Source organism: Balaenoptera musculus, chromosome 11 (assembly GCF_009873245.2).
Source record: "Balaenoptera musculus isolate JJ_BM4_2016_0621 chromosome 11, mBalMus1.pri.v3, whole genome shotgun sequence".
Taxonomy (NCBI): Eukaryota; Metazoa; Chordata; class Mammalia; order Artiodactyla; family Balaenopteridae; genus Balaenoptera; species Balaenoptera musculus.
In genome coordinates, this window is record NC_045795.1 from 21,031,406 (window position 1) to 21,102,973 (window position 71,568).

A 71,568-nucleotide genomic window follows, 5' to 3' on the forward strand; every position below is an offset into this window, starting at 1 on the left:
AGTCCGCTTCAGTGAAGTCTGGGCCAAAGGCGTTGCCAGCACCCGGAGGTCGCTGCGGGCGCGGGGCTTCTTAACCTTTTAGGTGCCTGGGAGCCCTCTGGCTTCGTGACGAAGCCAATGGAGCCCTTCTCAAAGTATATTTTAAAAAGCATTAAAATAGGATAAAGAAAACGAGTTGTACTACAGAAACAGTTATCAAACAATTAAAATAATTTGCGGTATAGTAACATGTGTGCTTCTTCATTAATATATTAAATACTAAACGTCAAGACCCGTCTTATAGCTACTGTAACTTCGAAACAGTTAAGGATGAGATATTTGTAACATACTTCATATCTCAAATATGGGGTATGAAAATGTAACTTTTCTTAGTGACAAAGCCGCAGGTACTTATCTTCTGACTGTAATTTGTTGCCAACGTTCATCCGTGAAGGACATGCTAAATTTCAGTTAGAGGTTAGAGATATTAAAAATGTAATTTCTTTTTCCTATCCAAGTTCACCAGTCCCCAAGTTAAGAAAACCTGCAAAAGTGCTTAACACAGTGCCTGGCACAAAGTCCCCTCTTAACATGTAGATATTAGTAATTTTATTAGTACTTTTCTCGCATCTGTTCAAATTTCTTTTAGGTGACCATGATAAAGTTAATCAAATGAACTCTTGAAGGAGCACGAAGATAAATCAAGAGTTCAACCCATTAATTCAGTCATTTTTTTAAAAATTTTTTATTGAGGTATAACTGACATATAATATTGTATTAGTTTCAGATGTACAACATAATGATACGATGTTTGTATACATTGTGAAATGATCACTACAATAAATCTAGTTAACATCCATCACCTTACATAGTTACAAAAAATTTTTTTCTTATGACAACTTTTAAGATTTACTTTCTTAGCAACATTCAAAGATGTAATGCAGCATTATTAACTATATTAATTTTAGTTAATAACATATAACATATAAAACTAAATATATGTTATATATGGGTTACATATATATAACATATATTTTATTTTTTATATATATATATATATATACATATATATATAAATTCAGTCATTTAGATGTGAGTTCTAAAAGAGTGCTGTCTGCACACTCCAGCTGAGGTATAAAGGAAAGAAAAATGTGAATTTGGTGGTTGTAGGGAGTGGGGGGTTGGCAACTCGAAGAGAAAGAGAGGACGACATGTTTTTAAGGATTAATTCCTTGATTTATCCAGCAAATATTTTTAGAGCTTCGATTATGTGCCAAGACTACAAGGCAGGCCCAAGGGCCTTGTCTTCACCAGGGAGCGATGGTACTCAGCTCCCAGAGACAGAGAAAAGGCTCTCCCATCTGAAGGAAGAGTAGAAAAAAGCAAAAGTGAAAAGCTCCAGAGTTTGACTCCATCGTTTCTAGACCATCCATCCTTGCAAGGAAAGACTCAAAGGCTGCTTTGCCCAAAGGATTTAGCTCTAGGCATGACCTTTGATGAGAAGACCTAGTAAGTGCCCATATCCTTCCACAACCCTGCAGCCACAGGTTAAGTTGAGGTAAGATGAAGCATAAGAGCAAAGAAGTAGGTTGTGGGGAGAAATACATCAGAGGCAAAGCAGTTCAGAAAGGTCTTTCTCTTGCAAAGGATTTCAGTTTATCCTGCTGATCTTGAAAGTTTTAGCCCTGGGGAAAAGCCAGATCAGATTTGCATTTTACAAAAACCTCTGTGTCGTTGGCCTTTGTATGGTTGAATTAGAAGGAGGATATTGGAAGTGGAGGTTTCCCGCCTGTAAAGTATACTGCTTTATCCAGGCCTAAGAAAAGGACTTTCAGGAGGATGAGGCAGAACACATGCCTCCCTTGCTAAAAAAGATAGTTATAAGACAATTGCAATGCTCCTCACACGAGATGGCAAGAACTTGAATTTGGGTGGTAGGTTGGGAGCAGAAATGGATAATGTTTCACAAAATTCCCTGCATCCTCCCTCTTAAGTATTTAAAAGGTAGACTTAGTTAGGGATTGGATATGAAAGAGTGGGGTAAGGGAGGGAAAGGAGTCTGAGAAGGGACCCTAATTCCTAGCTTTGGCATTTATGTAGACAGTTGTAAAACTAACTGAGAGAAGGAATATACGAGAGAGAAGAGGAGAGGGGAGAGACTGATGAGTGTAAAGAAATGTGAAAGTTCTGAAATTTACCCAACTTGCGAGCTCAGCTTGTTAAGTTAGCCTGCCACACACAGTTTCATGGATGCTGGTTCAACTCACGAGACTCCTGGGTCAGAGACAATGCACAGTTTATTATTCCAGGAATAGCAATAACCAGATTATCAGCATACTTTCTCTGATTCCCCGCCTCCAGTTTCCAGAGGGCAACACATGACATCTGTACATTCAGTGGATTGTGTTACAGGACAGAAACCCTGAACCTGGGGATCCCAATTCTTTAATAATGAGCAGTAAGCATGCCTGCCTGTTGCTCTGGAGAGAAACATTATCTCTGTGTTCCAATGGTGTTTGCTATATAAGCATCCTTGAAAAGATAATCCAGAACAAAGGACAGTCAGTGCCTCACTAGCAATACATGCAGAAATGTGAGAGATCCATGACGAATTATCTCGTAACAATGAGTTGTTTTCACTAGCTGAGTTTTGTTTTTTAAACAAAGTCTTCCAAGACTAGATGAGTTGGGTGGAGGGTACCTGAGATTTCAAAAGTGAAATAGAGTGAGGCCAGTTTACCTTAACAGGCCAGAAGCTCCAAAGAACCTCCACAGAACTGTTGACATCTACATTAGTTATTTGTATGCTTTTTCTGGTTTTTTTTAATATATATATATTTTAATAAACAGTAGAAAAGAAGTGTGGTTGACAGTGTAGCTTGGGAATCTGAAGGTTTATCTAAAGTCACCTGCCTAATAAAAGGGTAAATGACCCATGGAATCTTCTAGTAGCTTTTCCCTCTAGGCACTACCTCAAGGTACCTAGGCTTCTTGAATGGAGGATGCAGGTTTTGACTGGTAAAGCAAATTATTAGAATTAGTTGAGTTTTTTTTTTAATTTGTTTTAAAATTGAGGTATAGTTGATTTACAATAGTATTTAAGTTTCAGGTGTACAACATAGTGATTCATAATTTTTAAAGATGATACTCCATTTGTAGTTATTATAAAACATTGGTTATATTCCCTGTGCTGTACAATATATCCTTGTAGCTTATTTATTTTATACGTAGTAGTTTGCACCTCTTAATCCCCTACCCAGAACTCATTGATTTTAAGTGTTTGAAGATATCCAGGCTAATGGGGACAGGTTTAAGAGATTGAGAGAATAGTGTAGGATGGAGATATAATTTATCTGTTAATTTAATCCAGTGCCATTTTGTAACTACCTATTATATAAGCTGCTTGACTCCTGGAATTGGAGTAACATTCTTGGCAAGTCTGTCAGTCAACCAATCGCATCCAGGTTGCACACAGATAACAATCAGCTCAGGAAGGCTGGTGTTTCAGCCCACTAAGATCCAAGCTGCAAAATGTAAAAGCTCAAGTGATTGTCTTCCCTTTCTATCTCAAACTTCCCCCAAAGGCTGCGAATAGAATCTTTTGACTCTCAGCTAACCATACATACTGACATATCGGTAAGTCCTTCATCTTCTCAAGAAGTGTAGCAGCTCAACATTCATGATTTTACTGCTTGGGACACTCTCTGAGACCAGGTGGGAATCATCTGGAAATATTCCATTTTGTGATCACCCCCCCTCACCGGTTATTTTAAAAATGTTGTGAGAAACATTTTTAAAATGTTGTGAGAAAGAGGAATGTTTAATTAAAGTTAGAGGAAGTTTCTTTTCTTTTCAAAAAGCTCGGAGCATTGTAAAAAACAAAACGAAAAAAAAACTTGTGGGGTCACAGCCCAAATGGGCTTCCTTACAGACAGAAAAAGCTTTCGTCTACAGGTGTGTGGCCTTATTAAAGTTACAAGGTGACAAGCGCTTAAAGAAAAGATTTCTTGTGTGACTCTAACAGCAATAATAATGATGATCACATTGGGTTACTTCTTCTGCAGTATTTTCTTGCTGCAAAATGCTACACTCTCTGAGGATTGGCCTCGAGGCTCTCACATTATGAGGCTCATATGCTGCCTACCATGCCAACAAGGCAAATGACAGGAGTGTTCTGTTATTCTTTTCTAGAGGTTTTATAACTTGTTTGATAATTTTTAATAGCAAAGTAAAATCTTATTTGTCTGTTATCTGCTGGATCCATTAGGATGAAATTTCTGCTTTGGGGAGTTACCAAACGAGGTCTCAATCAAGGGCTGCCAAGTTATGCTGCTTTAGTAGTTCCTAGCAGGGCAGAGATGGTGTTGGTGCCCCTGTGCTCAGGTGACTTGAGGCTTTGGGTCCTCTAGAAGAGTGAACTTGGATTTAGAGGAAAAGGCAGTATAGGCAGGTTACTCAGCATGTAATGGGGAAGAATAATTTACTTTAACCTTTGTATTCTATTGCTTTTGCTACAAGTTAGTCACTAAAGGGATGTTGCCTGTAAGCTTAGCTTATACATTATGGCTCATCTCTGGGAACCCTTCCTCCCATGTGATGAGCGTTAAGCTAAAATACCTTTGTTGAGCTCACAGGAAACCTCCTGACCAGGCCCACCTGTGAATGGCAGCAGGAAGGAAGAAATTAACACATCCTAGAACCAGGACTTTGCCCCCTCCCCTTTTAGTGTAAAAGAAGCCTGAATTCTAACTCAGGGAAGATGGTTCTTTGGGCCACTAGTCCACCATCTTCTCCGTCTGCTGGCTTTCTGAATAATGTCGCTATTCCTTGCCCCAACAACTCGTTTCTCAATTTATTGGCCTGTGATTCTGCTAGCGGTCTCAGCTTGGACTCGGCAACAAGCACAGTACCCATTGTTTTGTACTATATGTTACGTTTCATCTTTATGATCACCCTACAGCCCAGTGTTTCTCAATGAGGGAGATATAAAATGAATTTAAGCATGGGTATCACCCAGCATTTTTGAGAATAACATGGAATCTGAAATAGAATGCAATGCATGTGGTAAGTGGTAATTCAGGCAACCTTTGTTCCTGTTACACGTGTGTGTATGGGTCCAGATGTAAACTAAACTACAAACTGGTCATGGCCAAAAATGTTTGGAAAGCACTGCCCCTAGGCCATGAATTCTGAGTATGGCACCACCTCCTCTATACAGTTTACCTGGGCATCCCCAGAGCTGAGCTCCGAGAGGAGCACACCAATGTAGAGAAGAGCGAGCAGTTCTGCACATTGGTTGCTTTTCAAGAAAGAGTTTGGCCTTTGATAATTTGTGACCATTGTTAATGAAACTTTTACTCGTGCTCTAGATGAAATGTTTTGTGCTGTGGCTTCTGGCTAAAGGGCCCTTCTATTTTCTGAACAGGTCCTAGGTTGTGATAACTATGCCATGCTCAGGGTCCCCTCTTTTTTTTTTTTAGGTAAATCAGCTTGTGATTTGAGTTTACCTTTCTTTCTGTCACTATTTTTTTTGTGATGAACATATAGGAATAGAAAAAGAAAACGAAAACGACAACGCCCGAACAGGGACTTGAACCCTGGACCCTCAGATTAAAAGTCTGATGCTCTGCCGACTGAGCTATCCGGGCTCATACGAGAAAAGACGTTCCACATCAACTATAGTCAATTTATGCATACATTCAGAAGAACGATTTTGGGCATTTCGCCTGTGATGCCGGTTCAGAGCTGGTTATTCAGAAAATGCTTGGCATAGAAACTCAGCCACAGTGAAGGCCTTTAAGGCCGCGATAAAACCATATTACATTAATTATAATGTCTCCCCAAATTGTATCTTTCTTTCTCTCTCTAGTTTAGATATATGCTATATGTATAAACACTATATCTCTATGTAGCATATAGAGATATATTCTATAGTACCATATAGAATTCAGTGCAGTCAAAAACTGCAGAAGGTTGGCCTTTAGTTCCTAGGCTTCCCAGAGAAACAAGTCAAATATTCTACATTTGGGCCCAAACACTTTCAAAAGGAAGCCAATCCAATGCTGATGCTTTTAAGGGATAATTAAATCACCTTTCGGCCGCGCTTTGGATACCTAAATATGGGTCTAAGGACTGAGGGAGCGATTCGATTTCGTGCTGGGTCTCAGCTGTCTTTGGAGAGGGGAAAAAAAGGAAAAAGAAAAAAGGAAAGAAGCTTTTAAAGGAGAGTCCCACTCTCTTTTTTCTCGTCAGATTTCGTTCCGTCTCTAAGTTAAGTGCTTGACAAGGGTCCAATGACTGGAAGGCTTTCTCCACTCGGAATGCCCATGAACGTTGCCCCATTAACCATTTCAAGATTTTGCTGAATAAGCAAAGGAGAATTTAATTTAAGCATTCAGAAAATCTTAGAGTTGCAGAAGGGAGAAAAAGAAATTCAGACTCAAAGAATTGGGAAGGGCTACAAAGGCTGCCTATACCGGACGGGGATGTAGCTCAGTGGTAGAGCGCATGCTTCGCATGTATGAGGTCCCGGGTTCGATCCCCGGCATCTCCAGGTTCTTTTACCTACATAATCAGAAATCGCACTTTAAAAACATTAATGCCTACTTTGTATACTCCTCTAATTTTCTCGGTACTCTTTTAGCCACGGCGTATAGAACTGTATACGTAGAGAGGGAAGCAGGATACCTTTGAGGTTTTTTAGGATATCTGTAATGAATGAAATCGAAAACATAGAAAAACACACCCAATGGACTGATGGCCGAAGAGGAGCAACCTGGAAACTTGCCCAGGATCCATTAATGAACGGCTAGCTGAGGTAACTGGTCTGAAAACACTCAAAGGGGAGGAGGGGGTGTTGTTGCTGAGTCATGGTACTGAAAAGTAGGACAAATGTTGGAAAAAGGACGAAGCCTTGTTTGGTGTAGGCGAATCCAGCAGCTCAGATGCACCATAGTGTTCCTATTACCAAAACATCAAAACGAGAAAAGTTTCTTGTAAAAGCTTCCAAAGAAGCCCGTAAGCAGGTGGCCGGTTAGCTCAGTTGGTTAGAGCGTGGTGCTAATAACGCCAAGGTCGCGGGTTCGATCCCCGTACGGGCCAGTTGTCGCTTTTTAAGCATAACTCAGAAATAGTTTTGATTACTTTCCAGCCAGAAGACCAAACTGTCCAAGGACTGTCCTACGAGACAACCCGCGGTATCTACACAAAAGACATTTTGCCACAAGTCCAAACCATCCTAGTGAGTCCAGAGCACACGTCTTTGAGCAAGACAGATTGCTCAAAATTTTGTCCAAGAGAAGCAGAAAAGCAGCAAGACACCTTAGGAGTTATTAAGTTCATTAGAAGGAAACACTGTCACCAGTTTGTTTAGTGGCCAAACACTGCCCTCGAAATAGTCTGAAAACATACTGAGATGCGGGGCAAGAGTGAAAAGGCAGTGTTCATGATCTCCGATTGCTCAGTTGAGGATTTCTATTCGGTTAGATCATCCCTCACATGAAGGGAGAACTCCCTTATTGGGAAAAGTGTTTTCTTGTTACTTTGATTTTTTTAGGTAAGAAAGGACTAAGCCCTTTTCCAGAATCTACTTTGCCGTCTGTCACCAACCAGTTGGTCCACGTTGACCGACACCAGCAGACCCTCTGTTTCGTCCACTTCTCGATGTTATGCCTCTTGAATCAGTCTCATTTTCCACCAAAACCGACTTTCTGAACACTAATTATGTATCCCCTTGTTCCTTGTACAACGAATTTTCTTTATTCATTCACGACCTCAGAACTTTATATCAGGTTGAGTGAATTTTCACTATTTTCCGTGGAAAATACTGAGATCAAGCCAAGAGGAGTTAGGGAGCTTGTCAAAAATGCAGCTTATTGGGCCTCACCCCCAGGGACTTTGACTCAGTAGATTTGAGGAAGACTACAGGTCTCTGCATTTTAAATAAACGCCACAGTTGTTTCTTACAAAGGGTGGATCAGCGATCTCTGAGAAATAAGGCTTTATACAGACCAGTCTTCGAAGGATTCGGTTGCGGGGAGATCCAGGGAACTTCTGAGCCAAGTCGATCTGGTTTTAAAACTAGGAAGGGAGGGTAGCAGGGAGACAGAAATAGAGAGAAACAGAGGCGGAAAAAAATGTTACATGTTCAAGTACGAAAGAAAAACGGAGAAGTAAATATTTAATCTGTTTCGAAGAACTTTTCTTTTTTTAACAGATGGCTCGTTGGTCTAGGGGTATGATTCTCGCTTAGGGTGCGAGAGGTCCCGGGTTCAAATCCCGGACGAGCCCAGGTTTTGCGGCCTACCCCCGCTATTGAATTTTTATTAAACTCACTCAAAAGAAATTGGTACATCTGCTGTTAAATTAAACTGCTACATTTTCATGTAGAAATATGTAGGCTGTATATGCACTTGATTCCAATAAGTAACTAGATAACTCTTCTAATTAAGAGAGACAAGTACTTTTCAGTTTTGGCTCTTACTCAGTTTTCCATCAGCTCTAAATTGACTCTTGCAAAAGCAAAGGTTTCTGGTTATTCTAGAAGTTCGACTACACGGTTGTGGTCATATGAAATGTATAGGAAACAACATTGTAAAGCAACTATACTCCAATAAAAGTTAATTTTTAAAAATCCAGGTAATAAACATTATATTTTTAAAATTAAAAAAAAGTATAGGAAGACGATGGTCATATCTCAATTCAATGTCATCCATCATTCATTCATCACATCAAAGAAATGGGTTCAAATGGAAAAATCAAATATTGACCTATAGAGTTGGGGTGCTGGAAACCTTTATACAAGTTATTTCGGCTTTCCTCGTTGCGTATTCCTCCATCATTCAGGAATAGGGGCTCTGCTTCATTATTGAGAAGGGGCACTTTTTCTCTCTTCCCGGAGCGTACTGTTGGTACACTCTTTAAACAGATATTTGTTTAGCATCTACTATAATAAGTGAGCTCTTGCAGTCTGTGGTAAACAAAATACACAAAAATCACTGGATCCTATATTCCAGTGGTTGTCAAGTATTTTATATTAAAATGCAGTTGCAACACCCCTTCCCGCCTCCCTTTTTTGTGTGTGCAAGCCTTGATTGTGGAGAAGGACAACAAATGAACAAGAACAAGCGGCCTGAAAAGGAGGGAGAAAACCGCAGGGAATTCCTTTAGGACCACATTTACACAGCGTGGTAAGAGGGGCCAGAGTTGACAGGTGATAGAAACAGGAGAGGAATGTCTCAGTGGGTTACGGAGACGGCCCAGGGCAGTGTTTTGGTTCGAGGACCTGGTACCTTTGGGACTGAGCTTGGAGCCACATTGGCAACCAGGCCTGGAGCTCTGGGAGTGCCAGAGTTGGGCTCACCCTCAGCGCGTTCAGAGATTCCGACTCTTGGATTCCGGAAGCATTTTGTGGTCTATCAAGACATGTTGGTGAGAATGAGGGTAAGAGGGAAGATGTAGTGAAAGCGAATGGAATGCATGCCAATAATTTCAGATAATGCTTACATTCTTTGCGTTTCATGTCATCTTATATAACAGAAACAGTCAAAAAATCTAGAATCCTATTCATCCCTGTCGGTCCAGGAAGAATTTTATGGTCTCTTAATTCGCTGAGGGACAACGTTTTGCAGGGTGCCCGGCTAGCTCAGTCGGTAGAGCATGAGACTCTTAATCTCAGGGTCGTGGGTTCGAGCCCCACGTTGGGCGAGTACTCCTTCAAGCTTTTGCTGTCAGCTACATTTCGGCACCTTCCTCTAATCTCCAAAACAAAGTGCCTCACCGTTGTCAAACGAGAAATTTTAGAAAGTATTGAATTGTGGAATCCCTGTGACCAGCTGTGGTTTACTGGCTCTGTTGAATTATTCCGGCCAGCTCTATGACTCCTGCAGCGTTAAGCCTCATCGCCCCCTGGCGGCAACGCACTTCTCTGGCTTAGAGCTTTTGTTTGGATAACTAGAGATACATGGTCTCTGGTAGGGCATTTAGGCTCCTGGGGTGATTGTGAAGCACTATCCCCACCGAAAAAGGTTTAGGATGCAGGGATGTTGGAAAAGGTAGTGTGAAGGTGGAGACGATCCAAACAAAGGAAACAGTTTGATGGGCAGAGGCTCAGAAGCAGCAATGTCCATGGAGAGTTTTGAGAATGGTGACTACTTTCTGGCCCAAGCAAGTGTCATTATGTAATAACGGGAGACAGATTTTCTATTACCACTACCTCATACACCCTTTCAGCTCCTGATCAACCACACCTAAACAACACAATGGACCTCCTTATAGATAATGCTGTTTCCAACCTTTCTTCCCTTCCTTCGGCAAGTAAAAGAACCAACCAACCCACAACAGGTTGCAACTGCCTACAAAATAATATCTAAAGACTTAAGCCTGGTTTTTATAGTCCAAATTGCATTTCTGCCATTCTCTCTTGAATGGGAGTGTGAAGGATAGTCAAGAATAACTTTAAAGTCAGAATACCAGCTTTATAAGTTTATACTAAGAAAAAAAACTAAGTGGCGCAGTGTGTTTTTATTTGCCCTCAAATTTGGGAAGGCAAAATTCATATGAAAGGTTGCCTAGTGTATAATCAGAGCAAAACGAGTTAGATGTTAACAATATTTATGTCGCTTTGAAAATCTGATAATGCTGTCTGCACCCATTGAGACCAAGAGCCCCAGAACTATCAATATTGTATTGAAAGAATGCCCACTTCTGAGCATGCTGGAGACAGGACAATTTACCACTCTCCATCCTCCCCCATCTAAACCTTCCTTTATTCTTTACTCAGGAACCTGAATATTTTTAATATATCCCTTGCTCCATGTGATGTTATATTCAGTTTTAAAACTGTTCCGTATTTTACCTATTTAGATCAATAGCACCTATGGTTGGGCACATGGAATCACATGTTTTAAACTAGGTAGACTCCCTACAATTTGGGAGTATTGTCAGTATATACACGATGAAACCGAGAATCATGGGTCAACTTAAAATGGATGGACAAGAAACAACTTTCCTAGAAGAGTACACTGAGCCTTAACTGTTTTCCAGGTCTCAAGACATCTTTCAAATTAATTGGTGAACATATTTTTATTAAGCGCCTTTTCCCTGTTGGATACTTAAAATGAAAACATGCATATAACATGGGCCGTGCCTTCAAGAAGGCTGTCATTTACTTACTGGGTGAATGTAACTGACTCAAGTGAAAATTAAATTCTCAGTGGTATTTTAACTGTCTGGCATTAGGAAATGAAGCTGCTTGGAGTGACTGTTTTAAAAAATAGGTGATGGTGACAGAAACGGAGTTAAGAAATTACCAGTGTTTATCCAGTAAAATCAAGGGAACAGAGACCCTGTATCTGACTCATATGAATATTCTACTTACTAGAGAGAACAATCATTGAAGATATACAGACTACATGTTGTGGGTATTAAGCCCTAAGTCTTACTGTAAAGCCTGAACTCTTGATCACCCAGCAGCCTCAGCTTAATGTTTTGGTTTCCTGGTATGATGAAAACTATAAAGGGATGTCCTAGATAGAGGAACAAGTATTGCTGGTGTTAATAAGCCACATGTCCTGTTGTCAATTAACTTAATGGATTTCTGGTTTATAAACATTTTTTGAGTTGCTTGGAACAGACTGCTTTTTCCCATTCGTATGGCCCTTTGGCTATATTGTTAAAATTGAGTTGACATACTTAAAAATTGCATTCTGACTCAAGACCTGTGCCAACATCTCCAAGGCCAAGGCCATCCTGAGCTTGGTCCTGAGCACAAGCTAACCTAACTCCTTAGACATAACACTTCAACTGCAAAGGAGTCCTTGATTAAAGGTGGTTTAAAAGGGCACGGGTTGGGGGCTGGTGTCTTAGTCTGCTTGGGCTACCAGAACAAAATACCAGAGACTGGGTGGCTTAACTGAAAAATTTTATTTTCTTGCAGTTCTAGAGGCTGAAGAATCCATGATTAAGGCACTAGCTGATTCCATTTCTGGTGAGAGCTCTCTTCTTGGCTTGTAGAGGGCTGCCTTCTTGCCACGTCCTCAGTGGAAGAAAGAGGGAGTGAGCTTCCAGATGTCTCTTCTTTAAAGAACACCAATCCAACCTTAATTACTCCAAATACTTCCTTACTCCAAATACTGCCACACTGTCGGGTGGGTGTTAAGGTTTCAACATATAAGTTTGGGGGGGACAATATTCAGTCTACAGTAGGGGGGACAAAAAAAGCAAAACACACTACGACATTTCGGAATTCAGGAATTTGACACACAGTAAGCTCTCACATATTTGTTGAAAGAATAACTTAGTTGCACTGCCTTTAGGATACTTAACAATCTTTTATATAGATAACATTGTTTAATAAATCTTATCAAATTAACTAAAAAAAAAAAACTTAGTGGCTTTCCCTTGGGACAGATAATCTGAAAGCGGAGTCCACAGACTCTCTATTCATAACTAGAGCTTGACTGATACTGGACTGAGCCAGATATGAAAGAAAAGCCAGAGGTCAGTAATTTGGAGGCTGCCTACAAGAACATGTTAGCCTACAGTTAGGTCTGAACTTGGGAGGACAGTCTCTGGAAGAAAAGCAAAGACAGACACAACCACAATTTTGTGAATACACAGGTCTGTTCAGAGAAGGTTACCAACAGCAAATTGTATAGTCAGGTGTGCTTCAGGAAGTCTTGGTAGTTGAGAAGAGTAAACAAGACACAGAAGTCAGGGGTTTAACCCTGTTCCAGAGCAGACTTGGAAAGCTGGGGTCATAGGTAAAGGAAAAAGGAAGTATTCTACTCAAGAGTATTATCTGCACCAGCAGCCCAAGGTGACAATAGCTCAGGCATTCTAGAAACAAGCCAGTATTATTTTTTGAACATGGAATAAAGAGGAAAATATATGTATGCCAGAACATATTTTCATATTCAGCTGGATTCCAGAGTTCAGAGTACTAGGACTTTTTCTAAAAGATAAATGTTTACATTAGCAGAATACACTTTTAATATATAGTATGGTCTAAACTACCAACAAGAGAGGTCCCATTAACTTAAATACCAAGCGTTTTGAGTCAGAGCCTTCAAAGCTGAAAATCTTTACCTCCATGACCCAAACTTACTCTTTGAGCTTTTCAATTTGACACCTTTTGGGGACAGAGTTTATCTTATTTGCCTCTGTGTGTTCCCAGCACTTAGCATGGTGCCTGGAATAGTCAGTGCTCAATGCATGTCTGTGAATATTAAAGGTCACTGTTGTGTATATGTTACCGAGTTCAAGTTCCCACTGCTTGCCGCATGACAGGTCAATAAATTGAGAGACAAGTTTTGGGGGCTCGGAATAGTGACTTTATTCGGAAAGCCAGGCGTCAGATAAGATGATGATCTACCGTCCCGGAGTACCATCTTATCAGGGGCTGGACGCTGGTTTCTTTTATAGAACAGAGAGGGGGAGGGGATGAGGAAGTAAAGTAAAAAGGCCTTAAGTCTTGCAAAATATCTCCCGGTTTTGGCCATCCTCGGGGAGGGGATGCGTTAATTTCTGCTTTTCTGCAGCCATTCACAGGTGGGCAGGGTCAGGGTGTTTCCCTGTGGGGTGAACAAAGGCACTTTAATTTAACATTCAGGCAGAGGGGCAGGGTTCCCCGAGGCGGGCCATTATGTATGCCTATAGCTATAGACCGAATAAAAGCAATGGAAAGCAAAGGTCAAAGTAAAAGAAACAGATCCAACATTGCAGTCAGATTTTGCTCTTCCCTGTTACAGTATTGGGGCAAGGCCGGCGGACCGAGAAGATGGAAGACAAAAGTCCTCAAGAACCATCTTGCCGGGGTTTGGATGCTAGTTTCTTTTATGGAAAAAAGAGGGGGAGGTGAGGAGATAAAGTAAAAAAGGCGATAAGTTGTTGCAAATATTTCCTGATTCTGGCCAGACTCAGGAGGGGATATGTTAATTTCTTCTTTCCTGCAGCCATTCACAGGGAGGCTGGGTCAGGATGTTTCCCTGGGAGCTAAGCAAAGGTAGTTTTAGCTTAACCCCTCAGGCATGGGAGGCAGGGTTCCAGGAGACGGGCCATTATGTATACTTTAAGCCTTAGGCAACGTCCCTCTAGTGAGTAATTTATAGCAAAACTAATAGAATGCAAAAGTTAAAGAAAAAGAAACATATCCAGTATGGAGTCATATTTGTTCTTCCCTATTGTGGTAGGATTCGAAATTCATCTCCCACCTGCATCTAAGAGTACTGAGCAAAGGGAAAAAGAAATGAACACCAAAACTTTCCTGCTTCTTATATTTTCACACTGTTATATTTTATTGTGTAAATATATGGAAAAGAAGGCTAGATATATATGGAAGAACCAGACGTGATTCTTGACCTACGAGAATTCAAGTTATTCACATACACACACACACCTCAGAATCCCTCAAATCTGCTGCTTGTTCTTTTCTCAAGGCTCCTTAAGGCCTGTCTAGCTTTCTCTCTGTCTGAATCTTCTATAATGTGGAGTGGGAGATAAGGAAGGAAGGAATGGATCCTTTTTGTAAAAGCGTATTTTTACAAAATGGATAGTACTAAATACATTTATAAAATAGGACAACTTATTCAGTCAATTGGGGTTGGGGAGGAGATAAAATTTTATATTTAATTTATTCAGACTAGCCCCCTCAAAACAGATGTTTCATGAAGACTTGAGGAGCTAAATGGCTAAACTAAGTGATTAGCCACTTGCTTTTAATTTCAATTCAGAAAAAAAAAATCTTGTGCCGTAGAGGAGTGAACACTGGTCTCAATGTTCTACTTGCACAAGGGGGATCGTTTGTCCTATGTGTATGGCTCCACTGTATGACAATGTAATGATTTTTGGTGGAACGTAAAGAACAAAGATTCCTGATGTCGGTTGCCACCTCAAGTGGATTTCACTTACATGAGAGTAATAGCCATTCTGAGCTTCAGACTGTCACAGAAAATTAGACTAGACTCACACTTTGTAAAATTAGTGTTTGAATGACATTACTTTCTACCTTGTTAAGATAATTTAAAAAATATTTTAGCTTCCCATCGGCAGGTTTTTTCTGAGTTTAGAATTAGTGTGTTCGTCTGGTTTATCTACAGGGACTAAATGTCAATTAAGAACGTCTTAGTATGGTTTTGAAGAGTTTAACCCTGTGCTTGTTTTCTTCCTCCTCCTCCTTCTGTTAATTATCTGTTAAAATTGCAGATTAAAGTACTTCAAATTCTATCTAAGATTGGTTATTTAAATTCATTCATCACAGTAAAAGACACTCATTGCTAAATTTTTGTCAGTTCCTCATACATCATTATTTTATTTTCTTTTTGCAAACCAGTGGGTGCTACCGTTTTCTCCTTGGTCCAGGGCAGTGGTCCTGTGAAGGAGTGCTGGGTTACAAAAAAAATGTGGAGGCCACTAGGGCAGACCTAATCAACAGCACTGGTGAATAAAACAATGAGCGCCAACGGCTCTCCAACCTCGTGCAGAGATGGCATACTCTGCGGGGGAAAACATCGTTGTGATTCCTTCGATAGCTCAGTTGGTAGAGCGGAGGACTGTAGTGAGTATGAATCCACAAGCAGGCATCCTTAGGTCGCTGGTTCGAATCCGGCTCGAAGGAGTTCACGTTTTGTGTGTGGTTTTTTCACCCTCACCCTTAAAAAGGTGTAACTCAGCTATATATATCCTTGCTGTTCATCTCTTTAGCATCTATTTAAGACTAATCTCAGTGTGCAACGAATCTAATTTTTTAAATTATTATTCTCCGTAATAATTACTAATACGCGATCAAACTTCAGGTCCATAGTTCATAAAGGGCCCGTGCCGCAAAGAAGTCCCGAGCCCCGACCAGGCGGATCAGAGGTGGGCCCACTAAGCAAGGGATCCTGTGACAAGTCTCCGTCACCCTACCCGGTGTCCCAAGACTAGGGGAGGGGCGGCCTGCTAGGAACGTAGCTGACCAAAGGTTAGTAACTGGTTGGGCACGGGCGCCCCCTCGTGGTATTAGAGTCCTGAGTCTCTCCGAAGGTTTTATTTGTTTTTTTCCCAGGTGGATGCTCAACTACTGGCAGTCGCCCACAGACCCTGGGGCACTACTCCCCCTTCTCCGTTTAATTATGTAAAGGTGATTCTCAACCCTGGCGCAGAAAAGTGGGTGGATGTCAGAAGCACCTGGGACTATTTTACAAAGCGCCTATAGTTGCGCCACTTTGAAGGTGGGACCCAGGCATTGGTAGTTTTAAAAGCTCCCAGGTGATTTTAATGTGTTGCAAGGTTTGAGAACCACTGCAGAAGAGAAAAATTTTAGAATTAAAAATAATAGACAAGGGGAAAATTGATAGAATTTTCTACCCACTTTGGTCTAAACTGGTAGCTCCCTTGCTCTTTGAAAGCGACTCGAGGGCAAAAGAGTAAACAAGAAAAATTGTCCAATTTTCAAAGATAACATGGGCCTTGGTTGCAAATTTTATTAGATAGTCCTGGACTGAGCTTCTCACCAACGCACCATAGATTCCAACCCAAACAAGTTCTCCACTGCAATTTCCCTCCCATAATTGGGCCATATTCTGCAATATTCCAGTATCAATTGGCAGTAGCGGCCCCACGACCCCCGTAGAAACAGCCAGATGACTCCAGAAGAGGACGAGTGAATGTAAAAAAAACAAACCTCAAACATACCTACATATTTTTGGCTCTTCAAAATTTCATTAAGAAGTGGAAACTATTTGTTCCAGTTGTAAGAACTTGAGGTGGCCCTCAATAGGTCATACATGTGGGAAATAGATTCTGAGAATAAAAATGTAATATTAATGCATAAATAATTTAAGTGTAGATTTGTAAATCCACCTGGCAGAGACCAATATTCAAATCTTCAAAAGGCGAGAGAAATCGTAAAGAATCCAACCTTCCCTATCCTGTCACTGGAGACAAGGGAGAGGCCATCAATTAGGAATTGGGCCCTTACGTAGTAACGTTGTAGCAAGGTGTTTATTTACAGAAGTAGGGAAATAAAGGCCGAAGGGTAGGCGGAACATAAAGCTGGAGAATGCGGGCATCGATCCCGCTACCTCTCGCATGCTAAGCGAGCGCTCTACCACTTGAGCTAATTCCCCTGCCTGCTAAGCACTTCTGCCTCCCATACTTTAATATCCGAATGTAATTCAGAACTCGTGGCCACCTTGGTTTCTAGTCGTTAGACAATAGGACAAAGTACGGGTTATCAAACAGCCCCTGGGGCGCCACCTATAATCTGTTCTACGGTGCTGGATCCTGTTGAGAGAAGACTGCAGAGTGCAGGTGGACCAGGGCGTGGAATCCATAGAAACACCTGTCTTCGAAATTGGGCAAGAGTTTAACACTGGAATCATATCTACGGAAACCGGGGACCAGAAGGAAATTGTAGGTACATCCAGGAGGGCAAATCAAGTTTCTCAGGCAATGAGACTCGGCTTTTGGCCATCCCAATAGTTCCTGCCAATCCCCGCACTCCTAAATTTTCCACCAATTGATTCTGCTAGCACCAGAAACAGATGCTCCAGAGTTCCTACGAATGTCCCCTAAGATCTGCTTTCTGTCTGGCTTTTTTTATCGATAAAAACCACCGTCGGTGGACACAAGGTCACGAGGGGGTGTGCGTCCCAGTTAATTTCTCCCTTCATTCTGGCTTTGTAGTCCCGATTTCGATCAAGGGTGTACAAGTTATTTTTCTAAGGTAAGCACTAATAGGAGAAGTGAATATAATCATGGCTGCAGGCTTAGATCTGGATTCCTTGCAAAAAACCGAAAGTAGTAGTTGCCTCTTTTTCTTCTGGGCCTGTGGAGTACTAGGTACCAGGTACTGTGCTAGGTGCTGGTACTTCACAGAGCTAGTTCTGAAGAGAACTCTTGAGCATTGCCAGAGACCCATCACTTGCAGGAAAGCCATGTGAAGACCCTTCCCGTCAACTGCTTCTTTGTCTGAAATTCCATCATTAGAAACTTTTTTTTTTTTTTTTGGTTTAATGTTATTTTCTAGTCTCAATGAAATTGGGACAAGGTGATGAAATGGAGAAGACATTTTACTTAAGAAAACATTTTACTTAAGAAAGTGACTCTATGTCCCTATGCTGTGCAGGCACGCTGCGCAGGCCTCTCCAGGACCCTTTTAATGCCCTTAATGCTTGCTCTTCTCTTTTCTTTTTCATTGCAGTCAGGGCTGACAAAAAAGTGAATAACCTTCTGTGGGAAGAAATCCTCCACCTTCCTGCACCCCCTCCATTTGAGACAAAAGAGTTCAAAACTCAGGTGTTCTAAGTGGGTGTGTAGAAACCCACCATTCATCTCAAAACTTGGCTCAAGGTCAGCCTTGCCTTGATTCTCTTCACCATCTGGGTGTTCTCTCCTTCACCTTGGACAGAATTTACCCAGCTACAGAAGTCAATTTGGCCTCCACTCATTTTTTTTTCTCCATTTATTTTCCATGATTCTATTAGGGGTGCAAGTGTGGAACTGGAGTGAAAGAAAGTGGACTAATTCCATAGCTCAGATCCATGGATAAAGCTTTGGGATGACTGACTGTGAACTGGGAGCAACTGGGGGCTTTCAACCATGAGCTGGGAGTTCTTGTTTCCAATAACATTGGATTAGGTATTAAAATTTCAACAGCTTAGCTTGCACAGAGGTAAAATGAAGATCAAAAATAATATCTTAAAATTCACATGGAAGTTTTCCCAGTTGTTAAACTACTGACTCAAATTTAGGCTCACTGTTCTGGACTGAATTGTGTTCTTCCAAAATCCAAATGTGACTGTATTCAAAACTGGAAAGTAATTAAGGTTAATGCAGTCCTTAGGGTGGGGTCCTGATCCCATAATATTACTATTCTCATAATGGGAAACACCAGAGAGTTCTCTCAAGTCAGGAAGAGAGCTCTCACTGGGAATTAAATGGCTGTCATCTTGATCTTGGACATCCCAGTCTCCAGAACTGTGAGAAAATAAATTTCTGTTATTTAAGCCACCCAGTCTGTGGTATTTTGTCATAGCAGCCAGAGCAGACTAAGACACTCATCCTTCTTTAATCTGCCTTGTGATAAAGGAGGTAGGACTCTGTAAACCACACTGCTGATTTACTACTTGGCTCCATATTAGGCTTTGCCAAAAAGGAAGCTAGAGGGAGAATGCAAGGCTGGAGGAGGAAGAGGAAAGGTGGACTTGTCTTTTCTGTTTCCTTTCAGAGAGCTTCCTGTTCCTCTAAGTATCATCCCAGGAAGACTTCTGCATCCCAAGAGACGACAATTCTGTAGCAGCAATTGAATCCAGCACCATGCTGAAATTTTACACTTGTTGGCATCTCTGCTATTTTCCACCTTGTATTCAAGGCACAGATAGGAGGACACTTGACAATAAAAGAGAAACTCCATGTCCTACAATCTCTCTTCTCCTGCTGCTACTTCTCTATTAGGTCAGGAACACTGAAAGTTGCTAGATGATATTTTCTTAGTTTGTCATGGAAAGGGATTTAATTACTGAGTTCAATATCGACTACGTCCTCTCAGTACCCCTAATAGAATGCATTGGCGATTGCCATTTGAAAAAAAAAATTTGGAATTTTTAAAATAATATCATTTTGTAGAAATAATAGTCTTGTATAAATTTGTAGAAATAAGCACAGATATTTTATAGAGAAATACACTTAATCTTTTCCTTAAGCATATTTCCAAAGAAAGCCTTTTCTCTCCAGATAATTTAGTGTATTCTCCATTTGTGTCTATTTCTGCTTTAGGCACAAGTGTAAGGCAATCTCTGTTGAACCTCGATGTTTGATGATTTTCTTTGAAAAAAGAATATATTTGCATTTAAATTTTTTAGGGGTTTTTGTTTCACCTTAATTGCTCCACAATAATTATGCAATATATGAACCACCCAAATTATTTATCCAAGTAAGAAAATTCACACACACACACACACACTCCACATATTTCATCATTAGAGCTATGAATACACACAATTTCCCATGAGATTTTCAGAAAGAAGAATCACAATGATACCAAAATGCACTGGATATTGCTCTGTTCACAACTTTGGGATCCTCTGCAACCCAGATGTCTGTGTTTACGTAATTATATCATTTATCGAGCCAACCTAGACACTTTTGAGAGAAAAAGGAGAAAGTAATTAGAGGGGACAGCAGGAAATCGGGCGTAATCCAGGGAATTCACCCTAGGTATATAATACTTAGGGAGGAGGACATGGGATACCCGTAGGGTTTTTGTTTTGAGATATACATAGAACAATATCCTAACGTCTTAAATGTACAACTCAATGGATTTTACATGTTTATTAAACCCAGGAAACCAACTACCCAGATCATGACATAGAACCCATTCAGTGTCTTAAAAGACTGCTTAAATTTGATTATACTTTCAAAAGTGAATATGAATATTATCAAAGCGGAAACCATCTGGATAGACATTAGGAGAGGGACTCTAAAATAATGGTCACAAGCAGCCCTTCGATAGCTCAGTTGGTAGAGCGGAGGACTGTAGGTACAACATGTTGGATATCCTTAGGTCGCTGGTTCGAATCCGGCTCGAAGGACAAGAATTTTGAAAATTGTAGACCGAAACAAATCAAACATACAGATAAAGCGAATGAACTCTTTCCGGTCCAAAAGAATAAACTGGATAGTAACTCCGCTTCAAGATAATAGCTCCCTCTTCAACCCATTTAGGAAAACCCTTTCATTTATGCCTCACTTCTGATTGAGAGAGAAGGCGCTAAGCTGATGAGACAAGCAGGAGTGTCAAGGGTGATGGTCCTATCTGTATTGTACCCAAGGGAGCAGGATAATGAATTAAAGCACAACTCTTTAGTGTTCAAGGGCATTAATTTTTTAATATACTCCTATAATCACTACCCATATCAGTTTTAGAATATTTCTAGCACCCTTCATGTTTGCTTCTAGTTTTGAAATAAACTTATAGTCAAAACAAAACTACAGGATTGAGGTAAAGATTATTTAAAGTATTCTAAGACCACCCCTTTAAAGGCCCTTCGATAGCTCAGTTGGTAGAGCGGAGGACTGTAGATGTTTGATCATCGGTCATCCTTAGGTCGCTGGTTCGAATCCGGCTCGAAGGACTACCCTTTTTGAAAGGTTGTCACTGACACTGCAGGCCTGAACATGATAAAAAAAACTGAACAGTGATTTGTGCTCAGCTCTTGTAGGAATGAGTGTATAAACAAACAAGCGATCCTCAGGTACGCCCAGGAGCCTGTCAACAAAGGTTGCTTCAGCGAGACAGAAGGTGAGTCAGAGTGTCCTCTTGTGGTGACCATTTCTTCGGTACCTTTAATTCAAAATAATGAGTATGCCACTGAGGCATATTTTTGGGTGGCCTACCCTGGACCCCAACACTGAAAACAAGTCCTGGAGAGAATAAAGCTCGCGGTACAGGCAGTCGCCTAAATCAGGGCCATGTATACATTTGACAGTAGGTATTTGTAACATAAGTATAAATACGAATCATGCATCAACACAAATGTAAAACAGGTGCCAAATAAGTTTCTGAAAGAAATAATTGTCAAACATTAAAATTTTTTAGACATTTTATCCACAAAATCAAATTTTAAATTAATATCTTAAACTAAATTTTTTTTAACTAAATGAAAAGGTCACAGATGAAATTTTCAAAAATTAAATCTCAACTAAATTTCCAAAACTTATATTTGCAAAGTTAAATTACATTTTCAAAACTTAAATTTAAAATATTCAAATCTCTAAGTTAAATTTTGAAAAATAATTAAAACTTCAAACTTAATTAATTAAAAAATTGAAATTTAAGTAACCTTTAAAAGTTGAGTCATCCCCCAACCTGAGTCTCACCCGAGTCCCTTGGGTAAAATGCTATTTTGACCGCTAGAACACAAAGAAACCTCCCCTCACTCCCAAAACAGTTCTACAAAATTTCCGGAAGAGCCTGCCTCATCCCGTCCTTTTGCATCTCACCGAGGAGTGCTATAGGGTAAGTTCTACTTGGGGCTCTACCTCTCCGGTTCTGCCTCTTCAGCTCAAGTTCTCTCACGCTTTGAATCTCCCGGCAGGCCCGGGGCCCACTTCCGCCCTCTCCTCTAGGCCTAGACTCTCGGGCACCGCCCAATCTTGTCCTTTCCTTTGTCGTCACCCGGACCGACCCCGCCCCCTCGACACAGGCCGTCGCACACGGTGCGCGTCAGAGGCGCGGCGTTTTACGGCTGCCCTGCTTTACCTACCCGCAAGCATGGAGGCAGAGGAATCCGAGAAGGGAGCCGCTGAACTGGAACCTCTGGAAGGGAGTGACCAGAAATCAGAGGCAGGGGAGGAACAGGAGGAATCCGAAGAGGCGGCTGGCGGCAGCAAGAAACGGGTAGTGCCAGGGATTGTGTACCTGGGCCACATACCGCCCCGCTTTAGGCCTTTGCACGTACGGAACCTTCTCAGCGCCTACGGCGAGGTCGGGCGCGTTTTTTTCCAGCCGGAAGGTAAGTGCTCAGGCCTTGGCGGTGAGGTTAGGAGGGTGATGCTCGCTGGCAGTGAGCACTCAATGCGTGTTCTGTTGCCTCAGCTGCCCTGGTCCGAGGCGCTGACGGAGCCGGGGACCGGCGTCCGGCTTCTTTGGTAAATCGGTAGCGCGCATGTCTCTTAGGAGGCGGCGATGGGATGTGGATAGCGCAGTATACCTCGCTGAGCCTTAGTTCTCGGATAGCTAATTTTTGGATTTTAATTTCGGCTCCGCCCACCCTTCTTTCCTGAGCCGAATTTACCAGTTTGTTAAATGGGTACAGCCTGAATTAAAATCTCAGTGGTTTTTCCACAAAACTGAACGTATCTCTTTGTCATCGCGGCCCAGGTCAAGAGAAGGTTTATGATCGGCCGCCCCCAGCTCGCATACAGACACTAATTGGAATTGGGGTTGGGGGCCTGTGCGGGTTTTAAAGAGAGCGTTTAGGGCAGACCTGATAAAGGAGTTAACATTTGAGGAAAGGATTGAGTTAGACAAGGGGAAAAGGGTGGACTTTGCAGTTATCCGCTTCCGGGCAAAGACCTTGAGGTGGGACTCTGGCCTGAGGGAAGGTTTGGAGAATTCGGCGAATGGGAGGTGCAGTTGAGTGGGTGCTGTATTGGCCTCCTTGACCACTGCTCTGTCTTTGCTTCGCAGACGGGTTCGTGAGACGCAAGAAGAAGGCAGCGGCAGCCCCCGCTGCGGGAGGAAAAAAGCGGTCCAAGTACAGCAAGGACTACACCGAGGGCTGGGTGGAGTTCCGGGACAAGCGAGTAGCCAAGCGTGTGGCGGCCAGTCTTCACAACACGCCCATGGGCTCCCGCAGGCGCAGCCCCTTCCGTTATGACCTGTGGAACCTCAGGGTGAGGGGATCGGCTTGTCTGCCGCACCGCTCAGCCTTCCATCTTCCCAGCCCCCGCCGGCGCACCCCTTCACCTCTTGTTGGCCCCGCCCCTCCCATCTCCTCTCCATCCCAGATCTGCCCTACTCAGATCTTTTCTTGTTTTCCCTTCCGCAGTACCTGCACCGTTTTACCTGGTCCCACCTCAGCGAGCATCTTGCTTTTGAGCGCCAGGTACGCAGGCAGCGCCTGAGGGCTGAGGTTGCCCAGGCCAAGCGTGAGACTGACTTCTATCTTCGAAGCGTGGAGCGCGGACAGCGTTTCCTTGCCGCTGATGGGGACTCTACCCGCCCGAACGGCTCCTGGGCCTTTGCCCAGCGTCCTACTGAGCAGGAGCTGAGGGCCCGGAAGGCAGCTCGGCCAGGAGGACGTGAACGGGCTCGCCTGGCTAACGCTCAGGACCAGGCCCGCTCCAACAGAGGGCTTCTGGCCAAGATCTTTGGATCCCCTACCCCCTCAGAGAGCATGGAGGACTCCTCACTAGTCAAGAACTCTTGAGGGACAGGGAGGCCCCTTCCACCTCCTAGCCCAGCCCAGCGTCCTATCTACCTGATAATGACTACCCAGGCAGACATTTTGTTGTGTTTCTCGAACCAGGAGTCTCTGGTGAGTGCTCAGACATAAAAGTTTTGAAGGCCTCTCCTTCCCCCTCCAATTCCTATACATGCCTCGTTGAGGCACTTAGTTCTTACTAGCATGATTATGACTACTGCACATATCTGTTTTGCCTTGTTTGATTCTTGGCTACCTGCCTCCTGCCCACTGGGGCCCTCTAAAAATCCTGCTTTCTGGCCCCAGGAAGAGCCTTTACTTTGAACGAGACTGATAATGGCTAGTCCAGACAGCTGTTTACCCACCACATCACTGGGCATCAGCAACATCCTTTTTGTTTAGAAAAGATTAATAGGGACAGGGGTTAATGGGTTAGAGTGGCTTGGGAGCCACCTTCCAAATGTATTTATAGAAAAGAAAAAAATATGTATATTTTTTATATGCCTTTGTAGTTTATGGGGGGTGGGGATGGTCATTGGATAAGTTCCAACTTCTGTCTGTGTCCCATTCACTCACCTTCACTCCATCTCCTGATCTCGGACCCCCCCCCCACGCCCCCCGAATTCAATCTGCACCCTTTTCTATGTATCTAATCAATTTCTTAGGCCATGTTATTAATAGTTATGTAATTCAGCATTTACTAAGTCGCTGTATGAGGACATAGAGTGACAGTGGTTCACATGGCCCTTGCTGTAAGTCTTATAGACCAGGGGTCCCCAGCCCTTGGGCCTCGGACCGGTATTGGCAGCACAGCAGAAGGTGAGCGGTGGGCAAGCGAGCGAAGCTTCATCTGCCGCTCCCCATCACTCGCATTGCCGCCTGAACCATTCCCGCACCCCACCCCGCCCCTGTCCGTAGAAAAATTCTTTCACGGAACCGGTCCCTGGTGCCAAAAAGGTTGGGGACCTCTGTTACAGACCACTTAAAAAAAGATAAGTGTTTAAGAAATAAATGCACAGAAGTACTACAGGCATCATCATAGATGTGTATAAGGGGTAGAGTGGGGCCATGGGAAGGCATGGGTGACTCTATCTGGGAAGGGAAGCAATGCTCTCAATGTGGAGCTGATTTCTGATCAGAGGCTTCTGACATGGGTCAGTTTTCACCAAGTTTTTCAGATCATTCCTGAAAAGTGAACAGAAGTCTGAAAGAGCCTAGTGTATTCCTATAACTGCAAACTAAGCTCCACGGATGGAGTGTTGGGTTCAAACCATTGTAAAGTTAGGCAAAGCCTAGGAGGTGTACACATGATGTCCCTCTGGTGCACTTATACATGTTGTCTACGCTTAGACGAGAAAGTTCATAAGCAACATGCAAAGCAGCTCTGGAGGTGACAAAGAATCCGTGTAAGCCACTAAGGGGAACTGAAAACTGAGGTGTTACAATAAACTGAGAAAAATCTACACACAGCCTCATAATAGATTAAAACTTTGGTCAGTACCAGGCTTTTAAACTTACAGGAGGTGTTAGAGTGATAATAATAAATAATTTGAGTTTTGCTTGTGCTGTGTTTGTTTTTTTGTTTTTCCCTTCACTGTCATCAGTATAATTATCCATGTGTTCTTTGGATGAAGTGGATTCATCCACCTTGGCTCTAAAATAACTTAGCCATGTTAAGATCTCAGTTTGAGAGGTGCAGTTTATTTGGGAGAATAAAAATGACCAAACAATAAAAAATTATGGTCTGCTTGGTGTAACATTTCTCACAAATCCATACTCCTCACACCCAGCACACAAACACATCTGTGTAATGTTATACCCTCATCTTAGGAACTTGGTATTCTTGTTTGTGTTCATTTCTTGTGAGTTTGTTCTATGTGGATTCCTAAGGTCATGATGTCTTCCAAGCGAACCAGGAAGATTGAGTTTCAGAATTTGACAAGCTGTCATATTCATTTATTCAAAGTTCTGAGTGCCCATTGTCACCTTTGCTAGATAAAGTGAATACCAAGAAGAAGAAAATTCTTAAGTTCTAACAGCTTAGAAAGTAAAACACATTAGGGCTTAATTTCTTGAATGAATGAAATTGTGTTCCCAGATTGGCCTTAGATACCAATATATTCAAGGTCAGCATTTCAGGCTCAAGTTTAAACAGTTCTGCACAAAGAGCTCACACCTGCAGCCAGAAAATCTGGGTAAGTCACGGTTGGAGTGAGGAATGACAATAAGACTAGGTGGAAGGTAATCAGTTTTCCAGGAGCTATAATCTTGATTTCCTCAATTCTAAGCCCTTTGAAAGCAGGAAAATACCTTTTACACTTAGAATTTTGTTCCCATTTGAACAGCACTTAGCTTTTTATGTGAATTAATATTTAATGCACAACCATACAAAATCATATTATCCCCACATTTCCATCGTTAAAACTAGCCTCAGAAGTGACATAATTTGCCACTTAATATTTTTCATTACCAACATCTTCCCCAGTTGCTTTCCCAGTGTGTATATGGTAAATGCTTTTTGCATGAATCTCATGTGACATAAACTTATAGAGGGAAGAGTTACAGCAAATATGAATGGATTTATGTAATACCAAGTGCTGCAAACTGGGTGATTTAACTCTCAATCATCCCCTATACGATTAGATTAAGTTATGAACCTATTGTTGCAATGAATACTCTAAATCAGCTTAGTTCCACACCATCCAAGAAGCTGGGACTCTGCATTTGCCACAAAGAGTAAATTAGTAAAATGAAGGAAGGGATCTGCCTTAAGAGAGTAAGAGGGCTTTTAATAGGGTGTGTCTAGGCATGTGAAATTATTCCTGAAAATGTCCAAAAGTCACAATTAGAGCACTCTTCCTCAGTTTACTTTTCCAAGGTTCCTCATATCTCTGCAAGTTGTCTTGCTGTTATTACAGTAGAGTTGAAGGGAAAAACCCTTTGTGTAAGCCTCAGGGATGTGCCCTGTTCCCACAGGAGAGTTAATGTTTTAGCAGATTGTTTGTGGTCCCTGACTTACAATGGTTAAATGTATAATTTTTCAACTTTAGGGTAGTGTGAAGGCTGTACACATTCAGTAGAAACTGTACTTCCAATTTTGAATTTTGATCTTTTCCATGGCTAGTGATAAGTGGTGTGATACTCTCTCCTGGTGCTGGGAAGCCAATCATAAGGATAAACCATTCTGTTTTTCTCTTTCAGTATAGTATTCAATAAATTACATGACATATTCAACACTGTTATGAAATAGGCTTTGTGTTAGATGATTTTGCCCAACAGTAGGCTAATGGAAGTGTTCTGAGCACATTTAGGGTAGGCTAGACTAAGCTATGCTGTTCAGTAGGTTAGGTGTATTAAATGCATTTTTGAATTACAGATATTTTCAACTTCGATGGGTTTATCCAGTGTAACCCCATCCTCAGTAGAGGAAGATCTGTATTTGATTTCCCAACCTTTAAGAAGGAGTTGCAATTCCCAGCAAAAGCGGTAATCTCCTTTTTGGTAAATGCATCCATCACTCTCAACGGCCACACAAAATTATCTGAGATGCTGACTAATAACTCAGCCAGAAGAATGAAATGGAAAGAAATGGGTTAAATTGTGTGCTTTTCTGGGCTCTAATTTAAAAAAATATATATCAAAATCCTGAATACCCCTGAGACTTGAACTAAGCTTCCGTGAACAGCAATGTAGTTTTTCGGTTTTCCCTGTCCTCAGCCTCCCCTCTCAGGCGTGAAGACACTCAGGAGAATGCAGAAGAACTTACAAAGGAGGCTGATGCAGGCAGGAACACCAAACAGTTGTGTCCCAAAGCCTTCACAGCAGGGTCAGGGAAGGCCGGCTGGGGTTAGCGTGAAAACCACAGGGAAGGGACAAAAGGAGAGGGAGGGACAGGAAAATGTATTTGAGAAGCACGTCTTCTAACCAGTTTAGAGGGCCTTCAATGGGTGGCCGCTTCCAGCACAAGGACGCGGCTGCCATGCCCCAGGACTGGTCCTAAGGTGGGCCTGAGAATAACCCGCACTCGCGTCTGTTCCTGCCCACTCTCCTCCGCCGATGGGCTACTGTATGTGATGAGTTAAGGATATTGAGATAGGAAGATCATCCTGGATTATCTGGATGGGCCCTAAATTTAATTACAAGTGTTTTTATAAGAAGGAGGCAGCAGAGATTTGACACAGAAGAGAAGTCCATATAATAATGGAAGGAGAGGAAAACAGAGTCAGAGACAGAAGATGTTACTTCAGTTTAAGATGCAGGAATGGCCTCTGAGCCAAAGAACATAGGAATGAGCTCTAGAAACTGGAAAAGGCAAGGAAAGGGATTCTCCTTTAAAGCCTCTGGAAGGAGAGTGGCCCTGCGAACATCTTGATTTTGGCCCAGTGAAACGTTTGACCTTTGGAACTCTAAGAGAATAAATGTGTTGTTTTAAGCTACCAAGTTTGTGGTAATTGGTTACACCAGTCACAGGAAACTGAAGCAGACATTCTGATGTTGGTTGGTAACTACTTTAGCAAATTGTAAATATACTTCCACAGTTGCTGTTGAGAAGTCAGCTACAAACCTTTAAAAATACATGGGAGCAGGGGTAAGGGGGATCCAAACCTATTTAGAAAGAGGTTGTTCAGAGTCCAAATACATTAATTGAGCAGTAAGTATTAGTTCACTTATGAACTAAGGGTACATGAAGAGTAAACATGTACATGAAGTAAATATGAAGGGTAACATAGTTCAATAAGTATTGCTTTCTGATAGAGCCAGTAAATAAAAAATGAAGGGGAGGCAAAAAATTGTATGATAATCATATAGAAACAGAAATGCATTTTGTTATATGCAAAAGGGCAAGGAAAATAAAGATATTAGGATAAGATAGAAATTAAATACTAATTCTTCAGAAGAAATGGGCTTTTTCTTGGAAATCAATAGAACACGACATTTATGGTATAGTTTTTTATATAAAGAGAAAATAACCTAATGAAAAATGTCTTGCACTTCTGGGTACACTTTACTATGGCACCATTTGAACATTCTGGGCAGAACTTTAAAATGAAGCACTAGTTACCGTGGAATAAAGAAAAAGACAACGGAGTCCAGAGCTATGGTTTTCACTTAATTAAACGTGAAAGTGCCCAAAGATAGAACTTTATTCACCTAAAGGAATACAAAACAGAAAGAAAACAAGCCCTCGCCCGAGTCCTTTACAAGGAACAACTTGCTTGGCTTGGCTTTCGTGATGGTCATTTGCTTCCTCTCAACTCCTTTTCCAACTTTCTGTTGGAAACCTTGCAACAGATTTTCCCCTAAATGATTTCCACCTCTTCTTTGCTCTTACTGGTGTCTTTCCCATTTAATGTATCTTCATGTATACGGAATCCTTCCAGGGGCTTCTCCATCAGGTGAATTATTAGCGAAAACTCTCTCATTGAACTGAGAGTAAATTCTGTCCGCGTGTCTTTCCTTAGACTATGCTCACACTTATTCGGGTAAACAACAGTCCTGCGTCCTGCTCCCACCCAGTCAATACTCTGATTTTCCTATCTAAGAATAATATCTATATTATTATAACTTCTGTTTTTAAAACACACCATTAACATAAGAACAGTGAAAATCAAGAAGTGAAAGAACATTTTTCCAATATATGTACTCAGCAAAGGGTGCATTTCTAAAATATGTCATACAATTTAGACTGAAAACAATAAAATAATATTGTTGGAGAAAACACATGCTAACATCGCTGTCCCTGTGGCGCAATTGGTTAGCGCGTTCGGCTGTTAACCGAAAGGTTGGTGGTTCAAGCCCACCCAGGGACGGTTTCTTGGCTATAGAGAGCTTCCTTAAGAACTTTCTGCGTGCGTTTTACTTTCAAATTTGTGTCTGACAATATCAGATTCTGATAATTTTCACAAATTACTGTAAATGAAAATCTAACGAACATGTTTCCTCGAGTTGTCTTTGGGATAGGTTCATCGAATATCACACAGGCTTGTGTGATAACTGAGGGGTAGAGTTGGGGAGAATGATCCGCAGAATTCAGGGATTGGCTTTGCGGTCATTGACTGAAGTTTTGTAGGGTTTAATAATTGGGAGCTCTTTGTGGTCAGAGAACAGGAGTCTTTACAGTCAGGGTAGAGTTGTCTGCAGAAATCAGTAATTAAGATCTTAAAAGTAAAAACTGGGAGGGAGGTCTCAGGAAGTCACTAATTTAAGGGCATCTGTGGGTGCATGAGGAACCAATTTGGAGACACAAATATTTTCATATCCCTCTGCTCCTTATACAGAGACAGGTGTAGGATTTATGGGGACCTCAGTGAGGTGGTCTAGAGATGGAGAGAGACAGAAGGACATGGTACAAATGACAGACAAGGAGAGAGAGGGAGGCAGAGAGACAGGCGAAAGAGAGTCATGGAGAGATATTGAGAGACCTTCAGAGATGTGGAGAGACAGAGATTCAGAGATATAGGAGCAGAAACCCAGAGGCAAAAAAAAAAAAAAAAAAAGCCTGGGGTCAATGAAGACAGATACAATTTAATTTGAAACTGAGAGAGGCAGAGCCTCCCTCCTTAAAACACTGCCCTAGGAATAGGTTCCATCCCCTGATTACAAACCCCCTGCAGCAATATGGTCCTAGCAACCTGTTTAATGCTTGATTAATAGCAGGATCCCCCTTTCGCACCTTCCAGCCCCAATGGCCTCCCCTTGGCTACTAGTGTGCATCCTTCTCTGTGTCATTTCCACTCAGGTCCTGTAAAGAGCAATCTGCTTCATCTATATTGTGTTACAAACTGACAGTTGTGGTTAGGGTACTCATGTTCTACCATTTAAAAACAATCAGAATCACATCTAGTGGGGAATGCATTATTTCTCTAAAGGACAAATGCTGGGCAAGCAAAAACACCACTGACCAGAATATTTGGTTAACCAGGGCACCCTATTCACTGATTCTGCAAGAAAATAGTTTGAAGTGTGTGCCATTATTTCTCTAAAGGACAAATGCTGGGCAAGCAAAAACACCACTGACCAGAATATTTGGTTAACCAGGGCACCCTATTCACTGATTCTGCAAGAAAATAGTTTGAAGTGTGTGCCATGTGCTGACAATGGAGCAATGATAACTGTGTGTGACACCTACAGAAAGAGATTGACAAGTGTTACTTTACTAAACATGTTAAGCCCCCTCCGTTGGCCTCACAGGTGGTCTGTTCTGGTTGCCAGCACTGCTCTGATCCCAAAGACAATGCTCACCTTTGTGTCGTGCGGTCTGCTGTTGCCCAGTAGTGCTGTGGTAAACATGGAGAGCCTGTGGATTGGTGAGTAGCTTTACTTTGATCAAGTTCTGAAGAAGCCGTGGGAGGCTGTGACAGCATTACTTAAGGATGTGGGGTCAGTGGGAATTGGTGGTTTGTGTAGCTGTAATTTTTAAAAACAGTTAAAAGTCTATTTAGGTAAGTTTGAAAAAATCAGCTTTCTGTAATATTTTCTGCTTTAGATGACCAAAAATTGTAAAAATCTTAAGGATTTAGTCTTATTAGAAGGGAGTATGAAGGTGTAGAGTCATTTTTAAGGGAGGAAGCCTTGAGAACAAGCTTTCATGATCACTAAGTCTGGGACCAATTAAGGAAAAATTGAACATATTCAGCTCTTTACCAAAACTGAAATTTAAAAAATGGAAGACGAGAAATCTCAATATCCCAAACAAGGTGATTTGATGTCAACTTTCACAAGGACAGAGAACTAGAAGATGAATTGACAGCTTTCAATACCAAGCGGCTGAAGCCTTCAACATATATCAGAAATAGGAAGAACACCTTCTGATAGTTTAAAAAAAACACTGGTTTGGATAGAAAGATCCACTTTCAGAAAAATCTCAATCTGCTTTCATAAGAAGCAGAAAAACAGAAGGAAAAACAAAATGTTTGAAACCCTGTAATACGTATAAAGTCTTACTGATAAGGAATGTCAGATCAGTTCTCTCAAGAGTAACTTAAAGTTGACAGATCTGGCTGCTGTACTTGGAGAAGATAACATGGATGTTGTAAATTGATGGAATTGTCAGAAAAATAAAGAATAAAACAAAAACTAAGTCAGAAAATAGATATTCTTCTGTGTTGCTTTAAAAGAATCATTGAAGAAACTTGTTTATGCTTCTAAATCAAATACTTCTTGAAAAACTCTTAAAGGAGAAAGAAATCAACTGTACTAAATTGGCTGAAAAAGAATACAAAAGAAGCACTTTCAGGTCGTACTATATATATACAAGCTTGGGAAGAATCTATGCAGACAGAATGCTCCATTTGAAAGTGAGTTTCAAAGTCTTCAGGAGAAAGTTAGTGGCATTCAAGAAAATGAAATGCAATTCCAGAGAATATTTGATCTAGAAAGAATTCATTGCTTAACATGGAGATGAACATACTCCATGTTGTATGTCTTCTTTGGAAAAACATCTATTCAGGTCCTCTACCCATTTTATAATCAGATTGTTTTTTTTCTATTGAGTTATATGAGTTCTTTATATATTTTAGATATTAACCCCTATTAGAATATGATTTTCAAATATTTTCTCCCATTTGGTAGGTTGCCTTTTCATTTTCTTGATGGTTTCCTTAGCTCTACAGAAGCTTCTTAGTTTGATGTAGTCTCAATTGTTTATTTTTGCCTTTGTTGCCTTTATTTTGGTGTCAAATCCAAAAAATCATTGCTAAGACCAATGTCAAGGAGCTTACCTCCAATGTTTTCTACTAGGAGGTTTATGGTTTCTGGTTTTACATTTTAGTCCCTAATCCATTTTGAGTTGATTTTTGTGCATGGTATAAGATAGGGGTCCAGTTTCATTCTTTGCATGTGACTGTCAAATTTTCCCAAAACATTTATTGAAGAGACCATCCTATCTCTACTGTGTATTCTTGGCTCCTTTGTCATAAATTAATTGACCGTATAGGCATGGGTTTATTTCTGGGCTGTCTGTTCTGTTCCATTGATTTGTGTGTCTGTTTTTATGCCAGTGTCATACTGTTTCGATTACTATAGCTTTGTAATATAGTTGAAATCAGGAAGTGTGATGCCTCTAGCTTTGTTTTCTTTCTCAAGAATTGCTTTGGCCATTCATGGTCTTTTGTGATTCCAAACAAATTTTAGGCTTGTTTGTCCTCTTTCTGTGGAAAATGTCATTGAGATTTTGATAGGGATTGCATAATGTAGATCACCTTGGGTAGTATGGCCATTTAAACAATATTAATTGGATTGGGCAGGAAGTTTTAGGGGGAGCCACGCAGAGAGAGAACTAAGAATATAAAGACTGTTGAGTGAAGCCCCAATATTTGAATCACTAGCGTCATAAGAAAAAAGAGACCAATAGTGAGTAGTGGCATCTATTTTAAGACAATGTATGACCATTATTGTACATTGAAATATTCCTCCAAAATAATAATAATAATAAAGTGGTACAAAAAGGAAAGTCCCTCATCAACTCAGTAATCATCTCAGGCTCTATACTGATGAATTAGCATATAATTCTGCTCCTTTTCTCAGCCATAGTAAAGTAAAATGTCTCTGGTAGCAAACTATCCATTGTATGGAAGTTATTTAATGAAGAACAAGCATGTTTTTGGCTTATTAGTAGCTCAATCTAAAAGTGTCAACTGACAAAGAAAATATGAAGGACTAAAAAAGCTTATTGAAAAAGCTTTGCCATGAAACAGAGAACAGTAGACTCCAAGGACCAAGATGGCATTGTTAACTTTGGAAAGAATAGAGCCTGCACAATAGAATCAACTGGGAAGATTTTGAAATTAGCAATGCCTGGCCTCTTCCCAAGAGATGCTGTTTCAATTGGACTCAGAAGGGTCTGGTCCTAGAAAATATTTTTGAATCTCCTCAAAAGATTCTAATAAGTGTTTACTTTTGAGAACCATTGGGATAGAGGTGTGATAAATTGTTAAGATTTTAAAAGCCAGACATTAGGTGAATATTTCAAGCAGTCTATATTATTAATGATGAAAGAAACAGATCATTCTTTACTATCTGGTATAAAAAATAAAGCTTATACTGGAAACAGGAACAATTAGCTTGGTGACCTAGGAAAAAATTGGAAGATAATTTCACTACTGTAATTAAAGGCAAAGGACTAAATCCCTGTGGACTAAGAAATTTAACAAGGAAAAAAAAGGCGCTAAGAACTTGGGCCCTTTTATTTACTCGGTCAATGCTATTGTATCTTCTTGGGAAACACCACAAGGTAAGACTGGAAAATGAAGTTTAAATTACAAAATTTCTAGCACCTTCCTGGTTTCAATGAGGCAGAAATGGATGAAAACCTATACTATTTTAGCAATAAATATATTTTCTTCTTAATTTGAGATACATTAATTCATCCCATATTTAAAACTTGAGTAATATTAGTGTTGACTAGATCTTGGAGTTTTTAAAAGGATACTATGTGAATGTAAGACATTATTATGATTTGGTTGTTCCATCAATACAATGTACACTACCTTAAATTCATTCAGAGAATTTCTTCATGGATCTCATTTATAAGCTCAAGACAGTTTGTTTTCCCCTAAGAAGCACATGTCCAAATGTGTGTAAAGCACAGTTCTGTTTGATTAAGATAGTATCTTAAAAAGGTAAGCCATTACTTTACTTTTTAGTGGCCTATACTCTAGTTTAGAGAATAAGTCATTACATAAAATAATAGGTGAAAGTAAAGATGCAAATCAATGTATGTGTTATGGATTGAACTGTGTTCCCTTAAAATGTATATGTTGAAGTCCTAAACCCCAGTACCTCAGAATGTGACCTTCTTCAGAGATACAGTCTTTACAAAGGTAATAAAATTAAAAAGAGATCACTAGGGCTGGCATTAATCCAAATGACTGGTGTACTTATAAAAAGAGGAAATTTGGAGACAGACATGAACATGGCAAGAATGCTATGTGAAGATGAAGGAAGAGATCAAGGTTATGTTTCCACAAGCCAGGGAATATCAGAGATTGCCAGCAACCACTAGAAGTTAGGTGAGAGGCATGGAACTGATTCTTCCTTGTAGCCCTCAGAAGGAACCAATCTTGCTGACACATTGATCTGACACTTCTAGCCTCCAGAATTGTGAGACAATAAGTTCCTATTGTTTAGTCTACCTGATTTTTAGTACCTTGTTATGGCAGTCTAACAAACTAATACAATATGATTAAATACCAAAAGTGTGATGATAATAATAATGATTAAGATTGTTGAAGCTTATCTTTTCTGAGTTCATATTTTGGATTAAGCTTTATGCTGTGTAATTTATAAAAGTTATCTTTTGTAATCTTTGCAACAATCCTGAGAGATAGATATTAGTCTTGTTATAGAACTTAAAAAAAAAATAGAGGAAGCCTGATAGTATCACTGTTGGCAGTAGAGCAGTGATTCAAACCCAGATATGTCTGATCTCAAAACTGATGTCCCTGTGCAGCACTCTACAACAGTTTTGGTAAAGAGCAGTCGAAGAGGCCACATGACTGAATTTAGTGAGTGGGGAGCATATTATCTATTAAAATGAAGTAGAGTTCATGGGATAATGAAGTTGTTCTAGAGCTGGAATGAAGTCATGAACTGAAAATGTTAGGGTGGCTTGGAGAACAAAACTTATTCTTCATGAGGGAAGTAATCTGAGCCAAGACTTTACGTCAGAAAATGTGGTGGAGTGTTTGGGATGAAAAGTAGGGTTTGTGTTGGAAAAAAATGAGGAGAAACTTCATGAGATGGTGGAAGTAACCTCTTGTGCAATATCCTGAACCCCCCCAAGAAATAGTTGCCATTTGCTTCTCTGACAGTTTGGAGCTGGGGAGGCTTTTGAGGAGGAAAGTAACATAACTCAATGGTACTAAAAAAAAAAAATTGAATATTTGAGAATATTGAATTGAATTGAGAATATTGTATCCACGGGATGGGAAGTAAAGGATTTACTTTATTGGAAATTTAACAATGTTACTGCGAGAGGCAGAGGAAATTTTCAGAAGTAGCCCTGTGTTTCCAATAGGTACTAGCTTTTCTCTATATGGAATACCATGAGAGAGTCCTCTTCGAAGGCAGGAAGATGGACTACAGCAGTGGTTCTCAAACAGTAGCCAGCATCCAAATCACCTGGAGGCTTGTTAAAACATATTTCTGATTCAGTAGGTCTGGGGTGGTGCCTGGGAATGTGCATTTCCCACAAGCTCCCAGGTGATGTTGATGCTGCTTGTTTGGGGGAATCACACTGTGAGAACCACTGCACTAGATGACCATCTTAGGTCATGCTTGTGTGATATGAAAATTCAACTGACTTCCTGCAGGCTTTTACTGTGTTCTGCAGGAGGATGGTTTTGCTGGCTTATAAGGGAAAATGCAAGTTAGGAGGGACTCTGGCATCCACAGATAAATTGACCTCTTTAGGCGTGATATGCCCTGACCATGTTCAAATTTTTATCTGTCCTCTCTATATGGTCTCTTCTCTATTTCTTATTCCTCTCAAGAGTACATTTTTCCTCAAAATTTATACGAATTCAGTCATCTTCCTCAACACAGGTTTTCTTCTTTTCCTCTTTTCTCCAGGTTTCCTTTTACATATATATATGTATATGAATAATCCTCATTTAGTAAGTAGGAATAAATGTAAGCTCAGTTTCATTCTGTATTCAAAAGAATTAATTAGGTATAGCCATATAGTGTTTTATGATGCTGTGTTTGTAATGACCAGTGGCACTAGAGCCCTTAATTTAAGATTGTATAGCATGAAGCATTTTGTGAGCACTTGGATATGGATTTTCTTTTGTGAGAAAAAAGCAAACTACTTCACTGAAGATTGAACTAGCACACTTTAAGATTTTGGGTGTATTACTCTGTAAAGTCCTTTGTATTACTATTTGTCTAACTAAAGACAGTCAAAGGTATTTTTGAAAATTACTAAACCACAATTTTTTGGCCACTAATATTATGCATGATATAGCTTTGCAGGTGTGACAATACTGAGATTTTAAAAATCAATTATTTCTTTAAACCTTCTAGCAAATTTAAAAGATCAGTTTTTGATTAGAAATTCTTATCATTGTAAATACTAGGTATTCCCAGGGATAGTGACACACACACAAGCACATACACAAACACAGGTACATTCCCCAAATTAAATCACCCTTGGGAGAGTCTGTTAAACAATGCCCTTGTATGATATTGAAAAGAGATGCCAACTGCCTTTTTGCCTTATTTCAATGTTGTCAATATTGTAACTTAACATATATCAAAAACAGTTAGTTTGAGTGAGATACAAGTTTCCTATGGAAAATTAAACTTTATTTAGTAAATCGAGTACATCCTTGAACACTCTGAATGTTAAGTTGAAGTTTCTAATGGCCACAAATATATATGTGCAGGATGAGCTGGAAACTTAAGGGTCTTCAGAAATAAAGGTTAATTAGCTTGTATAGTAACTATCAACATATAAGGATTAGGGTTGTGGATTATGAATATAAGAACCGATGCATTTGTATGAATGAGAGAGTTTTAATAACAAATTTGTATGACTGTGTGACTGAGTCATTGGAAATAAGAAAAGGAGTGAAGAATTCAAAGTTGCGATTTATGAATACTGAGATATACAGTTAAAGAATTAAGGAAGACTATGGTATAAATATTTGGAGTAGACAGAATATAGAAATGGGTAAGGACACTGGCAACAATGTATTGATGTCTCATGGAAGTGAGAACATATACGTGCATATAACTTTGGGTACCTGTACATATACAATAATTATAACAATACAATTTGATAGGTGCTGTTTAGGTGTGTTTAGAAAGTAGTGGGAGGGTTTCCAGCTCAATAGTACTGAGGAGTATATGTAGCAGTAAACAAGGACAATGATTATGAAGAGATGATCAGCAAACTAAATATTACAAGGGATAGATGGAAGGATCAAAACACATGGCTATTTGATGAACAAAACAAACCAGAGATTGATGCAGTCGTGAGTTAAACACAAAGGTCCCACGTGAAAAGACATTAACTGAAGATCTGTTCAAAGAATGCTGTTCCAGTCAGCCCCACCACCATTCTCTCCCACCCTCGCTCCTCATGCAGAGCAGTTGGCAGCCAAGTGCATACCTGGAAGCCAAACAAATGAAACCAGTACTGCCCTGTAGGACAACAATCAAATTGACTCGGAACATTAAGAGTTCTCATAGGGGTTGGCACCCCCACATAAAGCTCTCCTCATTTAGGTATTCAGCAAGTCCCATCTTAAGGTTAACTCCACTTACAATGCTCACATCTAATTTTCTCATTTTCAGGCTCCACTTAAGTAAACAGCTTTCACAATTCAGCTACCCCTCCAAGGTAAAATATCAGGTCTCTAAAAAATCAGTCCTGTCTTTACAAAAGCAGAGGAATTTGTGCTCCTAAAATTATAATTATTGTTTAAAATTATAAAAGTTGCATTGGAGTTAAACAATATTTAAATTGATAGACAATCATAATACAATCTCTCGAAAAGATATTCTAGTAAATGTTGTCAACAGGGACAATACTGGTTATGGAAGGGATGGTGAAGTAACACAGTCAGAGATATTAGGTATTCACATTTCTTATGAATCCAATAAAAATAGAAATAGAGTTTTAATAATGTTTTACAAATGTAGAGAGATAATAGAAGAAACAGATATGAAAAATACTATAATTATCAAACTGTATGAAGAAAATGTCAAAAGAGATGAAAGGATGTTGAAAGACAAATTCTTTTTTTAAATTATTGAAATATAGTTGAGGTACAATATTATGTTAGTTTCAGGTTGACTCCATAGTGATTTGACATTTGCATACAGTATGAAATGATCACCATGGTAAGTCTTGTAACTGTCTGTCCCCATATAAAGTTAATAAATTATTATTAACTACGTTCCTAATAGTAAAGGAATAGATGGCAAATGGCAAGATTTCATTTTTTTAAATGGCTGAGTAATATTCCATTGTGTATAATATATACCACATCTTTATCCATTTATCTATTGGTAGACATTTCAGTTGCTTCCATCTTTGATATTGCAAATAATGCTGCAATGAATGTTGGGATGCATATACCTTTTTGAATCAGTGTTTTTGTTTTCTTTGGGTAAACATCCAGAAGTGAAATTGCTGGCTCATATGGCAGTGCTGCTTTTAATTTTTTGATGAACCTCCACGCCGCTTTTCATAGTGGCTGTACCAATGTACCATTCCACCTGCACTTGAGTTCCATTTCCCCTACATCTTCACCAACACTTGTTATTTGTTGTAAAATACATAAATTCTTAACTTTCATGTCAGGTATGGTGAATTATAAAATAGAGGAAAAAGCATATTATTATGACTGTAACCAGTGAGTGAAATAATAAATTAAAAAAAAAACTGCCTCTAGGGAACAAGATATGACTGAGGATTTCACATTTACATGGGCATTTTATTTTAATTACAAACATTTTAACATTAAAGTTAAGACAGATAATATGGGAGAATAGTAGAAAATACTACAGATAATTGAAATAACCTGATTAATGAAAACCAAGAATTTGAAATTTGTATTCTCACTGATTAAGAAGTCTTTATATTTTTGGCAACACTCTTCCTATGTAAACTTCCCTATTTCTCTAACCATTTATTTAGAAAAATAATTTTGTATAAATACGTGAGAAGTAAAATTCTTGTCAGCTAATGCTATCATAAGTAAAAACGTATACAACTTTGACAGCCCTCCTTAAGAAAAAAAGAATATAAAATGATGAATACAGAACTGCTAGGTTCTTGTAATGGATTTAAGCTTCAATTAAATGAATCCTCCTCTGGGTAGGGATGACAAAACATAAAGAGATTTGAGAATAAGGAAATTTTAAAATGTGCTAACTCTTTGCCTGAAAAATTTCTTGGAATGGGGCCATACTGTAGAAGCCAGAGACATCTAGACCAGGGCCAGTGAAAGCCGGCTTCAACAGCATTCTGGAGTAAAGGCATGAAACCTGTCCAATCTTTAAGCACGGTTAGGTTGAGGCAGTGGTAGGTAGCATGAGAGAACACCTTTCCTTTAATGACAAAATAAAGCATGTCATGAGGTTGGCTGGGTTCCTCTTCCTTGATGTTTGAACAACATAAAAGCTGTCTCTCTTCCGTTTCTTTTAGTCTAATCTTTTGTAGCATAATTCCATATTTTCCCTAACCACAACAAGCTGGTCTTAGCTCACTCTTACACTGATGGAGATATACCAAGACATTTATTTATTTTCCCATATTAGATGCTGATTTAGGGAATTCAGCAGAACCACAGGGTATGGAATTTGGGTACTTTCCTATACCTTCTTAAAGTTTCTTCATTTTGGTGAATATGAAAAGAAATCCCCAGATAGTGCCTTTCTCCTACTGAAACATAAATGATAATTTTGGTTTTCTACTTCCTCATCTATAATTAAATCTATTCATGATGTATAAATTGCTTGCAATCATTCACCAATTATTCTGCACTGGAAGTTCATCATTAATATACTTTTATAACTAGTAGTCCCGTTTGATCTCTAAGTTGGGTGTGCAAATATGTAAATGTATATGTCAGTATTTCTTGGAAATAGCAGATTATTTATTATTTTACTTTACTATGTAGGCAATGACATTCAAAATGTTCTATTCCTCTGTTACAGAATTCACTACATACTGACATATGATAAATTTACGGATATAATCCTGTCTAATAATAGCTTATATGTTTCTTGAGAAGTCAGATGCCCTGTCCAGATGCTGTGGCTTGCACTGATATCTTGTTTAATAATCACAACTTAATTAAAAAGTTATCTCTACTATGTAAAGGAAGTAAAATGAAGCACGTAGAAATAACTTGTCAGAGGACATGCACGTTGGTAGTGGTGGAGCTTGAGTGTGATTAACACCACCTGACTGCAAAGTCTCTGCTCATCCTTTTCCAGTCCTGACCGTATCATGTATGTTGGTTTACCAGGGTACCACACATAGAGTGGACAGTGAATAAGTAACTGTCCCAGATATTTAACATTTATAACTTCTTGTGGTTCTAGATAAAGAAAATATTCATCATGGAATGGGTGAATCAGACATTTAGCTCTGACTTCACCTTGATGGGAAGTTTTAGTCACACGCCACTCATATCTTTCTGTTCTCTCTGGTCCTGGGCCTCTTCACAGTGGCGCTCTTGGCAAACGCTGTCATGGTTCTCCTCATCTACCTGGACACCCGGCTCCACACCCCCATGTACTTCCTCCTCAGCCAGCTCTCCCTCATGGACCTCATGCTCATCTGCACCACTGTACCTAAGATGGCCTGCAACTACCTCTCTGGCAGGAAGTCCATTTCTGTAGCAGGATGTGAAGCCCAGGTATTCTTCTATGTGTCCCTATTTGGCGCTGAGGGCTTCTTGTTTGCTGTCATGGCCTGTGACCACTATGTTGCCATCTGCTACCCTCTTCAGTACCCTAATCTCATGAACTGGAAAGTCTGTGGACTCATGGCTGTCTCCTCATGGATCCTTGGTGTCTCTGATGGGATTGTTGATGTAGTTGTTACTTTGTCCTTCTCCTGTTGCAGCTCCCGAGAAATATCCCTGTTCTTCTGTGATATCCCGGCACTCCTACGTCTCTCATGCACAGATACTTCCACATTTGAAACACCTATTTTTAGCTGTTGTGTATTAATGCTCCTCTTCCCTTTGTCACTCATCATCATCTCCTACACACATGTAATTATAACGTGTGGGTCGCATGAGTTCTGGGGAGGGTAGGCACAAGGCTTTCACCACCTGTACTTCACACCTTATTGTTGTGGGGATATATTATGGAGCAGCTACGTTCATGTATATGTGGCCCACTTCTAAGCATTCCCCAACCCAGGACAGGATGGTGTCAACCTTCTACACCATTCTCACTCCCATGCTGAATCCCCTTATATATAGCCTCTGGAACAAAGATGTGGCCAAAGGTACTAAGGAAGGGGAAATCTAGAGAATAAATTGAATAATGGTTTACAAGGACTTCTTTTCTCTCATAACTACTCTCTCTCTTGCACATTCATTTATGAAAAACAAACACATGATTTAGCAACAAATATACAGACCATTTTCCTAAGTTATTTACAGCCATCAGAGTTGATGGACTCTGGGTACACATTCAGTTAATTGGTATATTTTGCATTCACTGTATATTCATCTTGGTTTTAAGCATAAATCAATTAAAGTTCTTGAAAACTGAAAAATTATGTTAATAAACAGATATACTTCTGTTTATTGAACTAAATAGTAAATAAACTGCATTATATGCTTTTCCTTATTTTTAAAACCCAGTGTCTTGTTGAAGTGCTTATATTATGACTTATGTAATAAGTTAAATACCACACTTGTCTAATTCATTTTGTTATTAGTTCATTTTAAATAAATAGTCTAACCAGCAAGTAAGTCATGGATATTTTTTATTTACCAAAAAGCTTGTCCTATAATGAATGTTACTTATTTTGGCAGAGGAAAAAATTTTTTTTTCTTTATTCCCTCTCTCTCTCGCTCTCTTGCTTAGTTTTTGACTTCCCTGATGCACTGAGCATTTCTGTAATTGAAGATTATGTTATGGTGGAACCACTTATATTCCAGAGTTTTGGTAGTTACTACAGTAGCATTATCCTATATTCTATTTAGTTTTTATTGAGGTATAACAATTTGCAATATTATATTAGTTTCATTTGTACAATATAGTGAAAGTGATTCAAAATCTTTGTATATTATATTCCACTTATAGTTATTATAAAATATTGGCTATATTCCCTGTGCTGTACAATATATCCTTCTGGCTTATTTATTTTATACATAGTAGTTTGTACTGTTAAGCCCCTCCCCTTATCTTGCCCCTCCCCACTGGTAAGCACTACCAGTTTGTTCTCTATATCTGTGAGTCTGTTTCTTTTTTGTTATATTCACTAGTTTGTTTAATTTTTTAGATTCCACATATAACTGATTGCATATAGTGTTTGTCTTTCTCTCTAACTTATTTCACTAAGCGTAATATCCTTCAGGTCCCTCCATGTTGTTGGAAATGGCAAAATTTCATTCTTTTTTATGGCTGACTAGTATTCCATTGTGTGTGTGTGTATATGTGTGTGTGTGTGTGTGTATATATATATATATATAAATATATATACATATATATATATATATATACCACATTTTCTTTATTCATTTGTCTGTTGATGGACACTTAGGTTGCTTCCATATCTTAGCTATTGTGAATAATGCTGCTGTGAACATTGGGGTGCATATACCTTTTCGAATTAGTGTTTTCATTTTCTTCAGATATATATCCAGAAGTGGAATTTCTGGATCATGTGGTAGTTCTTTTTTTTTTTTTTTTTTTTATAGCAGCAGAAGTTTATTTCTCACAGTTCTGGAGGCTGGGAAGTCAAAGGTCAAGGCATGGGCAGATTTGGTGTCTGGTGAGAGCTCTTTTCATGTGGTAGTTCTATTTTTAGGTTTTTGAGGAACCGCCATACTGCATTGTAATTGGCTGCACCAATTTACATTCCCACTAACAGTGTATAGGATTTCCTTTTCGCCACAGCTCTATATAACTGACTGTTGTCTTAGTAGTGAGGTTGAACATCTTTTATAAGTTCATTACCCACTTGTGTATCTATTTCAGCGCACTGTCTTTTATATGTGTGGCATCTTTATATGGTGTATCAGAATGCTATTTACTTTCATGTACAGTATTATGCTCAAATCCAACAACAAAACTGACTTTCTGGAGATTTTTAATCTTGAAATCATACAACCTGCAAATGATGTCAATTTTATGTCATTCTTTTAAATTATTTTAATTTTTAATTTTAATTTTTTATCTCTTTGAATCACCAGGATTTCTAGGACAATGTATGAATAGTAGTGGTAATAGTGAGTGTCTTTGCTTATTCCTGATTTTAATTAGAATATTTAAAATGTTTCACAATTAATTTTGAGGTTTTAAGTAAGATCTTCCTGGATGCCCCTCATAAGATTAAGAGGTATTTTTTTTATTGGATTGCTAAAGGTTTCTATCATTATAGAGTGTTAAATTTAGTTGAACTTTTTTTTGCAAGTATTGTGATGATTGTGTTTTTTTCCATTGAATTTGATAATACAGGCTAATGTATTTATTGGTATTCTCCTCTTTATGAGATAAACCCATTCAATTATGACATTGGAAATATGTGGATATTACTACAGTGAATTTGCTAGTTAATTTATTTAGGATTTTAAAAATTATATATAATATAAAGTTCTATACTTTTGTTTCTATGATATATTTGTCCAACTTTGATATCTTGATTATTTTAGACTATGCACATTATTTCAAGCTGAAAACAATCAAGGCCCGAAAGAGTCAGGAAGGAACTTTGACCTTAAGTGCATGTGTAAGATAATGGTATCTGTATTCTATTAATCATTTGCCTCTGGAACAATTGTAAAGTAATACATTTATCTGTTAGTTTTTCCATGACTTTCTTTCAAGACATTTACATTTTTGCCTTCCTCTGATTTGGGATCAATATTTGTACCCCGACTTCCTCCATCAAAATATAGTCCATCCCAACTGACTTCGCTTCTCTTGTAACAAAAACTGACAATTGATTGATTAGATACTGACAGCCCTCCTGGCATGTTCTATTTCTCTATCATTTACTTATTTGTTTTGTCAACAAAAACATATTTAACACTTTCAAGGTTAAGGAATGGTAATTCTACATTCAAGCATTCCACAGTAAGAGGAGACCATAATTCTTAGTATTAAAGAAGATATTGGGTATTGTGCTTTGTTCTATTATGTATGTATTTTGTTCCAATAAAAAATGCTCATTTTTCATGAAAGTCCTCAAGTTGTAATTCAAATAATACAAAGTTGACATCATTAAGGAATATATTTAGCTAGGTTTGCCTTATTGCTTCTCTTTGATTAAATTTTGAGCTTTTGTAAAACTCTGCATATTGTTCAATTTTACCACAATTATTAATTACTCCTAACTTTAAATGAGGATAGCACCTATTTTACACAAAGTCTTCAAGAAAATAAAAAAGGAGAGATCACTTTCTAACCCATTTTAGGAGGTTAATATTACCCTATTCCCAAGAGTACACAAACACAGTAAAAAAAGAAAATTCACACCCACATGAACAAACATTCAAACATCCTCAACAATTTGTTAGCAAATCAAACCCCAGATAAATTAAGAGAATTATATACCACTGTCAGGTGGAATTTTTTTCAGAAATTTACGGACAGTTTCAATAATCAAGAAGTAGTCAGTTATATCACAACTGGCTAAAGAAAAATCACATGATTATATCAATTTATGTAGAAAAAAACATTTGACAAAATTCAACACTCATTCATGATCAAAAACAAACAAACAAACAAAATTCTCAGCAAACTAGAAATAGCTGTGAACTTCCTCAACTGGATAAAAAGCACCTACAAAAATTCTTACAGCCGACGTGATACTATGTTGAAAGACTGAATGAAACAAAGCGTTTGGAACTATTTGTATTTTTGAATATGTTCAAGTATAGCTTTGATGAAAAACATAATTATGATAGGTTAATAGAATAGAGGTCACAATTCAGAAAAAATATAAACAAACGGTGTTTAACATAAAATATGGCATAGGTTTGGAGAAATCTTGGTGCTTGCTTGGGAAGCACATACACTTAAATTAGAAGGATACAGAGAAGATTAGCATACCCCTTAGCAAGGATGACATGCAAGCCATGAAGTGTTCTATACTTTTGTCATATTTATTTCAATTTTTTTTAAAAAAAGAAGATAGAGAGAAATTTTGGATTAGTGGTTTTGAGGCAAATTACTGTCTTTTGGAAGAAAACAAAGTTAGATCCATATATTACATCCTACACTATATCTCAAAGTAAGTCATGGCTTAAATATAATATAACTTTAAGATACTAATAGAGAAATATATTAAGAATATTATAAACTTGTTCTCGCGTAAATTAATCTAAGGACTTTCCCAAACCCAGAAGCCATTATAAATTGTCTGACTTGACTACGTGACAGTTTAGAATTTCTATAGAGTCAAAGGATCCATAAAAGAGGAGGCAGGACAAATAATTAATTAGAGGAAATATCTGCAAATATATAACAAAAGTGAAATATTAATAATCTGACAAGAGGTCCTTCAATCAATAAAAAACATCCCCAAAGAAACTATGCGGCACTTATGAAGAAGCAATCTCCCAATTTTTTAGGACAACAAATTTCATGTAAACATATAAAAATATGGGCTTCTCTCCCTTCTGATTTATGAAGTATAATTTAAAATAACTAGTTGATCACCAACTTGACAAAAATGTAAAAAGTGACTGTTTATATTCACTGTTGTTATAGAGAGGCAGTGGAGGGATGGACATTTTAACCTATTGGTAAGATTGTGTAAATTGAGTCAATACTATTGGAGTACTATTAGATAGTATTTAACATTAAAAAACTTTTATGATCCAACAAAGTTTAGGATTCTTTTGAATAAAATCACTAGCATAACAATTTAAAGATATATTCATAACATTTCATAGTAAGTCTGATTCCTAAAAAATGTACAACAAAACTCTTGAATCAACCTACTCTAATCAGATGATAACAGCTAAATAACCTATTGTATTCCTATGTCATTGACACTGTGACACTATTCTGAAGAATTAAGGGGCTCTATATGGTCTATATGGTCCTTGCTTTCCTAATTTTTTTCTTTACAGCATATATTTAGTTTTGGGGAGAAATCCAATTTCTAAAATCTTATATAGAGGTTGCATTCATGTAAACCATTTTTTAACTCAGAAACTATGAACTGATAGAAATAGAAACCGGGGTTTCACCTACCTTGGAAACCTGGAAAACATGTGGACCATTTAACTTCTCTTTTAATTTTAACCAGAGATTTCCCAGATAGAGACAATGTTTCTCACTTCTATAACCTTGACCATGTAACAATAATCTACATGTAACTTTTGCATCGTAAAACATATTGTGCATTCATGAAATTTTTGACAAGTACCCAAATTAAAAAGAAGAAAAATTTCACTCAAGTCTAACCAACAAGGCAGCTACATTGGCTGCAATTCCTTGTCTTTTGACAGCATCCTAATCACTGTTGTTAAGTGTATGTTAGCTAGTACAATTATAATTCTTATTTTCCATGGATGGGAGCCTCTCCAGAGAAATCTTACCTCTGAATCTCACAGTTGAGCTCATGACAGTTGCGTGAGGAGGTTGCAGCAAACACATGTATTCAGCGAGTTCAAAAGGTATAATTGTACCTTATATGACAAATACAAACTAAACCAGAGCCAAGATTCACAGCAAATGGGAGCCTTCACTCTCTTGGGTGAGTAAAATGAAAATTTAGGATTTGAAAAAAAGAGGCCAAAAATAAAAATTAATTAAAGCAGTAATAATGGTGGGTCAAGAATAGAAAGTGTTACTTGAGCATTGGAGGCAAGTAAGTCAGGAAGTATCAGAGCTCGAGTGAGAATGAAAACTTGAATATAATCCTCATATAATATAAACTTGATGGCTGAAAAGGAGACTAAGTTTCCTTGAGTGCGACTGCAAAAGTGTTTTTTTTGGGCTTCCCTGGTGGCGCAGTGGTTGAGAATCTGCCTGCTAATGCAGGGAACACGGGTTCGAGCCCTGGTCTGGGAGGATCCCACATGCCGCGGAGTGGCTGGGCCCGTGAGCCACAATTACTGAGCCTGCGTGTCTGGAGCCTGTGCTCCGCAACAAGAGAGGCCGCGATAGTGAGAGGCCCGCGCACAGCGATGAAGAGTGGCCCCCCCTTGCCACAACTAGTGAAAGCCCTCGCACAGAAACGAAGACCCAACATAGCCATAAATTAAAAATAAATAAATAAATAAAAATTAAAAAAAGAAGTTTTTTATTCCATTTGGTACTATTTTAGTGCTGTCCAATAATGCCTTACTCTATTAGGATCTGCTGGGAATGAGTCTTTAAATATGTAAGATCACATGTATGAAAAACAGAAATATAGATCAATGGAACAGGATAGAAAGCCCAGAGATAAACCCACACACATATGGTCACCTTATCTTTGATAAAGGAGGCAAGCATATACAGTGGAGAAAAGACAGCCTCTTCAATAAGTGGTGCTGGGAAAATTGGACAGGTACATGTAAAAGTATGAAATTAGAACACTCCCTGACACCATGCACAAAAATAAACTCAAAATGGATTAAAGACCTAAGTGTAAGGGCAGACACTATCAAACTCTTAGAGGAAAACATAGGCAGAACACTCTATGACATACATCACAGCAAGATTCTTTTTGACCCAGCTCCCAGAGAAATGGAAATAAGAACACAAATAAACAAATGGGACCTAATGAAACTTAAAAGCTTTTGCACAGCAAAGGAAACCATAAACAAGACCAAAAGACAACCATCAGAATGGGAGAAAATATTTGCAAATGAAGCAACTGACAAAGGATTAATCTCCAAGATTTACAAGCAGCTCATGCAGCTCAATAACAAAAAAACGAACAACCCAATCCAAAAATGGGCAGAAGACCTAAATAGACATTTCTCCAAAGAAGATATACAGATGGCCTACAGACACATGAAAGAATGCTCAACATCATTAATCATTAGAGAAATGCAAATCAAAACTACAATGAGATATCATCTCACACCAGTCAGAATGGCCATCATCAAAAAATCTAGAAACAATAAATGCTGGAGAGGGTGTGGAGGAAAGGGAACACTCTTGCACTGTTGGTGGGAATGTAAATTGATACAGCCACTATGGAGAACAGTATGGAGGTTCCTTAAAAAACTACAAATAGAACTACCATACGACCCAGCAATCCCACTACTGGGCATATACCCTGAGAAAACCATAGGTCAAAAAGTGTCATGTACCACAATGTTCATTGCAGCTCTATTTACAATAGCCAGGACATGGAAGCAACCTAAATGTCCATCGACAGATGAATGGATAAAGAAGATGTGGCACATATATACAATGGAATATTACTCAGCCATAAAAAGAAATGAAATGGAGGTATTTGTAATGAGGTGGATGGAGTTAGAGTCTGTCATACAGAGTGAAGTAAGTCAGAAAGAGAAAAACAAATACAGTATGCTAACACATATATACGGAATCTAAGGAAAAAAAAAAAAGGCCATGAAGAACCTAGTGGCAAGACGGGAATAAAGACACAGACCTACTAGAGAATGGACTTGAGGATATGGGGAGGGGATGGGGTGAGATGTGACAGGGTAAGAGAGTGTCATGGACATATATACACTACCAAATGTAAAATAGATAGCTAGTGGGAAGCAGCCGCATAGCACAGGGAGATCAGCTCGGTGCTTTGTGACCACCTAGAGGGGTGGGATGGGGAGGGTGGGAGGGAGGGAGATGCAAGAGGGAAGAGAAATGGGAACATATTGTATATGTATAACTGATTCACTTTGTTATAAAGCAGAAGCTAACACACCATTGTAAGGCAATTATACTTCAATAAAGATGTTTAAAAAAAAAAAAAGATCACATGTATGAGTAGGTATTAACAGCATGTATCTGCAGACAGACTGCCAGGGTTTACATCCTGATTCTGTCATCTACTAGTTTTATGAATTTAGGCAATATATTAACCTCACTGTATCTCAGTTTCTTCTTCTATAACATTGAAATAATCATTATACTCACCTAATAGTGTTGTTTATTATTGAATATTTATTATTCAATTTTCCTATAGTCTCATTACAGTTCTGATGACTTCAGTGGGATTTTTTTCCTGTTTGTCTTAAACATATAAGTCTTTTCTTATCTTCTTTTTTTACTTGATATATCAGTATCATACAAAGTGAATCAAGAATTGGACAGTAAACACATATTACTCTTTGGAAGATCTTAAAAGATTAAGTGGGAGGCTACCTCCCTAGTGAGTGGGAAAATGTGAGGTTTATATTTGAAAAAATGGCTCAAAATTTTTAAATATCCTCAAAATCACACTTGTAATTTCCTAGCAGGCTACTACCAATTTCCCTTTTTAAACTATCTTTTACATTTATTTTTTAAATTTCAGTTTTACTTATTTCTCAATGGAAAAACCAATGCTTGTTCTTAAATTTGTCAAATGCGAAGTGAATGAATGAATGAATGAATAGAAAAAAAAGCACTCATACTTGAACAAAGAATATGATCACCCATTAATAACATTTTGGTGAATTTTCTTCTTGTCATTCTTGATAAAGAATTTTGCTGATTTAAAACAACTTGAGAACAATTTACATATTTATTCTAAATTTATATAAATACCTAAATATATTTTCAAACTCTTAAAAAGTATGTTTTTAAAACACATAGACAGGACTTCCCTGGTGGCGCAGTGGTTAAGAATCCTCCTGCCAATGCAGGGACATGGATTCGAGCCCTGGTCCGGGAAGATTCCACATGACGTGGAGCAACTAAGCCTGTGCGCCACAACTAAAGAGCCTGTGCTCTAGAGCCCTCGAGCCACAACTACTGAGCCTGTGTGCCACAGCTACTGAAGCCCGTGAGCCTAGAGCCCGGGCGCCACAACAAGAGAAGCTATCGCTGTGAGAAGCTCACGCACCGCAGTAGAGTAGCCCCGGCTCGCCGCAACTAGAGAAAGCCTGCATGCAGCAATGAAGGCCTAATGCAGCCAAAACAAACAAAAAACAAAAAAAACGCACACAGACACACACACACTTCTAATCCATCCTCTTAGAGATTAACCAGTATTCTTTACTGGGACTGAGCAATACTTAGCAATACTCTTCATTCCAAGAGTGTCACAATATAGGTCCACAACAAAATGTAAGTGATGATTCTAACCAAAGTAAATCCTCAACACTAGTTCCAAGAAATGAAAATACAGCTTTCCATGGAAATAAATTGTGTAATCCTGACAGCATATCTCTGCATATTTTGTCTCTTAAATAATGTGGTATCCAGAGAGAGCTGATTGAAGTACCTGAAATATGCCCAGGAGTTGTACTTTGAAATTATCACATTAGTACAGGACAGGGAGTAAAGGACAGAGAAGATGGTATTAAAAGAAGAATCAGAGTAACAATGCATGAAGATATGCGTTATCACCCCTGTGAGGGCTCAATAATTGATTTGTTACTGCTCTTTAAAGAAATGCGTGACCATCTACACCCCCATTCCTCATACAACCATACCCACACATGCACGCACAGGAAGTATGCATGTAGAGCATTTTCATTGCATTGCAGGCTACAGGTGGAATAATTTTAAATTCATATTTGCTTTGATAAGGGGCATAGCACTTACAGAAATGGTAATGAGCATATGTATAGACAGCATATGCATTATCAGAATGTGAGACTGTGTGTGTGTGTGTGTGTGTGTGTGTGTGTGTGTTTCTTTCTCAATCTAAAGTAATAGATCCACACACATTTAAATTTTCAAGCTTTCTGCATACCAGTTCATTCAATAAGAAGATGTTCAGATGTGGGAAATTTGTTGCTTCAAACGCAGAGCCTGAAAACTGTAAGTGCACTGCCTTAAATTTACTGCTCACAAAACAGCACTTTATTTATCCTCCTAAATAAATCACTATGCTTTTACCAGTAACCTGGTGGCAGAAGAAGGAGCAGAAAATCCCTGAGGGTCATGATTGCAGGAAAAAGGAAGAGCATGCCAAGTGGCTGGTTCTCTCACCCCCGTCTCCAGTACTCGCACTTTTTCTTTCCTTTCTTCCTTTCCCACTATATTTTGATGGGTTTTAATTTCCCTTATTGATATGTTTTTCAATGGTAACCTCCCCTCCACAACTTTCCTTTTTGTCATTTTCCTTTTACCGTTTCTCCTGAGTTCCCCACTTTCCCTCCTCACCCTTTCCCTCTTTCTTCTGTGGATGCTTTCTTTTTCACTTTCTTCTTATACACATAGTTTGTATCTCTTTCTCTTTTTCCCATACTTACTATTTTTCTTCTAATGCCCACACGGTACTTCTTTGTATACTTCCATCTCCCTTTACTCTCCACCAGTTTAATGCCTCTTGAGGTCACAGGTAATAATTACTTAAATGAGGAATTTTAAAAAACAGGTTACAGAAGTTCATCCTGAAAATTCTGCAGTCCATGAAATGTCAGAATGATTTCAATGGATGGCACCCTGGGAATTGCTTTTCTCTTTCAAACTGGACTTGGTGTCTTTGGGAATGCCATTCTCTTTGTGTGCTGTGCTCATATTTTCTCTGTTGAGTATCAAACAGAGGCCCATATGCCTCATAATAACCCACTTATCCTTGGTTCATATGTTACTAGTTTGTACTATACTCAGGGATACTCAGGTATCCCTGAGGCAGGAGCAGCTTTGGGCTTCAGAACTCTCATGGATAATATTATATGTAAGACAAATACTTACCTACACAGAGTGTCACATGGCCTTTCCATCTGTTTGACAAGTCTTTTAAGCATTCTTCAAGCTATCACCATGGGTCCTGGTAGGTCTTACTGGGCAGCATTTAAAGCCAGAAACCCATTGTACATCTTTTACTCCTTTTTATTCATCTGGATGCTTAATCTACTCATACCTTCTAACTTAATAATCTCAGTTACAGTCTTAAGGAATGGGTCTCTATCCAGAGTCATTGTCAAATCTTGCTTCATTTTGGAAATGGATGACCTAACTAGGTGATTCTTTCTCACATTCATGGTCCTTTGAGATGCCTCCTTCCTGGGTTCTATGTGCTGGACTAGTGGATATATGATGCTTCGCCTCTACAGACATCGTAAGCAAATACAGCACCTTCACAGGTCAAGCACTCATTTCAAAATGAGCCCTGAGATGAGAGCAACTAAAAAGATAATCAATTTGACTCTGTGTTTCATCTCTGTCTATAAGCTTGCTATGATTTTTTCCTTCAGTCTAGGTTATTTTTCAAAAACTTAACCTGTGTTTTTGAATGCTAAGAAGTTCATCGGGGTGAGTTTTACCTTATTAAGCCCTGTGATACTTCTCAGCAATGACAACCAACTCCACAGATTTTGGTCATGTGTTTTTAAGAAAAGTAGAAATTGATGACTAAAAAAGTGGAGTTCAGTAGTCATAATGATACTACATAGGAATATATGCCATGCATGAGGAGATACTGTCAATTTATTCAAAAACAAATTATAATTATCCAGTTAATAAACAATGAAAGTTGATAGTGCTTCCACACTGTCTTGCCTTTAGAAAAATAAATTTTAAGAGCACAAGTAGAAAAATAATCTACTTAATAATAAAAAATATTGAAAGAACCTCTCTAGGTGAAAAAAGCCAATCCCAAAAGGTTACAAACAACTGTATAATTCCACATAAATGGCATTCTTAAAATTACAAAATTATACAAATAGAGAACAGCTTAGTGTTTTCGATGGGTAAGGATGAGGTAGGGAGGTGGGTGTGATTTAAGGCCACATGAGGGATCTTGGTGGTTTCAAAGATGTTCTGTTTCTTGACTGTATCAATGTCAACATTCTGGTTGTATTACTGTACTCTAGTTTTACAAGATGTAACTTACCACTGTGAGAAACTGGGATGTCTCTGTATTATTTCTTATAATTGTCTATGAATCTACAATCTGTGAAAAATAAAAACATTAATTAAAAAAATCAGGAAGTCCCTGGCAGTCCAGTGATTAGGACCCGGTGCTTTCACTGCCAAGATCCTGGGTTCGATCCCTGGTTGGAGAACTAAGATCCCATAGACCGTGCAGCATGGCCAAAAAAAAAAAAAATTTTTTTTAATTGAAATATTACAATGCATTAGTAGTTTGAAAAAAAAAGAGGGACAGAAAGGAGAGATGTTCTATGTCGTTGTGAAGCTGATGATGTCACCAAAGGGAAATCCTAACAGCCCAGTTTTAAAAAGGGCCAAAGATCTAAATAAACACCTCACCAAAAAAGGATCTGTAGATGGAAAATTAGCTTATGAAAAGACGCTCCACCTTATATGTCATTAGGGAATTGAAAATTAAAACAAAAATGAGATACCACTTCATACTTATCAGAATGGCTAAAATTCAAAACACTGACAACACCAAATGCTGGCAAGAATGCGGAGCAATAAGAACTCTCATTCTTTGTTGATGGGAATGCAAAATGGTGCAACCACTTTGGAAGACAATTTGACAGTTTCTTACAAAGCTAAAATAGTGTTAATATATGATGCAGCCATGACTTAAAAACTTGTGTTCACACAAAAACCTGCACATGAATGTTTGTAGCAGCTTTATTCATAATTGCCACAACTTGGGAGCAACAAAAATGTCCTTCATTAGATGAAAGGAATGACAAACTGTGGTGTGTCCAGACAATAGAATATTATTCAGCACTAAAAGGAAATAAGCTATCAAGTCCTGAAAAGACATGGAGGAATCTTAAATGCACACTACTAAGTGAAATAAGCCAATCTGAAAAGGCTTCTCTATGATTCAAACTGTATGACATTTGGGAAAAGGCAAAACTATGGAGACAGTAAAAAGATGAGTGGTTGCCAGGAGGGGGCATAAATTTATCATTTTTCTTTTTTACTTTTATGAATCGTGCTTTTGTTGTCAAGTTGAAGAACTCTTAGCCTAGACCTAGGTCCCAAATATGTTCTATTTTTTGTCAGTCATTTCATAATTCTTCTTATTGGTTAACACCCAATACAAAAACCCACCAGCAAAGGCCAGCAGAAACACACTTATAGTTAAAGAAAGTTAGATTTAGGGCTTCCCTGGTGGTGCAGTGGTTGAGAATCTGCCTGCCAATACAAGGGACACGGGTTCGAGCCCTGGTCTGGGAAGATCCCACATGCCACGGAGCAACTGGGTCCGTGAGCCACAACTACTGAGCCTGCACGTCTGGAGCCTGTGCTCCGCAACAAGAGAGGCCGCGATTGTGAGAGGCCCGCGCACCGCGATGAAGAGTGGCCCCCGCTCGCCGCAACTAGAGAAAGCCCTCGCACAGAAATGAAGACCCAACACAGCCAAAATAAATGAATAAATTTATAAAAAAAAAAAAAGTTAGATTTACTTAGCTTTCTGAGGCAAGTGAGAATGTACCCCAGGGAACACCTGAGAACATTTCAGTAAGGAATATATGGGAGGGTTGCTTGTTTGTTTGTTTTGTATACACACACACACACATATACTAATATGTATATATAAAATATATATGTTTGTGTATTTGTTGTTAAATTATATGGGGCCTTTTTTTCATAAATAAATGTGCAAGAGAGAGTAGTTATGAGAGAAAAATAATCCCTGTAAACCATTATTCAATTTATTCTCTAGATTTCCCCTTCCCTAGTACCTCCCTAGTCTTTGTTCTGGAGGCTGTATATAAGGGGATTCAGCATGGCAGTGAGAATGGTGTAAAAGGCTGACACCATCTTGTCCTGGGTTGGGGAAAGATTAGAAGTGGGCCTCATATATATGAATATAGCTGCTCCATAATACATCACTACAACAATAAGGTGTGAAGCACAGGTGGTGAAAGCCTTGTGCCGACCCTCCCCAGAACTCATGCAAACAACAGTTATAATTACATGTGTGTAGGAGATGATGATGAGTGACAAAGGGAAGACGAGCATTAATGCACAACAGATAAATGTGTTTCAAATGTGGAAGCATCTGTGTATGAGAGACGTAGGGTGATGGGACTTCACAGAAGAACTGGGATATTTCTTGGGAACAATACAAAAAGGACAAAGTAGCAGCTACATCAACAATCCCATCAAAGACACCAAGGATCCATGAGGAGACAGCCATGAGCCCACAAACTTTCCACTTCACGAGATTAGGGTACTGAAGAGGGTAGCAGATGGCAACATAGTGATCATAGGCCATGACAGCAAACAAGAAGCCCTCAGCGCCAAATAGGGACACACAGAAGAATATCTGGGCTTCACATCCTGCTACAGAAATGAACTTCCTGCCAGAGAGGTAGTTGCAGGCCATCTTGGGTACAGTGGTGCAGATGAGCATGAGGTCCATGAGGGAGAGCTGGCTGAGGAGGAAGTACATGGGGGTGTGGAGCCGGGTGTCCAGGTAGATGAGGAGAACCATGACAGCGTTTGCCAAGAGCGCCACTGTGAAGAGGCCCAGGACCAGAGAGAACAGAAAGATATGAGTGGCGTGTGACTAAAACTTCCCATCAAGGTGAAGTCAGAGCTAAATGTCTGATTCACCCATTCCATGATGAATATTTTCTTTATCTAGAACCACAAGAAGTTATAAATGTTAAATATCTGGGACAGTTACTTATTCACTGTCCACTCTATGTGTGGTACCCTGGTAAACCAACATACATGATACGGTCAGGACTGGAAAAGGATGAGCAGAGACTTTGCAGTCAGGTGGCGTTAATCACACTCAAGCTCCACCACTACCAACGTGCATGTCCTCTGACAAGTTATTTCTATGTGCTTCATTTTACTTCCTTTACATAGTAGAGATAACTTTTTAATTAAGTTGTGATTATTAAACAAGATATCAGTGCAAGCCACAGCATCTGGACAGGGCATCTGACTTCTCAAGAAACATATAAGCATTAGAAACATTAGACAGGATTATATCCATAAATTTATCATATGTCAGTATGTAGTGAATTCTGTAACAGAGGATGAGAGCATTTTGAATGTCATTGCCTATATAGTAAAGTAAAATAACGACTAATATTCTGTTGTTTCCAAGAGATATTAACTTTTGCATTTATGTAATCTTATTTGTGCACCAAATTTAGAGACTAAACAGGACTACTACTTATACAATTACATAGATGATGAACTTCCAGTTCAGAATAATTGGTAAATAACTGCAAGTAATTTATACATCATGAATAGATGATTTGATTGTGGATGAGGAAGTAAAAAAATCAAAATTATGATTTATGTTTCAGTCTGAAAGGGCAGTTCTTGAGATTTCCCTACCCAGAGGAGGATTTAACTGAAGCTTAAGTCCATTAGAAGGACCTAGCAGTTTTTTATTCACCATTGTATATTCTTTTTTTCTTAAAGAGGGCCCCTCAGTGTTTTAGAAGTTTCAAACCCAGCCAGAATTGGCCTGTCCTTGCTCTCATCCCTTCATTGGTAGAAGGCCTATGCGATTCTATCATCCAGAGACTGTCTGCATCTCCTGCCTTGATGTTGGACTGTGGCAAGTGACCCATCATTGCACTGTGGGTATCGTTTGCAAACGGTATCTTTCCTGTTTTCTCCTACTCTCATCCTCCCTGCTCTGGAGATTCATGTCCACTCTAGACTGCCCTTCCTCCAAATTTTGTGGTGAAATTAGCATCTGTGTGTGTGGTTTGTGGGAGGAGACTATGAGGGCTATAATGCGCTTTGATCTAGTCTACTTAGACACTAGTACTAATTAAGAACACTGATCAAATCCATATTTAGCCTTTTGCTTTTTCTGGAATACACTAGGATTTAGATCCAGAGCCTTCATGATAATAACGTAATGGTATATTTACTTTTAACCTAATAACACTTCAATTTTACTGTAGTATTTTATGCTGAATAAAATTCAAATGAAATCAACTGTGTAGATTATTTCAATAAAAACACACAAATTAATGTCTTGATTAAATTAATTCAATCAGTATTCACTCAGCTAATACTTAAAACTTTTACCATGTTCAGAAAATTATTTTGGAAACATCAAATAATCAATATCCCTATTTACTAATGATAGCATTAACTAACAAGAGTTTTACTTTTCAGATATCTATGCAAAATTATTTTCTAAATAAGTTATTAGAAAAATAGACAAGTTTACAAAACAAGTGTTACCAAAAATATGGAGTTCTCATCTTAATACAATCAATGAAGATACAAATTTCAAATTCTTGGTTTTTATTAATCAGGGTATTTCAACTATCTCTAGAGTTTTCTGCTATTCTTCCATATTATTTGTTTTAACTTTAATTTTTAAAAAGGCTGTAATTAAAATAAAATGCACATATTAAAATGGAAATTCTCGTATCTTGTTCCCCACAGATATACAGTTTTTAATAAATTATTTCACCCGCTGGTTACAGCCATAATAATACACTTTTCCTCATGTCAGACTTGACACGAAAGTCACGAATTTATGTCTTTTACAACAAGTAACAGTTGTTGGCCAGGATGTGGAGAAAAGGGAACTCTCGTGCACTGTTGGTGGGATTGTAAATTGGTGCAGGCACTATAGATAGCAGTATGGAAGTTCCTCAAATTATAAATAGAACTGCGATATGATCAGTCATATTCTATTGCATTTGATTCTATTGATTTGAATCTAATCCCCAAAGTTATATGACCCCGATGTTCACTGCAGCATTATTTACATACCAAAGATATGGAAGCAACTGAAATGTCCATCCATAGATGACTGGATAAAGAAGATGTGGTATACATACGCAATGGAGTGTTACTCAGCCTTAAAAAAACCCCCGAAACCTTGCCATTTGCAACAACATGGATGGATCTTGAGGGTAGTATGCTAAGTGAAATTAAAAGTGAAAGACAAACATTGCATACTCTCACTTACATATAGAATCTAGAAAACAAAACAAATTGAAAACAAACTCATAGATACAGAGAAAAAAAATGGATGGTTGCCAGATGGGAGGACGTGGGGACTGGGTGAAATAGGTGAAGGGGAATAAGAGGTAAAAACCTCCATTTACGAAATAAATAAGCCATGGGGATACAATATACAGCATAAGGAATATGGACAGTAATATTGTAATAACTCTGTATGTGGACAGATGGTTACTAGACATCTTGGTGATCGTTTCATAATGTATGCAAATGTCAAATCACTATGTAGTACACCTGAAACTAACAATATTGTATATCAACTATATTTCAATAATAAAATATTCTCTTAAACAGCCTTTCTTCTCCTTTCCCATTTTCATCATACATTTTGATAATTATAGTATTTTTTATATCTGTTTCTTCTATTATCTCTCTAATTTTGTAAAACATTATTAAAAGTCTATTTCTCTTTTTACTGGATTCATTAGAGAGAAAGATGAGTACCTATATCTCTCACTGTGTTACTTCACTAACTATTGTTCCTATTGACAACATTTATTAGAATGTCTTTTTGAAAGATCTTATGATGATTGTTTATTGATTTAAAACTTGAGCCAATTGAAACTTTGTGATATTAAAACAATGCAAACAGTAGGAGCACGGATTACTCTCTGATTAACTACAGGTTTCTACCCTGAACGGGTAACTGAATTGTGAACACTGGTTACTTAAGGGGAGCCTGCAAATGAGAAAATTAGATGTGGGCATTGTAAGAGGAGAGCTAACACTTAAAATGGCCAAATACCTAAATAAGGAGAACTTTATGTAGGGGTGCCAACACCCTAGGAGAACTCTTAATGTTCTGAGCCAATGTCATTATTGTCTTACAGAGCAGTACCGGTTTCATTTGTTTTGCTTCCAGGTATGCACTTGGCTGCCAACTGCTCTGCATGAGGAATGAGGGTTGGAGAGAGAATGGTGGTGGGGCTGACTGGAACAGCATTCTTTGAGCAGATCTTCAGTTAATGCCTTTTCACGTGGGACCTTTGTGTGTAACTCACGACTGCATCAACTCTGGTTTGTTCTGTTCATCAGATACCCCTGTGTTTTGATCCTTCCATGTATCCCTTGTAATATTTATTTTGCTGATCCTCTCTTCCCCCTAAATCATTGTCCTTGTTTATTGCTACACATACTCTTCAGCACTCTTGAGTTGGAAACCCTCCCAACACTTTCTAAACACACCTCTACAACAGCACTTTTCAAATTGTATTGTAATAATTATTATATATGTACAGATACCCAAAGGTATATGCACATATATGTTCTCACCTCCATGAAACATAAATACTTTGTTACCAGTGTCCTTAGCCATTTCTTTATTCTGTCTTCTGAAAATATTTATAACCATAGTGTCCCTTAATTCTTTAACTGTACATCTCAATAATCATAAACCATAATTTTGGTTTCTTCACTCCTTTTTATTCCCAAAGACTCAGTCACACAGTCATACAAATTTGTTATTAAAACTAACTCTCTCATTCATACAAGTGCATCTGTTTTTATACCCAAAATCCACAATCCTAATCCTCATATGTTGATAGTTACTATACAAGCTAATTAACCCTTATTTCTGAAGATCCTTAAGTTTCCAGCTCATCCTTTACATATATATTAGTGGCCATTACTGTACTTCAAAAAACTCCAGAAACTTCAACCTAACATTCAGCGTGTTCAAGGATGTAATCAACTTACTAAATAGAGTTTAATTTTCCATAGGAATATTGTACCTCACTCAGTTGGCATATTTCCTATTCTTGACACGTGTTAAGTAACAGTATCAAAACGTTGAAATAAGGCAAAAAGGCAGTTGGCATTGCTTTTCAATATCATACAAAGGCATTGTTTAACAGACTCTCCCAAGAATTATTTAATACAGGGAATGTACCTGTGTTTGTCTCTGTGTTTATGTGTGTGTGTGTGTCACTATTCTTGGGAACATGTAGTGTTTCTTCATTCCTTCCAACGATAAGAATTTCTGATCAAAAACTAATCTTTAAAATTTGCTAGAGAGCTTAAAGTAACAGCTGATTAAAACTTCTCTGTATTGTCACACCTGCAAAACTATATCTTGCAGCAACACTAGTGGTCAAAAAAATTGTGGTTCAATAATTTTCAAGAACATCTTAGACTGTCTTTAGTTATACAAATAGTAATACAAAGGGTTTTATATAGTAATACACCTAAAATCTTAAACCGTGTTAGTTCAATCTTTTGTATTTTACTTTCTTTCGCACAAAAGAAAATCCACATCCAAATGCTCGCAAAATGCTTTCTGCTATATAATCCTGAATTAAGGGCCCACGTGTCATTGATCATTACAAACAATGTATCATTAAACACTATATGGCTATGCCTAATTACTTCATTAGAGTACAGAATGAGATTGAGTTTACCTGTATTCCTAGTTCCAAGAGGAGGACCTTCCAAATATAAATTAAATACATATATATGTAAAAGGAAAACTGGAGAGAGGAGGAACAGAGAAAAACCTCTGCTGAGGAAGATGACTGAATTAGTTTAAATTTTGAGCAAAAATGACACTTGGAAGGAATAAGAAACTGAGGAGAAACCACATGGAGAGGACAGATAAAAATCTGGACATGGTCAGGGCATACCAAGTATGAAGAGGTCAATTCCTCTGTGGATGCCAGACTAACTTGTATTTTCTCTTAGTTATAACACAGCAACATCCTCCTCCTGCAGAACACAGTAAAAAGCCTGCCCCAGGACGATGGAAAGTACTCACTTAGTGCCGTGATTCTCACAGTGCGATCCCCCAACAAAGTAGCATCAACATCCCCTGGGAACTTGCAGGAAATGCACATTTCCAGGCCCCACCTCTGCCCTACTGAATCAGAAATATGTTTTAACAAGCCTCCAGGTGATTTGGATGCTGGCTACTGTTTGAGAACCACTGCTGTAGTCCATCTTCCTGCTTTCGAAGAGGACCCTCTCATGGCATTCCATACAGAGAAAAGCTAGTACCTATTGGAAACACAGGGCTACTTCTGAAAATTTCCTCTGCCTCTCCCCGTAACATTGTTAAATTTTCAATAAAGTAAATCCTTTACTTCCCCTCCCGTGGATACAATATTCTCTGATTGCTTTTTTTTTTTAGTACCATTGAGTTATGTCACTCTCCTTGTCAGAGACCTCCACAGGCTCCAAACTGTCAGAAAATCGAATGACAACTATTTCTTTTGGGGGTCAGGATACTGCACAAGAGGTTACTCCCACCATCTCAGGAGGTTTCTCCTCATTGTTTTTCGACACAAACCCTGAGAATTCTACTCTTTCATCCCCAAATATTTTCTAATATGAGGTCTTGGCTCAGGTTAGTTCCCTCATGAAGAAGCAGCTTTGTTCTCCAACTCACCCCAACATTTTCAGTTCGTTCCTTCATTCCAGCTCTAGAACAACCACATCACCCTCATGAACTCTATTTCATTTTAATAGATCATATGCTTCCCATTCACTACATTCAGTCATATGGTCTCTTCTACTGCTCTTGGACCAGAGTGCTGAACTGGGATTTTGAGATCAGATGGGTCTGTGATTGAATCATTGCTCTACTGCCAACAGTGATATTCTCAAGAATCCTCTTTAAAAAAAAATTATATAGTGAGACCAATATCATCCCTCAGTGTTGTTGCAAAGATAATAAAAGATAACTCAGCATAAAGCTTAATCCAAAACATACGAACTCAGAAAATATAAGCTTCAACCATCTTATTACCATTACCATACTTTTGGTATTTAATCATATTGTATTAGTTTGCTAGACTGCCATAACAAGGTACCAAAAACCAGGAGGACTAAACAATCAAACCTTCCTGTCTCACAGTTCTGAAGGCCAGAAGTGTCAAATCAAGGTGTCAGCAAGACTGGTTCCTTCTGAGTGCTGCAAGGAAGAATCAGTTCCATGCCTCTCACCTAGCTTCTGGTGGTTGCTGGCAACCTTTGGCATTCCCTGGCTAGTAGAAAATAACCCTGATGTGTCCTCCATCTTCGCATGGCAATCTTGCTGTTTTGTGTCTGTTTCCAAATTTCCTCTTTTTATAAGGCCACTAGTCATCTGGATTAACTCTCACCCTATTGACCTTATTTTAACTTGATTACCTCTGTAAGGACCAAATCTCCAAATAAGGTCACATTCTGAGGTACTGGGACTTCAACATATAAATTTTGAGGGACACAATTCAATCCATAAAACATATATTAACTTCCATCTTTATTTTTATCCTATTATTTTGTATAATGACTTATTCTCTAAACTAGAGTATAGGCCACTAAAAGATAATGTCATTTTAAAAAGTACTATTTTAATCAAATAGAACTTTGCTTTACAAAGAGTTCAATATGTGCTTCTTAGGGGAAAAAAAGTGTAGATTTAATGAAATAGATGAAGAGATTCTCTGAATGAGTTTTAAAGTTGTGTACATTATAGTACAGTCAAATCATAATGTCTTATATTCACATAATATTCTTTAAAAAGAACCCAAGACCTAGACAAGACTAATATTTCTCAACTTTTAAATATGAGATGAATTAAGGTAGGCCAAGTTAAGATGAAAATATATCTACTGCTTTGGAAGTATCTAAAATAGTATAGGTTGTCATCCATTTCTGCCTCATTGAAACCATGAAGGTGCTAGAAATTTTGAAATTTAAACTTCTTTTTCCAATCTTACCTTCTGGTGTTTCCCAATAAGAAACAATAGCACTGAGTAAATAAAAAGGCTTAAATTCCTAGGATTTTTTCCCCTAGTTAAATTTCTTAGTCCATAGGGATTTAGTCTCTTGCCTTTAATTCCACTGGTGAAGTTATCTTCAATTTTTTCCAAGGTCATCAAGGTAATTGCTTCTGTTTCCAGCATAAGCTTTGTTTTTGATACCAGGTAGTAGAGAATGATCTGTTTCTTTCATCATTAATAATACAGACTGCTTGAAATAGTCACCTAATGTCTGGCTTTAAACATCTTTACAATTTCTCCTGCCTCTGAGTGGTTCTCAAACTTAGATACTTACTAGAATCTTTTGAGGAGATGATTCAAAAATGTTTTCTAGTACCTGACCTTTCTGGACTCATTGAATCAGAATCTCTTCGGAAGAAACCAGGCATTGCTATGTTAAAAATCTTCCCAGTTGATTCTATTGTGCAGGCTCTCTTCTTCCAAAGTTAACAATGACATCTTGGTCCCTGGATTTCATTGTTCTCTATCCCATGGAAAAACTTGTTCAATAAGCTTTTTTCGTTCACCCTATTTTCTTTGTCAGTTGACACTTTTAGATTAAGCTACTAATAAGCCTCAAACATGCTTGTTCTTCATTAAACAGCTTTCATATAATGCATAGGCTTGCTGCCAGTGATATTTTACTTTACTATGGTTAAGAAAAAGAGCAGAATTATTTGCTAATTCAGAGTCTGAGATGATTGCTGAGTTGATGAGGGATATTCCCTTCTGTATCACTTTTTAAATTATTACTTTTTGGGGAATATTTCGAATGTTCAATAATGGCAACACATTGTCTTAAAATAGACATCACCAGTCACTATTGGCCTCTTTTTCCTTATGACAGGAGTGATTCAAATATTGGGCCTTCACTCAACAGTCATTACATTCTTAGTTCTCTCTTTGTATGGCTCCCACTAAAATTTCCTGCCTGGCCCTAATTAGAAATCTTTAAAAGCTCAGATTCAAATGCCTGATACTTATCATCAGTTGGACAGTTTGGGGATATGTGTTAGTTCTTCTGATCACCGGGAAATGTGGAGTCCTATCATTTCCATGAGAAGGACCCATGGGAGGAGAAGTCCAGTAAACACTCAGAAGCCCCAGTAACACTCTGAGTAAGAATAGTTGGAGAGCTCCTCCCTATAAGTGCCAAATGAGGGATAGATGGAGCCTTACCAAAACTCTACCCACCTTATTTCATCTCAGTCCCCAAATCCATTAAGCTACTTTGTAGCTGATTTAGAGTATTGAGCAAGTTGCTGTGTAACTGGGCTTTATGATACCAGATCCAATGGTGCATCAAGGGTCCGTGTTAAATAGAGATGCTCTATGAGGCCTCTGTCAATTCACAGGAAAAGAATAACTGAGAAAAAGCTCCTCACTCTTTACTGGGCTTTGTAGAGACTTAATGCTGCACAATGGGATACAAAGGATGGCCATGTGACCTGAGCTTCCTTTTATATTGAGTATCATCTGATGCATAATCCATAAAATTGTGCAAGCCCAGTAGAGTCCTTCATCCATGGATATCTTCCATAGTCACTTCCGGTCATCAGAGAACAGATACCAGAGAGCCTTCCAAGGATGTATGAGTTCCATATAAATTCATATTTTGTACAGATATTTATATTCAGATATTTAGATTTGAGTAGCTAGAAAGCAATATGAAACACAGTCCAAGTACAGAAAGCACAGTAAACAAAAAACAAGTATGTTCAGTGGATAGCAAGGAAAACTGCCTAACTAGGTAAGAGTTTATGGAATATATGAAAATGTTTTCAGTTATAAGTAATAGAAACCCAACTCAATAAGACGTAATCAAAAAGGACTTTTTTTCTCATCTTTTTTTCAGCCATGGTTCTTGACCCATCTCTTGGCAATTTTCTCAGCTCTGCTTTCTGTCACTCCCCAGAGCCAGATCAACCATGCCTGTGGAATGAGTGGGGAGGAGTTTATGTAAGATTTTTCCTTTAGTCTAATTGGGCCAGCATAGTTTATGTGCCCACCTTAGACCCATAATGCTAATCAGGATAATGCTAGGTGCTAAATTAGCTTAAACTTGGGCTCACAAACCAAAGGAAATGGTATTTCATGCTTGAAGTTGCCCTCGATTCATCAAACCACACTCCTGCCGCACAACAGATGAGGGTGAAATGTCAGCTCTAGATTAATTTCAGAAAATATATCTAAAAAGGGATCAAATTTTAGGCTCCGTAAAAGCTAGGTTAGAAAACGTACAGTTGATGCTATAAGTAATGGAAAGTAATCTATTTAAGGTTGCATAAGACAGTGTAAAAAGCAGGTAAACCTACTGAGCTGAGTAGGATGGAGAGAAAGAGGAGAGATAAGAGAGATTATTGTAAAAATCAAAACTAATAAGTTTCTGGACTAGAGTGGTTATAATAAGAATGCAAATGAAGGAATAAGGGTGAGAGACATGAAGAAAGTATAACAGGATCTGGTGACAGGGGAGAGAAAAGAGTCAAAGATGATACCCTGGCTCAGCAAAGGTGGTGCCATCAATCCTAATGGAAAAATTGGGACATGGGTCAGTGGTTGGAAATGGAAATGAGTTGGATTTTACATGGTTTGAGCCTTTAAGAGAAATGACTCAGGATGCTGGAAAACTAAAATTAGCTCTTATGGGAATGAGAATTTGGAGGTTACTTACATCTGAGTAAAAGACATACAATACAGATAAATACATTTTCTAAGAAAAAGCAGGTAATCAGCCCCTATGCTTTATGAGATTAGGAAAAAAGGAGCCAACATAGGCGTCAACAGAAAGAAACGTCAGAAAGACAGGGTGAGAATCAGTACTATACTGTATTGCTAAGGACAAAAAAAAGAGGCAGGCAACTGATGTGCCGTGTTGGAGAGCACATCATCCACGTTGTTTCAAAGGTCGCTCATGATCTTTGAGAGAATAGCTAGGTAGGAAACTGTGTAAAGCCAGATTATAGCATGATAGGAAATGAACACTTAGAAACGGAGGCAGTATAGATTTTAAGCTGGTGAATTCTGGAAGGGGGAAAATTAAGAGAAACACTAGCCTATTAAGGGCAACCTAAAGTTTAAAAAAAAAAAAAAGACAGGGAATGAAAGGGCATCTATACATATTTGAAGACATGAGGGAAAATCTCAATGAAGGAAATAAATGAAAAAATCTAGAGAGAGATAAATGAGGAAGGTTTCAGAGGTTGTTGAAGAGAATGTGCTTGGCATGTTAAAGGAGTCAGGACGTTTATTCCTTTGGGAGAAGAAAGGCAGGATAAAGAGATTTGTTTTGAAGTGGTCAGGAGGCCTCTACTAGAGATTTTTCTCGTTGGAGTAGATGATCCTATGCAGGGGTGGTGGTGGCTGAATAGGGCTGGAGAATGAGGGCTGAGAGTGTGGGCTTATGACATTGACAGAGGAGAGAAGACAGGTCACTGCAGCCCTGTTCCAAACAACTGTGACTGTTCCAAACAACTCCCTTATCAGTCCCCTGCTCAGTCAGAAACAACTGATGTGTTTTAAACTGCCTGTTGGTAAATCATGATATGGCCCTACTGCCCCCGAACCAATTGCCCTCGTGTCTCCCAAAGCAGCTCCAACTTCATCTGCAAGACTGAGGCTCCTCATCTAGACGAGGTGCTGGATTCAATAGTGAGGAGGTTCACTTCGAATTCCATATAAAAGACTTCTCATTTTCAGATACATTAATGCAAATTGCTGAGCCAGGCAATTAAGACCAAGATTCCTGGATACAAGAGGGTTGCAGAGAATTTGAAAGTGGGTATAAAAGATAAACAACAGGAGTTACTCCAAGAGACTTCTCCTTTCTTCACTAATTACCAATTATTTGATGTTATCAGTTACTACTGAGAGTTGGATTCCTATACCCCTATTTTTAAAGTGTCCTGTGCCAGATGGAAAAAGGATTCTCTCTGCAAGGGTTAACTGCCTTCAGCCTCCCTCACTTTAAAGTCCAAATCTCTGCTTGGGTAATGACACAAGCTAATATTTTGGGGATGAAACAACAAAGCTTCAGTCACATACAAGTCCTCCCCAGCCCGTCAGGAAGCAATGTGAAGAACTCTTTCAAGAAACTCTTGGGACATACACGTGTACTGGGAGGCACCTTTCCCTTCTTCTACCCGAGTGTGGCACCATTTCTCTTCTAATTACTTGTAAGGGCTATGACTAGTGTTTTTCCCAGAAATATTTCTCGCCACAGCCCAGCTAAACGTTGGGATGTAGCATCACTTTAAGCGGGGGGATAAGCATAAAGGCCACAGGCCTTGTTTTAGCCACACCACTTTATGTCAAAAGAAAAAACAAAACTTGAAATTGTACCATTTTCCCTTCCCCTTTTCATCCATCCAAATTGTCTTAACTTTTCTTTTCCCACAATGAGAGCCACTTAAAACGCTGGGACCTATTCTGTGGCAGAGCAAACAGATGTAAACTGGGGCAAACTTCATAATGGGAGGTAAATCAGTGCCACCATTTTTACACCATCTCCTTTGCCTCACTCCAACACATGATAAGATGAGGTGATAAGAGGTAGAACGGGAGTCATACATGAATTCCACTGGGAATTGAAAATTCAAAATTGTCCTTTATTTTGAGGGTATAGACAGAAGTTTTGTTGTTTCTGAATTTTAGTCCCAAATACGGTCAGTTTAAGCTATTACTCCTCCCTGTGCTCTGTATGTAATGCAATGGGGAGGCTCCAAAAGGATCCAATGCCTACAGCAGAGCAAAGACAATAACTCCTTCCAGGTTTCCATTCGTTATTTGCCTTAGCATCAAAAATTCCTGGCATTCTTAAAAAAAAGAAAAATCTTGGAATTCTAGAGATGGTCCAATGGCTATCATCACCACCAGGCCAAAGGGTCACATGAATATCCACTTTATTCTTTTTCCCCCCCAGCTTTACTGAGATATAACTGACAAATAAAATTGTAAGGTATTTAAAGTGTACACTATGACAGTTTGATATATGTATACACTGTGAAAGGACTCCTGAACATCTGCTTTATTCTAACGCAAGTGTAGGGGAAATGCTTTTTCTTAGTACAGTGGAGGCAAAAATGGAGTTTTCAGAACAATGCTTTTATTTAAGAATTAAGGGAAAACAAAAACATTAAAGCATAGGAATACATTGACTGAATACAAGTGTCTCGTTTGGTCTGAAATTGTGAAAAAGTCACTCTGACTACTTACCTGAGGTAGATTTAGGTTGGCACTGTTTCAAGAGAACCTCCATCCATCCCAGAAGTTACCTTCTAGTTTTGGTTACAGGCTCCCAAGTGGTCCTTTCCAACCTCAGGTTATTCTATATGAGTAATACCAACACCTTTTTCCCCCCATGGTTAAAAGCCCTCAGACCTGTTTCATACCCCCCAAAGTTCTCTGTCTGAGGGATGGTCCATTTTTAATTTACTTAAAGACTAGAGACAATTACCAGGAAGATTAGTTGAAAGAAGGGGCAAGTCATTGCCCTGCCAAAGATACAAACTCTGTTCCCTTCTCCAAGTTCTCTCTAATGACTAACAAGTAGCCATAAGGACTAATTTTCATCACCACCAAGCCATACACCCAATACTATTTTAAGAATTACAATTGTCAAACATATACTAGTGATAGGCATGATTTTCACCAAAGAGAAACAAATACATCTTGTGTGTTTTACCACACCGAGCAACTATTTATGGTAATAAGAGCTATTTATGAAAATTACTAAAATACATCAGATCAAATAAACTTCTAGGACCTGTTTTCTAAAAGAAGAAAGAAAAAAACACCCTAGAATCAGATTCCTTATTATCACTATGAGCTATATCCTCTGACCCTAAGATTATCAAGGTCATCAACCAGTCATCAGGATCAAAGCTTAGAGCCATACACAAGGTGGCAGTGCAACAGTTGGCCACCACCATGAGTCCGAACACCAACGCTCTCTGGAGTTCAGGATTTGCTAAGATAAACCAGAGGACTCAAAATACTTATTCACCAAGCCTACAGTCCCAAATACTGTAGAAGTTTTAAGTATTTATATTAAATGTCTTTTAATCTGAGGGAAGAAAAAAAACCTCAGAAGTGTCCACTTACAGATCCCTAGATTAATTAGAGTATTTCTGGAGAATATTAAAGGTAATCATAATTATTCTGTTAAGTTGGAGATAAGTGCTTATCCTTAAACCTCTGATGAATCTGCCAACTACTTTTCCCTTCTAGCATTTAGAATCCTACATTACAAGCGAAATATATACCTTATATTGTGGTGATTGCAGTCTTTTCCCTGGGAATAAAAAGTATTCTCTTTCCTTGGCAGAACCGAAGTAAATGAAAGGCATGTCATTATGCGGCTTGATTTGCTATAAACAGCAGGATAATGGAGTGGAAAAAAAAAAAACAAAACACCAGCTTTTGAGTCACGATTCTCAAAATCAAAGTCTAGCTTCTCCATTAATAATGCATCATTATGTGTTTTACTCTGTAAAGTTTAAAGCCTACTCAGGCTTAAACCTTTCTTTCAGCTTTCTCTTAATTATTTTGCAAGGAGCTGATGAGGATATCTTACCATTGAAAGAAACATGATAAATGAAGTCACAAAAGTATGGGTACTAGCAAAAATCATAACTATTATCCTGGAACGTGCATCTCTGAGTTGAGAAGAAATGAATCTCTAAAGCTGAAACTGCAAATACCAGTAATAATTTGAAAGATTTTAGGGAAAGGAAGCTTGTGAGGGTATGCCTCAACTCACAAGTAAAAAGCTGAGTAGTCTACCTCGTTATGAGGTTGGCCCTCCAAAGGGGAAGCCTTGGGAAGAGTTTTGATCTACGATAACTACTCCCTAGCTGCTTAGTTCTTTTCACAACCAGCAAAAGGTTCCCATGCTGCTATCAACACACTAGTCCCCATTCCAGCCAAGAATTACAAAATCGACAGAGGCAAAGTAAATGTACTTCTTTCCCCCAACAGTAACACATGCCACACCATCTATCTCAAGGTTACAGTCCTTTTCTTTATTGGAGTTCCAAATTTTAAAAACTGTAAGTAAAGCAATCATTAAGTGGTTCAGATAAAAGAAAAGCATCTTTACCTGAGTTTCCCATCAGGCCTACTCTGACCTGCCCTAGCTCCTCCCAGAAAAAGTTTCTGGGTATCTAAAAAAAAGTTTACATATTGACTCATTAAAAGTCATCTCTACTATATGGGTCAACTATGAGAACAGTTCTTCTCATACCTATTAAATGTACAGAGTCCACAGTTAGATCTCTTACTAGAACAAAATTATCTGCAGAGTAGGTTCTTTGGGGCACAATAAGGTAGGGATTTCCTGCAAGGCTTTTTTTTAGACTCAAGGTTATTTATAGGGTTTTTCACTTATGTGAGTTCCCCAGTATACCACAAAAACCAATCACTGACAGAAGCTTTCCTCATTCAGAGAATTCATAAGGTCTTTCCTCAGATTTTTTTTTTTTTTTGGGGGGGGGGTGCAAACCCAAGAAGGCTCTCCACCTAATGCTTTTGCCACCTTCAAGGTAAATATAGAAATTTTCACCTGTATGGCTTCTCTGATAGGTAAGAAAGTCATAGTTCTGTTAGAAGCTTTCTTCACACTTGTGGGGGTCTCTCCCCAGTGGGGCGTTCTGACGTCCAACGAAATGTGCACACTCTCTGAAGCACTGTTGACACAGGGTATTAAAAATGCTGTCCACCAATGTGAATTCTCTTGGAATGAGAAGAGGTGACCATTGCTAGAAAGCTTTCTCACATTCACCAAATTTGTAAGGTTTCCCACCTGTATGAATCCTCTTGTGGGTGATCAGATACAAGCTTGGACTAAAGGTTTTCCCAAACTCAGAGCATTTGTAAGGTTTCTCATTGGAGTGGTTGATAAGGTTCTGTAAGGACAGCTCTCTGGGCAAACCATTTCTCAACTTCCTACAACTGCAGATTCTCTGGTCCGCAGTGAAATCTGAGCTCTGAGGAAAGTCTGAGATTTGCTTAGAGTTCTTCATCTTAAGGAGTTCTCTTACATTGTAAATACATTTTTTATGGCATTATAACTTCTTGTCTGGTCAAGACATTTGTGAGGCTTCTGATGCATGGGGAGGGCTGAGCTCAAGACCTTTTTCACCCACATCACAGATATATGGTTTTTCACCGATGTGGATTGTCTGATGTTGAAGAAGGGCTGAGCTCTGGTGAAAGCTTTTATCACAGACACCGTATTTATAATGCAGCTCCTCTGTCTGAGTTCTCATTTTCTGTTGGGCAACAAAGTCCAT

The 71,568-nt window shown here is 38.8% G+C and overlaps 4 protein-coding genes and 11 non-coding genes across 17 annotated transcripts in view; 11 read left to right on the forward strand and 4 right to left on the reverse strand.

Annotated features, from left to right (window-relative positions):
• Window positions 1–5,554: 5,554 nt before the first annotated feature.
• TRNAK-UUU lies at window positions 5,555–5,627 on the reverse strand. Its single transcript has one exon. It is a non-coding gene; the product is annotated as a tRNA-Lys (tRNA).
• An 833-nt stretch (window positions 5,628–6,460) lies between these two features.
• On the forward strand, window positions 6,461–6,532 carry TRNAA-CGC. The gene has a single exon. It is a non-coding gene; the product is annotated as a tRNA-Ala (tRNA).
• A 474-nt stretch (window positions 6,533–7,006) lies between these two features.
• Window positions 7,007–7,080, forward strand: TRNAI-AAU. Its single transcript has one exon. It is a non-coding gene; the product is annotated as a tRNA-Ile (tRNA).
• A 1,116-nt stretch (window positions 7,081–8,196) lies between these two features.
• Window positions 8,197–8,268, forward strand: TRNAP-AGG. The gene has a single exon. It is a non-coding gene; the product is annotated as a tRNA-Pro (tRNA).
• Window positions 8,269–9,611: 1,343 nt separating this feature from the next.
• TRNAK-CUU lies at window positions 9,612–9,684 on the forward strand. Its single transcript has one exon. It is a non-coding gene; the product is annotated as a tRNA-Lys (tRNA).
• A 5,812-nt stretch (window positions 9,685–15,496) lies between these two features.
• On the forward strand, window positions 15,497–15,592 carry TRNAY-GUA. The gene is made up of 2 exons: window positions 15,497–15,533; window positions 15,557–15,592. It is a non-coding gene; the product is annotated as a tRNA-Tyr (tRNA).
• Window positions 15,593–17,011: 1,419 nt separating this feature from the next.
• TRNAA-AGC lies at window positions 17,012–17,084 on the reverse strand. The gene has a single exon. It is a non-coding gene; the product is annotated as a tRNA-Ala (tRNA).
• Window positions 17,085–20,460: 3,376 nt separating this feature from the next.
• Window positions 20,461–20,549, forward strand: TRNAY-GUA. The gene is given in 2 exon segments: window positions 20,461–20,497; window positions 20,514–20,549. It is a non-coding gene; the product is annotated as a tRNA-Tyr (tRNA).
• A 453-nt stretch (window positions 20,550–21,002) lies between these two features.
• On the forward strand, window positions 21,003–21,092 carry TRNAY-GUA. The gene is given in 2 exon segments: window positions 21,003–21,039; window positions 21,057–21,092. It is a non-coding gene; the product is annotated as a tRNA-Tyr (tRNA).
• Window positions 21,093–22,176: 1,084 nt separating this feature from the next.
• Window positions 22,177–25,443, forward strand: ABT1 (activator of basal transcription 1). The gene is made up of 3 exons (XM_036869601.1): window positions 22,177–22,472; window positions 23,150–23,355; window positions 23,511–25,443. Exons 1-3 carry the CDS (start codon window positions 22,232–22,234, stop codon window positions 23,889–23,891), a joined length of 828 nt encoding a protein of 275 aa, XP_036725496.1. The 5' UTR covers window positions 22,177–22,231; the 3' UTR covers window positions 23,892–25,443.
• Window positions 25,444–29,621: 4,178 nt separating this feature from the next.
• Window positions 29,622–29,695, forward strand: TRNAN-GUU. The gene has a single exon. It is a non-coding gene; the product is annotated as a tRNA-Asn (tRNA).
• Window positions 29,696–40,961: 11,266 nt separating this feature from the next.
• Window positions 40,962–41,882, forward strand: LOC118903518 (olfactory receptor 2M2-like). Its single transcript, XM_036868672.1, is given in 3 exon segments — window positions 40,962–41,022; window positions 41,025–41,632; window positions 41,634–41,882. Coding segments are annotated over 3 exon segments (918 nt in total).
• Window positions 41,883–45,579: 3,697 nt separating this feature from the next.
• On the forward strand, window positions 45,580–45,684 carry LOC118904563. The gene has a single exon (XR_005022017.1). It is a non-coding gene; the product is annotated as a U6 spliceosomal RNA (small nuclear RNA).
• Window positions 45,685–55,268: 9,584 nt separating this feature from the next.
• LOC118903977 (olfactory receptor 2M2-like) lies at window positions 55,269–56,150 on the reverse strand. Its single transcript, XM_036869599.1, is given in 4 exon segments — window positions 55,269–55,567; window positions 55,570–55,605; window positions 55,608–56,084; window positions 56,087–56,150. Coding segments are annotated over 4 exon segments (876 nt in total).
• Window positions 56,151–68,359: 12,209 nt separating this feature from the next.
• ZNF322 (zinc finger protein 322) overlaps window positions 68,360–71,568 on the reverse strand; it is a 14,791-nt gene continuing 11,582 nt past the window's right edge. For all 3 annotated transcript variants that reach the window (XM_036869562.1, XM_036869565.1, XM_036869564.1), the window contains one exon: window positions 68,360–71,568. This exon is cut by the window's right edge and continues 1,181 nt beyond it. In XM_036869562.1, coding sequence (XP_036725457.1) covers window positions 71,359–71,568 — 210 coding nt within the window. In that variant the 3' untranslated portion in view covers window positions 68,360–71,358.

Bases quoted from the DNA above. Each gene is read 5' to 3' on its own strand.
- ABT1 (XM_036869601.1), top strand. From the start codon at position 22,232: ATGGAGGCAGAGGAATCCGAGAAGGGAGCCGCTGAACTGGAACCTCTG. The intron at 22,473-23,149 runs GTAAGTGCTCAG...TTTGCTTCGCAG, and splicing joins CGTTTTTTTCCAGCCGGAAG to ACGGGTTCGTGAGACGCAAG. The intron at 23,356-23,510 runs GTGAGGGGATCG...TCCCTTCCGCAG, and splicing joins ATGACCTGTGGAACCTCAGG to TACCTGCACCGTTTTACCTG.